The sequence below is a fragment of the Eumetopias jubatus genome, unplaced genomic scaffold, assembly GCF_037043125.1.
Source record: "Eumetopias jubatus isolate StellerSeaLion01/CBP00866 unplaced genomic scaffold, mEumJub1_p1.0 scaffold_1, whole genome shotgun sequence".
In the NCBI taxonomy this organism is placed as follows: domain Eukaryota; kingdom Metazoa; phylum Chordata; class Mammalia; order Carnivora; family Otariidae; genus Eumetopias; species Eumetopias jubatus.
The window spans coordinates 145,102,662-145,174,750 of NW_028274807.1; the positions used below are offsets into that span (position 1 = coordinate 145,102,662).

General features: G+C 38.2%; 1 protein-coding gene across 1 annotated transcript; it reads right to left on the reverse strand.

Annotated features, from left to right (window-relative positions):
• Positions 1-15,994: 15,994 nt before the first annotated feature.
• DYNC1LI1 (dynein cytoplasmic 1 light intermediate chain 1) lies at positions 15,995-60,080 on the reverse strand. The gene is made up of 13 exons (XM_088026500.1): positions 59,822-60,080; positions 59,565-59,638; positions 32,573-32,689; positions 31,583-31,813; positions 29,222-29,391; positions 26,557-26,650; positions 23,657-23,792; positions 22,681-22,792; positions 20,427-20,486; positions 20,262-20,306; positions 19,477-19,597; positions 18,361-18,516; positions 15,995-16,952 (listed from the first exon to the last, which is right to left on the reverse strand). Exons 1-13 carry the CDS (start codon positions 59,965-59,967, stop codon positions 16,840-16,842), a joined length of 1,575 nt encoding a protein of 524 aa, XP_087882626.1. The 5' UTR covers positions 59,968-60,080; the 3' UTR covers positions 15,995-16,839.
• Between the last annotated feature and the right edge of the window lie 12,009 nt (positions 60,081-72,089).

Below are 72,089 nucleotides of genomic sequence, written 5' to 3' on the forward strand. Positions count from 1 at the left end.
TGGAAGAGAAGAGGGGAGGGGCCACTGCTGCCACCTACTTCCATGTTTTTTTAAAATATTTTATTTATTTGTTTGACAGAGAGAGACACACAGCGAGAGAGGGAACACAGGCAGGGGGAATGGGAGAGGGAGAACCAGGCTTCTCGCGGAGGGGGGAGCCCGATACGGGGCTCGATCCCAGGACTCTGGGACCGTGGCCTGAGCCGAAGGCAGACGCTTAAGGACTGAGCGGCCCAGGCGCCCCCACCTACTTCCATATTTAATCTACTCTCCTCCATGGCCCCAAATCTCCCTTTCTTCCTCTGGTAACAGAACAAAAGCTCCTATTCAAATGAATAGAGACAAGTAGATACTACTCTGCGGGGCTGTCTGTACAGCCAGCCCAAACTACCCTCTGTCTTTGACTAAATGCATTCTAAACGTCCTGCCAAGCAGCCACAGATCCTGTTCAATAAAACGAAGCCACTGTGTTTTCACCAGGGCTCCAAGGACTCACTGCCCTGTTGTTCTTCAAGTCGCCATAATCCCAAATCAGACATTACCGAGGTCTGAATTTTACTTCGAAATTCATCCAAAAAAGTAAGACAGTAGAGGAGCAGAGAGAAGGATAAAAGAATAAGCTTGTGTTAAAGCAACCGCTGTAACATGTTAACGGGGTAGTATATGGGTGACTACTGTGCTGGTTTCTTAATTCAACTTTTCTGCATGTTTGAACATTTTCAAGATAAAATACTGAGGGGAAGTTTTGTTTAAAAACTTTGAGCAAGGAGAAAAGATGGACAGCTTCTCACAACCCTCTCGGTTTATTTAAGGTGCACTTGGGCAATGCTCTAGGGGGTCTCTACTTCTCTTTGAATTCAAAAGAGGATAAAAATTCAGCTCATGATTCACAAACTTGGGGATGCCTAAGAATCATCTGGGAGGTTAACTAAAAATAAAGATTCTTGGAGATCTGCCCCAAAGTTTCTGAATTTGGGTGGGTCTTGGGGATATACTTTTGTAACTAGCTCTCCAGAAGATACTGGTGAGAAATCCATGCATATGAAGGAACACTGTTTTATGGTGTGATAAGAATGAAAGCCATTATGAAGGAGACGGCAGATGTACCATAATTTCCTTTGTCCTGATTGATTTAGGGGTGTCCAAATCAATTAGACTAAGGCACTAATATTCCTCCCAGTTAAAAAAAACAACAACAACTGTGCATTGCTTAAGTTTTCTTAATAAAAGACCAGCTAAAGAGTTTAGGGCTTCATGAACAAACACTTGTATTAGGGACCCCATTTGATGGGTGCATCCGCTAGGAAAACTGTCATGTTTGTTCATGAATAAACAACACTGAATAGTTACATGCCACAGCAAAATGAGAAATCTTATTTATGGAGAAAAGATATACCAAAGAGAAAAAAGGAAGGCTCATTGAAGTTTTGAAGAATATTCATTTTTCTCCTTCAATATTATATAGTTAATATGTTTTTAAATGAGGAATAGGAAACATTCACAAAAAGTGATAGTTTGGGAAAATATACTTTGATGAGATTTTAGACATTCAAAAAATAATTTGGTGCTACTTTTTTCAGTTGAGATTTTGATTTTTCAGCAGCCCCTACTCAAAAACTTTTACTGGCTTTCTTATCTGTTTTACCACAGTTAGGCAATAACGTGGATACAAAGTTGAATCACAGATGAAGTCCTACAATAAGGCCACAGAAATTTCCATAAAGGACCATGTCATAAAACAGAAAGTGATATTTGCCATAAAAGAGATACACATTAAATGTGCTGGGAATGCAGAGAGAAATCACTTGCAACTAAAGGATCAGTGTGGTGGAGTTTCAAGCTGGGGGTTAAAGGATATTTAGGTTTGGATATGCAGCAAACAGGATGGAGGACACTGTAGGCAGAGGGGCAATAGGAAGGAAAGCAAAGAAAGTGCACACAGGCACAGAGAATGGAAGGAAGGAAAGACAAAGAGGAGTCAAGGAACACAAGCTTGGAGTCAAATATTGGACGGCCTTAAAAATCAGGCTAAAGAACTAGGGCTTTCCTTTATTGTTGAACAGTGAAGAACCACCAAAAGGTTTTAGGTTAGGGAAGTAAAATGACCAGAGTTCTTCCTTGGGGATGTTTTTCTAGCAGCCTGATGTAGACTGGATAGGTTACAAAGAGCGAGGTAGGGGCTGTTATAAAAGTTCAGGAAAGAGGGACAGGAGCTTCAACTCAGAAAGTAAGTCATGGAAATAGAGGAGAGAGAATGGCTTGAAGAGAAGCTGTGGGAGGTAAAATCAGTGAGATTTAGAGACTGGTTTGTTTGAAGAGGAAGGAGGCGTTAACCCTTGTCAGTGTCAAAGTATAAATTTCAAAGAATTAAAAAGATGACTCTCATACAAGTATACAGTAAGCAGGCTTCAAAGATTTACTTTATTAGTAAAGTCATCAGGAGAAAGTAAAACTGGTTCAGAGGAGGATGTAAGAGACTGGGGTATGTGTGTATCTGCATATCTGCATACATATGGATGGATGTACAGTGTTTAAAAATATACAGTGATAGGGAAAAAATGCTGGAATATGGTTAGTAGGTTAGACTCAAAATTGACTAACCTTCTACAAGGCCAATAAAATTGTTGCCTTTGTGATGAACTCTAGCAGAGAGAAATCATTTTCACCTCTCTCAGCAAACATCATTTGTGGCTTATCAATGTTCTATAATTAACACCTAACTGCACAGACTCTGGGTCCAACTCAGTAATAAATAGTAAGTCACATAAAATTATCTTTCAACCAACAATGACCCGTAAGACGGTTTGGTAGATGATGTGTTGCTGGTCCAGGGACTGGCAAACTTTTTCTGTAAAGGGCCAGATAGTAAGTCTTTCGGATTATGAAGGACGTATAAGTCTCTGTCGCAACCACTCAACTCAATCCTGCTGTTATAGAGTGAAAGCAGCCATGAATGATACAGAATTAAATGCCATAACGCCGTCATAATCCAGAAAACTTCATGAAAACAGGCATTGGGCTGGATTTGGCTCATAGTTCGCCAGCTGCGTTCCTGTTCAGTATTTCTCGAACTTGAGTGATCATCATACTCACTGGAGGGCTTGTTAAACCACAGACTTCTGGGCCCCTCCTCCACAGTTTTCTCCTTGGTAGATCTTGAGTAGAACCCAAGAATTTACATTTCTAACAAGTTCCCAGGTGATGCCTGATGCTGCTGGTCTAAGACCATACTTTGAGAACACTCCTCTAGTATGACATGGAAAGGGCACTCAATAATCCGTTTGCCTTATTTCCAGGTTTTGGATCATTTATCTTAACAAAAGGAAGATGAAGAACTCTGATTAGGACAGAGGTTTCAGGGGCAGAGGGCATGAAGTAGAGTTCCTGATAAGTCGTTTTAAATATGGATCTAGAGCATTGGAATAAGGCATTTGGGGATACACATAGAACTGACAGAACCATACAAATGTTAAGGGGAAGCTCCTATAGAAAGAAAAGGATTTAGGCTAGAACTTCGGAGGGGGTGGGAGAGAGAAGGTAAGGAGGAGGCAGAGAAATAAAGGGGTTTTTATAGACAGCAGGAGAACACAGGAAGTGGTGCTATGGAAGGCAAAGAAAAAGTCTTACGTTTTCCTTGCCAACATTTCCAAACATTGCAGAGTGGACAACGATGCCAGGTATGCGAAGAAAAGTTTGGATCGGAGATCTTCTTGGGGTGATAGCTTATCAAGTTCCTCTCCCAACAAAACTAGAATAGAGAGGATAAGCAATCAACATGGTCAGTCTCCACATTTCATTTATTACCAGCAGAGGGCTGCAAGGGCAAAGGAATGTTAATAATGCTTTTTGGTCGACGGTTTCTGCCCTCTGCAGGGAGTTAATTCCACAGTGGTATTTGGCTTGGGGGGCGAGGTGGACACCATGGATCACTTAGCCTGTTTGCTCTCGTTATCAGTTGGGTATTTTTTTTTTTAAGATTTTATTTATTTGTTTATTTATTTGAGAGAAAGAGATCACGAGCAGGGGGGAGGGGTAGAGGGAAAAGCAGGCTCCCTACTGAACAGGGATCTCAATGTGGGACTCCATCCCAGGACCCTGGGATTATGACCTGAGCCAAAGGCAGATGCTTAACTGACTGAGTCACCCAGGTGCCCCATCAGTTGGGTATTTTAGTACAGGACAGTTTGATTAGTTGGGTGACAGATGTGATGAAGAAGGTAGAAGATTTTGACCGGGGGAAAGAGAGGGTGGGATCCAGTTTGGGATTTGGATTACAGGGAGTCCCTGTCATCACAAGGCAACCCTTAACACAAGACTTTCCCTCATAGCCCATAGTGTCATTAAAGATTATAGAAAACCGTCTTAGAGGGGCGCCTGGTTGGCTCAGTTGGTTGGGCGACTGCCTTCAGCTCGGGTCATGATCCTGGAGTCCCAGGATTGAGTCCCGCATCGGGCTCCCTGCTCGGCAGGGAGTCTGCTTCTCCCTCTGACCCTCCCCCCTCTCATATGCTCTCTCTCTCTCTCTCAAACAAATAAATAAAATCTTAAAAAAAAAAGAAAACCCTCTTAGAGGTTTTTTGTTTTGTTTCTTAAAGATTTATTTATTTTAGAGACCGAGAGAGCATGTGAGCAGGGGAGGGACAGAGGGAAAGGGGCAAACCGACTCTCGGATGAGCATGGAGCCCAGTGTGGAGCTCAGTCCCAGGACCCTGAGATCACAATCTGAGCCAAAATCAAGAGTCAGATGTTCAACCAACTGCACCACCCAGACGCCCCCGTCTTAGAGTTTTTTCATCGTTGTTGATTAAATATGATTATTATTATTTTTTAAACAGAATGCCAGACTCTTTTTTATTTTAAGATTTTATTTATTTGACAGAGAGAGACACAGGGAGAGAGGGAACACAAGCAGGGGGAGTGGGAGAGGGAGAAGCAGGCTTCCCGCAGAGCAGGGAGCCCGATGCGGGGCTCGAGCCCAGGACCCTGGGATCATGACCTGAGCTGAAGGCAGACACTTAACCACTGAGCCACCCAGGTGCCCCTAAATATTATTTTTTGAAAATGTGAAAAATTAACAAAGATCTCAAAGGAAAAACATACAAAAGGGTGTATTTAGAGAAGTGCTGCTTAGCCTTTATATCTTCCATCTCATTCCACCCAACCACCCTCCACAGGTAACAAATTGTGATTGTTTCTGGTGATCTTTCCTGTGTCTCTTCAGTGGAAAAAGACAGATACCATCCTGGAAGTATCATTTCATGGAAACCAGCTTCATTTTTTTTTTCTGAATAATTGCATAGTACACCATTGTGTGGTTGTCCTGCAGTTTATTCATCCAATTTTCCATGTACAGGCATTTAGGTTGTTTCCAATACTTTGCAATTACAAATAATGCCACACTGAATAACTGTGTGAATACTATTTTTGTATTGTCAGATATGAAAGTTTAGGGTAAGTTCTAAGATTGCTGAGTTTGAGTGTGTAGTTTCATTAAATACGGCAAATGTCCCTCACTAGAGGTTAAGCTGTTTTGTACTCCCAGGAGCCGTGACTGAATACATCTATTTCTTTTTTCTTTTTTTTTAAAGATTTTATTTATTTATTTGACAAAGAGAGACATATCGAGAGAGGGAACATAAGCAGGGGGAGTGGGAGAGGGAGAAGCAGGCTTCCCACTGAGCAGGGAGCCCGATGTGGGGCTCGATCCCAGGACCCTGGCATCAGGGCCCGAGCGGAAGGCAGACGCCCAAGGACTGAGCCACCCAGGTGCCCCAATACGTTTATTTCTGCATCACCTCTCCAACAAAGTGTTGTCAAGTTTTTGAATTTTTCTCATTCTAATAGGAAGAAATAATATTTCAGGGTAGTTTTGACTTGCATTTCTTCCTAGGCAAAGTTAAACATATTTATATATGTTCAAGGGCTATTTTCATATTATTTTTTACTTGTCTGTTCATGTCTTTTACCTATTTATTTATATTCTATAGGGATTTTGGTTCCCCACGTCTATTTTAAGAGTTCTTCCTGTATTAGGAATATTAGCTCTTTATCTGTGATATATTACAAATATTCTCTCTCTACATTTTTATTCACCTTTTGGCTCTGTTATGGTGCTTTTTGTCATCGTGTATTCTTCAATCATTTTTATGTACTTGAATTTAAATTTTTTTTATTACATGTGGATTGAATTAAAGTTAGAAAGTCTTTTTCCTCTCAGATGTAAAAGAATTTTCTATTTTATTTTAGGACTTGTATGGTTTCATATTTTATATTTAGGTCTGATACATTTGGAGTTTATTCTTGTGACTGATGTCAGGTATGGATCTAATTTCATCTTTACAAACAGCTAGCAGTTGATCTAGTATTATTACATATATATATATATAATCTTTTTTTTTTTAGAAACAAGCACACAAGGCAGCAGGCTTTTCAGAAGTGGTCTAATTACACTAATACATTTAGGGTAATATCTAAAAATGCTCGCTTGAATCATTTATGCATCGGACTAGTATATATGAAGTTTATGTAAATTAAAATGCCTTCCTGGGACGCCTGGGTGGCTCAGTCGTTAAGCGTCTGCCTTCGGCTCAGGTCATGATCCCAGGGTCCAGGGATCGAGCCCGGCTCCGCGGGAAGCCTGCTTCTCCCTCTCCCACTCGCCCTGCTTGTGTTCCTGCTCTCGCTGTGTCTCTCTCTGTCAAATAAATAAAATCTTTAAAAAATAAAATAAAATAAAACGCCTTCCTCCGTGGCGATAAAAATTTAAATTTGTGTACACTTTACAGTTCATATGGCACCTCTACACCCTCCATCTTGTTTATCCTCACTTGTAACTACACCTGAGCAGGTTGTCCTCGCCACCATCCAGATGATGAAACCAAGGCTTCAGGACAACAAACGCCTCTTCCACGGTCATGTGATTAGTGAATGGGGTAGCCCAGCTCTTCTGGCTCTTTCCACAGTGTCTTGGCACTGCAAGTCCTGTACATTAAGGTTCTCATGGAGGTGGTGGCTAAGATGCTCAGACATCCTGTAGAGCAGTGCTGAAGTAAGTCTATACAATAAAACTTGAAGGTTAAATGTGCTCCAAATATCAAGCCGTGGTAGAGCAGCAAAAGATGTGGTCATCACCTACCATCTAAATAGTACTTTCTGTGTGAGCAAAACTTGGAGAGGGCAGAGTGCATGCCCACAAAACACAGACCAATACAAGACTAACTCGGCTAACTATGGCAAAGTTGTAGCGTTACAGACAGAAAACATTTCAATAGAAAATGCCTGGAAGAGTCACATTCTACAGTATATCAACCAAAACTTCTGAATCAAAGCCTTGTTTTAAATTCTAAGCCAACATGGGGCAAAATCAAAGGAGTAATTTGACTTTGGATTATAACAGCAGTTCTCAGGGTGATCAGAGGACCCCTAGAGGTCTTGAGACCTTTGCCAGGGTTCTGTGAGGTCAAAACTATTCTCATTAGACTACCAAGAGGTCATTTGCCTTTTTCATTGTGTGGACAGTTGTTTGCACTGCTGGTGGAACAAAACTACTGGCATTCCAGCCCGAAGCAAGGCAGTAGCGCCAAACGGAATTTGTGGTCATTGTACTCTTCACCACTACGTGTGAAAAAAACAGACAAACCCAATTTCACTTGAGAATTCCCTTGATAAGTGAAAATTATTGGTTTTATTAAATTGTAACCATTTGGTACCAGTCTTATTTCAAATTCTGTATAAGGAAATGGGAGGTGTACATACATTACTTCTGCTCTGTCCTGAAGTAAATGATGTTTCAAGGAAAAGCATTTGTGCTATTGAATAGTTATAAGCTGAACTAGCCACTTTATTTCACCATATTTACTTGAAAGAACTACTTATAGGCCAACTGGTTTTTCAGACTTCAGTATTTGGTAGGCATTTTCTCAAATATGGAGAGAGCCTGACAGTACAAGGAATACAACTGATGGTATTCACTCATTGATAAAATTTGAACTTTCCAGAGAAAAAGAGAATTTTGGAAAACTTGTATCCGTCACTGAGCCTGACAGTTTCATTCAAACTTTTCTTTTTTTTTTTTTAATATTTTATTTATTTGAGGGGAGAGAGAAAGAGCACAAGCATGAGCAGGGGGAGGGGCAGAGGGAAAAGCAGACTCCCCACTGAGCAGGAAGCCCAACATGGAGCTTGATCTCAGGACCCAGAGGTCATGACCTGAGCCGAAAGCAGACACTTAACTGATTGAGCCACTCAGGCACCCCGTGTCCAACTTTTCTAAAGAGATCAGTAATAATACTAAAAATGTGATTTGTTTGATATTCTATAAGACATGTCAATACTTGGAAGAACTCTAACTCAGTGAACTGGTGTTTTCTAAAGATCAATGAATAATATTATAAAATCACATCGGGGGAAAATCCATTCAAAGTGCAAGACAGATCCATGCATTCCACACTGCAATTGACCTTTATAAAACAACTTGTTGAGTTTTAGAAACAAAAAGAAAATCTACAATTATCTGGAAGAGCTATTAAAATACCCCTACCTTTTCCACCTATGTATTTGTAAGGCTGCATTTTCTTTTTCTTTTTTTTTTTTAAGATTTTATTTATTTATTTGAGAGAGAGAGAATGAGAGAGAGAGAGCACGAGAGGGAAGAGGGTCAGAGGGAGAAGCAGACTCCCTGCTGAGCAGGGAGCCCGATGCGGGACTCGATCCCAGGGCTCCAGGATCATGACCTGAGCCGAAGGCAGTCGCTTAACCGACTGAGCCACCCAGGCGCCCTGTAAGGCTGCATTTTCTTCGTAGAATTCAACAAACAACATATGACATCAGATGTAATACAGCAGATATTAGAATCTAGCTGTCTTCTATTAAGCTAGACATTAAAAAAATTTGTAAAAACATAAAACAATGACACTTTTCTCAATACATGTTTTGTAAAAGTTATTTTCTATAAAAATGTTCTTTAACATGTAATAGATTTACTACTGTTATTTATAAATGAATATTTTAAAAATTTCAGTTTTTATTTATCATATGGCAAATATAGATAAATATGACCCATATTACTATTATTTTTTTAATGTGACCCATGTAATTAATTCTTTGGAATCTCCTTATTAAGCACAAGTATAAAGGAGTCCCACGACAAAAAATTGGAGAATTGTGGTATTTGAATTTTAGAAAAAATCTTAACCCAAGAGAAGACAGGAAAGAATTGTCGCCAGCTAATTCTAAGATTTTGGTGATACAATGGGTTCAAGGTACTACTCTGCCCCAAATGTGTGTGTGAGTGTGTATATATGTGTGTGTATATGCCTCTATGTAGCCATACTGCTAGAAATTGGATAGTAACAACTATTATTTCTCTAAGTATGATCATATACATCTATTCTCTAGTTATCTGATTGAGCAGTATATTTAAAAATATTCTTGAATCCATGTACTTCTTCACATTACTTTGTATTTTTTATTGTATGTATGGATAATAATTTTTCCCAAAATTCCCTAAAATAACTACGATCATATGAGAAGACTTAAACATTCAGCAAGAATTCCCTGATGTCGACTGTCATCCTATTTCAGCATAGGGAACAACGGTTTGGTACAGACATAAATAAGGTGCTACATGAAGGAGGAATTCCCATATTCTGGCATTTTGCAAACTGAAAAAGTAATTTCTCTGAAAAATGAAGCCCAAATAAGAAAACTGTAATGGACATTACCATTTGGGTTATTGTTAATTTCCACAAAGGGCCTTATAAATGTTGGATAATTTTAAAGAAACAAATTGACAAGATTTACACCAATCTTTCATAAACTCTTTACAAAGAATACAAAAAGAGAATACTCCCCAACTTGATTTATGAGGTCAACATAATCTTAATATCAAACACTGACAAAAACATGATGAGAAATAAAAATTACAGGCCAATCTTTCTCGGGTGCATAATGCAAAATCCTAACAAAATGTTAACAAACCAAATAGAGCAATATAATAAAACTAATACATCAAGATCAAGTTAGATTTATTTCAGGAATACAAAGTTGGCTTAATATTCTTAAAAGGGAATGTAAATGATACCATTAACAGAAAAAAAAATGATTATTTCAATAAAGAAAAAACAGTTTATAAAATTCAACACTCATTCATGATAAAACTCATGATATAAAGTAACTAGGAAAGAAGAGAACTTTCTTTCTTTGATAGAGTATCTACGAAAAAAACACGCAGCAAATACACTTAATAGTGGAATATTAAAGTCTTTCACTCTGAGATGGGGAACAAGATAAAGATGCTTCCTCTCATTGGTTCTATAGTATTCTATACTGGTGTACAGGTGTCATAAACCAAGACAACATTAAAAAGGAGGAAATAAAACTAATTATTTGCAGATGACATAATTCTATGTAGAAAAATCCATAATAAATTACACATGAAATATTATATTAATAAAGGGATTTGAATAAGGTTTCTGGATAATATGAAAAAGATGTGTTTCTATACACCAGCAACAAATAAAATGAAATTTTAAAAGGATGTCATTTATGATAGCATCAAAAAATTCACTGGAAAAAATAATCTACCAACAGGAGGTGCAAGATGATACATTGAAAAATATAAATATTGCCAGGAGAAACTAAAGAAAATCTATGTAAGTGGAAGGATATTCCTACGCATAGTTTGGAAGATGTTTTAAAGATGACAAATGAACCCCAAATTGATATATAAATTCAATGCAATCTCAATCAAAATGCAGAGTGTGTGTGTGTGTGTGTGTGTGTGTGTCAATGGACCAGTTAATTCTAAAGTTTATATGGGAATGCAAAGAGTCAAGAATAGCAAAAACAATCTTAAGGAAAAACAACACTGGAGGACTTGATTACCAGATAAAGGACAGAAATTGAGACGGTAGTATTGGTAAATTATAGGCAAACTGGCAAATGGAAGAGAATAGAAAGTCCAGAAACAGAAGTACACATAAATGGACAAATTATGAACAAAGGGGCACTGCTGTGAGGTGAAAAAGGATGAAAAAGGATGATTTTCCCAACAATGGTACTGAACTAATTGAATACCCATGGTAAAGGAAAAAAAAAAAAAGAATCTTGTTCCCTACTTCACACCATGCATAGAAATGAATCCCAGGATTGTAGAAAAGTAAAACAATAAATCTTTTAGAAAAAAAAATCATGGAATATCATCACCTTGAAGGTAAAGATTTCTTTAAAATAGGTCATAAAAGCAAAAACCATAAAGAAAAGCTGACAGATGGAACATTAAAATCAGTAACTCCTATTCATCAAAAGATACCAATAAGAGGGTGAAAAGACAAACCACAAAATGAGAGATGATATTTACAATACATACTGACAAGGACGAGCATCATGAATATGTGAAGAGTGAGTCAGTAAGAAAAAGTCAGATAGTTTCCCCCTCACCTTCCTCCCACCCCTCTCCCCTCCCAAAAAAGAAAAAGAAAATAAAAAGGACAAGACTCCTAAGACTCCTGAACAGGTACTCTACAAAAGAGGGGATCTATATGGCCAATAAACATGAAACATGCTTAATTTCATTACTTATCAAGGAAATACAATTAAAACCACTAGAAAATCCTACTGTATACCTGCCAGCATGTCTAAAATGAAAGACAGACTACTAATCTACTTTGTCTCAATGCATTTGCCCATCCTGGAAATTTTGCATAAATGGAATCCTGTATTGTGACTTTATTGACTAGCTTTTCACTTATGTTTTCAAGGTTTATCCATGTTGTAGCATGTATCAATACCTCATTCCTTTTTATAGCTGAAAAATATTCCATTGTAGGATATGCCACATTTTGTTTATCCATTTGTCTGTTGATAGGTGTTTGGGTTCTTTGCATCTTGTCGCTATTATGAATAATGCTGCTTATAACCATTTGTATATGAGTTTCTGTGAGGACATATGTCCTCATTCTGTGGGGTATTTATCTAGGAGTGGCATTGCTGGGTCATATGGTAACTATGTGTATACCCTTATGAGGAACCACCACATTGTTCCCCAAAGTGGTTGCCATTTTACATTTTATATTCCCACCAGCAATGTATGGGGTTCTAATTTCTCCACATCTTTGCCAACACTCATTTTTTATTTTGGTTGTGAAGTGGTATTTCATTGTGGTTTGGTTTGCATTTCCCCAACTACAAATGAGAATAAGCATCTTTCCTTGCGCTTGTCATTTGTGTTTTTTTTTTTCTTTTTTGGGAAATGTCTATTCAAATCCTTTGGCCATTTTAACTTTAGGTTACTTGTCTTGAGTTGTAATAATTCTTTATATAATCTGGATACTAGACTTATTAGATATATCATTTGTAAATATCTTCTCCCAGGAATGGAAATTCTTAACAGCCTTTTTGGAAAAACCATTTGGCATTATCTACTAAAGCTGAATATACACTTAGCCTATGGACCCAGCAATCCACATCTACATATATATTCCATAGAAATGTATTTCCCACCAGACACATTTGAGAGTGTTCGTAACAGCACAATTCATAATAGTAATTGAAAAGCTTAAAGTTGCTAACATTTTGTAGGGAGGCTTAATGATGATCCTACAAAGGTGTCCATATCCTAATCCCTGGGGACCTGGGAAGGTTACCTTGTTTGGCAAAGGGACTTTTGTAGATGTGCTTAGATTTTGAGAGGGAGAAATGAGACTTCCACTTTCCAAGCCATCAAGTAAGGAGTTTGGAAGTCATCTCTCTAACAAGCAAAAGGCTGAACTGAAAAATCAACTCCATTTGTCAGAGAAGTGAGGTCCCAGGGCCAACTCCTGTTCCCAGGATTGGAGATTGGCAAGTGGACACAGAATAACAACTTGCCTAACTAGAAACTCCCAAGCAGAAACCTCTGAGGGAGACAGTTCTGGGCTAAGAAAGTCTGAACTGTAATTGACAAGTTGCTGGAGACTCAGAGTAGGCAAGTTTCTGAGTTAAAAACCCCCAGTCACAGGGGGTTCCTCACACTTTTGTGAGTTTTACCCCCAGGAGCTCTACCAGGATCTCAAATGGAAAAATCAGAGAAAAATCCCCTGGTGTTCCCCATCTAGCCGTCCTGTCCCAGCTAAGGTGCAAGGGCTTGGGGGTGGAGATGGGGTCTGGGAAAGACTTGTGAAGTTCACAGCCCACGGGTGCAGGCTCACTGAGACCTAATTACAGGACTAGGGAATGCTTTCCCTCCCTGCAACACCTTAATTACTAACGGTCTATTCACTGGAGTTCTTTATACCCAGTGCATCATGTCCAGCTATCAACAGAAAATTACAAAGCACAGTAAAAGGCAAAAAGCATTTTGAAGAGAGAGATGAAGCATCAGAATCAGATTCAGATATGGCAAAGATGATGAATTATCAGGCCATGAATTTAAAACATCTATGATTAATATGCTAAGGGCTCTAACAGAAAAAGTAGGCAACATGCAAGAACAGATGGGCAATAATAAGCAGAGAGATGGAAATTCTAAGAATAAAAAAGAAATGCTAGAGTTAAAAAAAAAAAACTAACAGAAATGAAGAGTGCTTTCCATGGGCTAATTAGTTGACAGGATATGGCTGTGTCAAGAATCTCTGGGTGACAATACGTGTGACAATAGAAACTTCCAGAACTAAAAAGCAAAGAGAAAAAGACTGGAGGGGGAGGGGACAAGGAACAGAATATCCTAAAACTGTAGGACTACAAAGATGTAACATATATATAATGGAAATAACAGAAGAAAGGAACAGAGGAAATATTTGAAGCAATAATGACTGACAATTTCCCCCAAATTAATGTCAAGACACTAAACCACAGATCCAGAAAGTTCACAGAACATGAAAGATAAATTCCAAAAAACTACACCTAGGCATAACATATCAAACTGCATAAAATCAAAGATAAAAAACCTTGAAAGAAGCCAAAGGCGGGTGGGAGAACCTATGGAGGAGCAAAGAATGATGCCCAATTTCTCTTCAGAAACCATGCTAGCAAGGAGAGTGAAGTGTTGAGGGAGCTTACATTGGATTGCTCAGGTGGGTCCAAGTTAATCACATGGATGCTGACATGAGGAATGCAGCGGGTTCAGAGTGAGAAGCCATGTGATGGAAGCACCCAGCTCAAGATGCTGTGCGGTTGACCTCAAAGCTGAAGGGGCCAGGAACCCAAGGAATGCAAGCAGCCTCTAGAAGCTGGAAAGGAAGGAAACAGATGCTCCCTGGAGCCTCCAAAAGAAATCAGCACTGCTGACACCTTAATTTCAGCCCAGGAAGACTGATTTTGGACTTCTGACCCCCAGAATGGTAAGATCATAAATTTGTATTGTTTTGAGCCACTAAATTGTGGTAACTTGTTACAGCAGCAATACAAAACTAATATACATCCATCAATTGCATAATGGATAAATTACAGCATATTTGCAAGGTGGCATATTATGGTGCAATGAAAAGATATAATTATTGCTACATGGATTTGTTGATGTGTTACAGAACTAATATTGAAAAGAAGCCTTGCACAAAAAGAATATAAACTCTCAGATCCCATTTATATAAAACTTAAAAATAAATAAAACCTACATATGGCTGTGGAAGTTGGGACAGTGGTCACTTGGTGGGAAGGAGTGCTGATGAGGGGGGCACATAGGAAGCATTATGGGATGCCAGTAATGTCTTTCTTGATCTTGGTGGTGATTAGTGGTCTTTCAAACATTATAACCTATAATTTGTATACTTTTCTTTAATGTATACTTGAATAAAAAGTGCTTAAAAACACAAAGTTTTAGGTAGTTTAAAAACAATTTCCTTACAAAAAATAGGGACAAAAATCGGTTTAAGGTTTAAACATGGTAAACACAAGGTTTTAGATTAGTTAAAACTGAATACCCTATGAAGTGAACAATTACAGTTATTTCTGCTAATGACTCAATTAATTCCAAGGATTTTCTAGTACTTCTCCAATGTCACACAGAAAAGAACAAGTTGGCCTAGACATGCAAACACAGCAGACATATCAAAGTATACCATGATGCCCAGTCAGTGATTTTCTTTCATTATTCTCCCTTATTTCATCAGGCACTACTTTAGAAAAATTGGTCTTTACAACACCACGACTGCAGAACCTGTTCCAGACTAAAGATTCTACCAGTGGCATTTTTCATCTCGTATTTCCTCAAGCAAAATGTTTTTACAAATTCATTTTTCTGTTCCCATGAACAACCTAAGTTTTTCCCACCTTGAAACTAATTATTACCCTCTCATGTATTTTTAGCACATATACTCAACTATTAGGAGACAAATACTATTTAAAAGTAAAGATTTTAAAGTTTTAATGAAAGGATTATGTTACGTTCCAATTTTAGTCTATGTGCTGCCGAAGCGAGCACGAAAGGATTATGTTAGAAGTATTGTCCTCAAACATTTTGCTGAAGAAAAAAAATCTTTGGAATATATATTTTAAAGTAATAACGAAGGCCAACATAAAGGGCAGTAGCCATTTTTTCCCCAGTTATCTGTAATGATTCAGTAAGTTAAATGTGCATGTGTTCTCTAGTTGATCTTCAGCAAGAAGTCAAATTGTTCTTATGAAGGTTCTAAAACAAGCATTTAAAAACAGTACTGAAAATTCAGGTGGAACTACTAACAGGTGTTCTTACCTGCAAGAGAGGACCTATGTGTCAGTGCATTTGCCAAGCTTTTAAAATAGCTTCTGCCCGATAAATAATGGTAAAAGGCTACATTTTATCTACTAAAAATGCTGACCTAAGATTCTGTAGTTCAAGACATGCTTGTGGGGAAGTTGTGTTGATCAAGGTAAACTCCCAACTTAAGGAAACTTACAGGTTAGTGAATCTCATGTATTCACTTGTCTCTTACAAAGAAGATCAAAATGCTTAATAATCCTATAAGTCAAACACCTCAAAATACTAATGAATCATTCATTGTCCAATAAATACAAATTATGTATAAGAAAATGCAACAAGTTATTTGAACCTGAATGCAGAGAATAAATACTTTATTAACTGATTACAGTTGAAAGTCACAAACAAAAAAGGGGTATATTAAGGCAGAGCCATATATATATATCTATATCTATATATTGATACAGATATAGATAAACAAATCCAAAGACTGTTACCTCTTTACATTTTAATAACCTCTGCATTTTTCTTTTATGCATTTAGGCAGTGTGCTTTTCTTTTCTTCTCAGTTAAAGAAATGAATCTTGGCCAATATTTCAAAATCATATTTTGATGAGAACTTACAGGATCGTGGGTTGAGACAATGACTAGTGTATAAAATGCTATCTGATAGTTTTCTCAGTATATTCCATGTGTGGTGTTATATTTACGTTGGTGTGGAAAATCTGACAATTGACCATTTTCTCTTTTCCAGCAAAACTAACACATAATTTTTCAAATGATTTTAATAGTCTTAACTAAAATAAGCTTGGACTTTCAAGTCAGTCAAATGCCCAAAGCGTATTATTTTCTGCCCTTTCCTAAACCCTCTTATGTTTTAAAGAGCCGTTAGAGTATGATCACATGGCTGTATTTCAGATCTATAAATTTTGAGTTTTTCAAAATCCAAAATTATTTCCTTATGCAAAGTGGCACTGCAAACAGCAATCCTACATAGTGTAGAATAATTTTTCTTCTGTATAGCTTCCTTTTATAAAAATGGGCAACCACAAAAAAAAAAGAAAAGAAAAGAAATTTAGTCCATCTGAAAAAGCACTCCAGTTCCCTAATTCCACTTTTCAAGGAGAAGGCAGAGACCAGTTTACATTATCCCAAAAAACTGAATAAAATGGCTTTATTTGGTATCTTCAAGAAGCTTCTCCTTCCGTAGGAGCTGTAGGTGTTGTAGGAGAAACTGTAACTGGTTTGCGTGCAATTCTGTCTAGTTCTGCGTGAACATCTGATAGGACAGGCTTCTGGCCTACATTGAAGGAAAAGAAACAAGATTTAGATAGAAGTCAAAGTATCTTTTACACGAATGTCTCTTCATTTAAAAGCTGCCAACAGTTTCATTAACTTTATCTAGCATACTAAGTTATATAAACATCCTTAATTTCAAAATAAATCCCCTAAAAAAAATAAATCCCCTCATTTTACATTATGGGGTCTGTTACCAAATGGAAGTAAAACTCGCACCTATCATTTAATCTCATAAAGATATTTTTTAAAAAGGCATAGGACAGTAAGAACAGTGAAACAGAAAATCGCAACAAAATTTTGGAATGTAGAAAGAATATGAATGAGTAGTAACTGTATTAGCAGTCTCGGGAAAGCTTAATCTTCTACACTGGCAGTGGGAAAAGCCAAGAAGTAATTCAGTTTATACCCAGAAACCTGTAAAAGCTTCCAAAAATGGTAGCTGCACAATGATTTTTGTGAAAAGGGTGGCAAAAAGATGGGATTAAAAAGGAAAATGGGTTAAAAAGTCTGTTTAAAGGGCAGTTACACAAGCAACAAAAGAAAAATAGACTGGACTTCATAAAAATTAAACACTTTTGTGCTTCAGAGAACACCATCAAGAAGTGAAAGGACAACCAACACAAGGGGAGAAAACATCTGCAAATCCTACATCTGACAAGGGTCTAGGACACAGAATATATAAAGAACACTTAAATTCAACAATAAAAAGACACCCCAACTTAAAAATGGGCAAAGGACTTGAACAGACATTTCTCCAAAGATCTACAAATGGTCAATAAATAGATGAAAAGATTCTCAACATCATTAGCCACCAAGGATATGCAAATCAAAACCACAATGAGATATGACTTCACAGTCACTAGGATGGCTCTAATCAAAAAGATGGACAAAAACAAATGTCGGAGAGGATGTGGAGAAAATGGGACCCTCATTCCCTGTTGCTGGAAATATAAAATGGTGCAGCGTTTTGCAAAACACTTTGGCCGTTCTTCAAAAACTTTAAACATAGAGTTACCACATGACCCAACAATTCCACTCCTGGGTATATATACCCAAGAGAAATGAAAACATATGTCATTTGTCAAACATCTGTCAAAAACACGTGTTCACAGTGGGTCTATTGATAATGGCCAAAAATGGAAACAATCTAAATGTCCATCAACTGATGAGTAGACAAAATGTGGCATACCTGTACAATGGAATTTTATTCAGTAATAAGAAATAATGATACATGCTACAATGTGGATGGACCTTGAAAACATTATTAAAATGTTTCAAAATTAGATTATGATGGTTTGCATAACTGTAAAAATACTACAATACTGAATTTATACTTTAAATGAGTGAACTTCATGGTATGTAAATTTTATCTCAATAAAGCTATTAAAAAAAAGCTCTAGGAACATTACCTGATTTCTTGGCAGATGGTGGTAAACCACTGCTTCCAGCTCCAGCCCCACCTCCAGGGCTACCACTGCCAACACCGGGGCCTCCTGGAGAGCCAGTCTTTTTACTCAGCAAACTATTGAAGAAATTTGCCAGGACACCTTCACTTGTAGCTCCAGCTATTAAAAAAACAAAAACCAAAAAACTTTCACTCAAAACATTAGATTCTTCTATACATTATTATTATAGTAATCACACACAGAGAGCAATTAATATTTAAAATTTAAGAGCTGTGTATTCCAAATTCAAGTCTAGTTTGATCTTTTGAGCCTGGGTAACTTATCTCTAATCTATTCATGTATAAAACAAAATATGAGTAAACTTTAGGAGTGTAAGATAATTATTAAAAAATTAGAATGTTATTTTTAAAAAACCAAAAGCATTTAAAACAGATGTTAGATGCTACTATACGTCCTTTCTGAAAAAGTTTCTTCAAAAATAACTGTTGAGAAATGTTTGCCTCAAGTATTACAAAAAGCTACCTAATCCTGTGTGAAAACCAGTTCCAAGAGATAAATAGGTAAAGGATAACAAGAAACAATTCACAGAAGAGAAATAAACAAAAAGAAAGGAAATACCAGGGACAAAGCTCTTACTAGTATTTAAAGAATGCTGATTAGGTTGTGGCAAAATTGCAACACTCGATGTTGATGACTTGTAAACTGAATAAGCCATTTGAAACATATTATCAAAAGGCATAAAAATGTACAAACTCTCACCTACTAATCCCACTTATGGCAATTATTCCTACTGAAATAGCTATTATGCATATAGCTTTTCTCTTTATGTTAACTGCAGATAACCTATTAACATGAATTTCTTCAATGACCTATCTTAGGAGAAGTTTAAATATAACACAAAACTTTCATAAAGCTCACACCATAGATATGATATAGTAAGGCTATACTAGAAAACAGTTTGAAGTCTGATTAACTATGAGATTATAGGTTAGAGACAAAGGTTAGAAGCTATTGCACAAAAATGTAAACAGCTATGGAAAAAAGGCGGGAAGCTAGGTAGATTTCTTTTTAGTGTGGAATGTATTGGGTTGTTTTCTCTAGGAAAAGAGAGAAATGTACCTTTCATGTTTGGATCAATTTTTTTTGACCCTGCAGGGATGGGTGACACGCTGGCAACATTGGATGACACAGATCGGTTTGGTGTTCGAGGGGAGCCTCCTGGGACTCTTGGTGAGGCATCCTATGTAAAAATAGGAAAGCCACAGCTATCAAAGCAGGAAACTTCCAACTTCACCAAAGTTATTATAAAAAGAAATTACTTTTTAACTATCCCCCATCTGTTCTACTGGTACATTTACACTGCAAGCCATTGCAGGTTTAGCAATTGTGTCCTCATTATCAGAAAATACCAAGAGACCCATCACATTTTAGAATACAAATTCCCCTTCAATGGGAAAAGAACATATTGAATAACGGGGTGTGATTACGAGTATAAGCATGGGAGTCAGACCTGAGTTCCAATCTGGACTTGCATCCTACTAGCTGTAAAATCTCAGGCAAACTATAAGGTTCTCCAAAGCCTCCGTTTCCCCACCTGCAGAATGGGGCTGGTTGTACCTGCCTCACAGGGCTGTTGTTTAAGAATTTATATAAATGGTAAGGAACCATATAAAAATGGTTCCACACAGTAACTCATGCATGACAAACAAGGCAAAATGGATCTTTAGGATTTAAATATTCTAAAAAGGAGTGAAGTTTAAAATGTCACAAATTCCAGAAGAATTTTTAATTCAAGTTTGTATCAAAGCACACCCACAGGAGACATGTATACAATTAAGAAAAAAGGGAACCAAACCAATAATGTATGGCACTTTAATAATTCTGTCAAAATCTGCAATACTGACCACAGGCCTTCCAGCTGCAGTTGGTGGTTGCTTTGCTAAAAGGGACTGAAAAACACAAGAGTTCTAGGTTAGACACTCAGAGCATGTATTGCTGTATTTTAAAAAATATGTAAGAACAGTTTACCCATTAACCATACTAAATCTGCTTCTGATATAATTTCATACCTGTAGCTTCATAAGAAACACTTGGTCATCTTCTGCCACAATTTCCTTCTCATGTACAAACTGAAATGAGCAATGCATAAATGAGCAAGCATAATATATTATGCTAAAACCATTAATAACATACTCTCTAGATGAGACTAATTTAAAAAAAATTCAATACAAACACTACCTATATTTACACAAGTGAACTGCCCGACCCAAGCCCCTACAGCAGAGCTGTCCAATAACCATCTGCAATAGTGTGAATGTTTGATGGCTGCCCTGTCCAATACCGTAGCCACCAGCCACCTGTAGCTATTGAGCATCTGAAATGTGGCTACTATCGTGCGCCTGGGTAACTCAGTCAGTTAAGCATCCGAGTCCTGACTTCAGCTCAGGTTGTGATCTTGGGGTTGGGAGACTGAGCCCTGCATCCAGCTCTGCGCTGAGCATGGAGCCTGCCTGAGATTCTCTCTCCCTTTCCCTCTGCCCTCCCCCGCCGTGCACCCTATCTCTCAAAAAAAAGAAAAAGAAATGTGGCTACTGTGACTCAGGTGCTGAAAACTTAATTTTATTTAGTTTTACTTAATATGTGTTTAAAAGCCATACGCGACTAGTAGCTATGGTATTGGACAGCACAACCTTAGAGTCAATAGGTATAATTATCATGCTTCTGTTAACCAACAGTTGGGTGTTTTAAAAGGGCGAATAATACCCCAGGTGAGTGAAAAGCAACTTGCCCCGGGTTTCTCTGAAATAAAAATATAATGGCTCTTCTACCTGCTGAGTAATTAGGCAAAAAGAAGCAGCAGCCATCTCCTGCTTCTACTATTTCTGTACGATGCACGCTATGGGGCTATTTTCCACCAGCAGCCAGAGTGATCCTTTCAGAAGGTCAAGCAGATTACATCACTCCTCTGCTCAACTCCCCCTCCAGGCGCTTTCCATCCCACTCAATGAAATTCAAAGTCCTGACTCCAACTGCATGAGAAGGCCCCACAAGATCTTAACTCCGCCTTCCATGTCCTAGCAATCTGGCCCTCCTCTTCACTTTTTTCCAGCCTCTTTGCCCTCCTTCTACATTCCTGCCTCAGGGCAGGTGCACTTTCTGCTCCCTCAGCATGCAACACTCTCCCTTCTTATCAGAGCCATTCCCTAACCACTCCTAAAACAGTAACCCTCCCCCCCCCCCCCCCCCCGCTCTCCCCCACCCTCCCTCACTGGGCTTTATAGCCACAGCACTTATCAGCACTTGAGCACTGGCATGTGCACTGATTTACTACTGCATCATCGTCCTATTTAGCACGTAGTGGCTAAACAGTGGCCCAGGAGGTATTAGTGGGATGAAAAAAAGACAAGTTACAGCACAATTTTGTTGGTAAAAGAGAATGGGAAAAACTGTTGATTTTTTTCCCCCCTGATGTCTGCACTTCTTTTAATAGACATCCAAACCAAATACCATGCCAACTGATTTTTCATTTGTCACTAACTTTCTTTTTTCTAATTACCCACAAACAGAAGACAGATGCTCAATATCAATGTTTGGATTTTTTTTTTTTATGTTTGGATTTTTAAGTAAGACTCTTATTTTATGTTAAATAAAAGTTATTTTTCCTAAAGCATGTCCACTTAAAAGTCACTGAGAAGTACTATATGTAAATGCTTCTTTTTATACAACTTTCTAGAAACATCTGTAACATCTAACTATAGAACATGACATATTACTTAACATGAAATCAAAATATGTGAAAGAAGAGTACTTTCTGGAAGCAGATTAAATAGGCATAAGAATGCCATATAACAGTTTAAACCGGAAGCTCCTGGATAGCTGTGGGCTAGCATGGGTAACTAGTGACTGTGGAGAAGACTCCAGATCTACCTCAACAGATAGAAGCTAACACAATTATTCTACCTATATTTTCTTGGCTTTTGGCTGAGTTCTAGGATGGAAAGTTCACAGCTTCAACCTACTCTTCAAGATCCAAACATTCACTCCTACCAATTCATTATTTCCATTAGACTATGGAATCCACACTAATATTTTCTAATATAAATATGCCAAAGGCTAAGTAAGAATTCAGTAACTGAACAGCTGGTTTATACTTTGATAACAGATTTTTATTTTGAATTGACATTAGCAACACCCAAATTATACTTAGAAAACCCCTTGATAGGAAAGGACCCCTTTACCTTTCTAACTATAATCTTAAAATTATGGACTGCCCCCTCAATTTAAAAGGCTAAATATTGAGACTATATATACTAAAACTGTTACCTTTCGGACAGGTGGTTTAGTTATAATGTCTTCAAAATTATCTTCTGCTTTTAATGTTTGAAAATTTTCATGTAATATTCCTATTTTCTTATCATTATCCCACCCTGCTGGACTGGAAAGAAATGCATATAATAAATCTTAAGCATTTATAAAGTCATTCCTTCATTAAATCCATGATCATATTAAAGGGAACAAATCTGACCAATTATGAAAAACTAGTAAGCTTTTATTTATTAGATTGGGTGGATCAATGGGTTAAGCATCTGCCTTCGGCAGGTCATGATCATGGGAGTCCTGGGATGGAGCTCCGTCCCAGATCAGTGGGGAGTCCGCCTCTTCTCGCCCTCTGCCCCTCCCCCCCACCCTTCCCCCTATCCTGCTTGTGCTCGCTGGCACTATCTCAAATAAATAAATAAAATCTTAAAAAAACCCTATTAACATAACAATAAAAAGATGAAAAAAAACCCCAAAACTAATCAGCTTTTTTATTATAATGCTCAAGTTATAGTTTACTAATTACTACTTAAAAAGGTTCTTAATCTTCCTGATTTTAAAAATGCACAGTTTGGGGGTTCTTTCCGGGGGGGGGGTGTCTGGTTAATTATTACCACCTCTCAGTGTATTCACGTAACTTTTTGAAAGCATGTCTAGATTATATACTTGGTCCTTTATGTATCAAACCCAATCAATAAATGAGTATCAATCAAAAAGTAAGTAAATACACTGATATATGCCCTCAACGGTTTAGCTATATATAATAGCAAGGCTTTCCAAACGGGGCTCAGGCCAGCAATAAATCTAACAGGCAAAGATAAATGGATCACAGCAGGTTATAAATAAAACAATCTAGAAGAGATTCTCACCTACTCATCGTGGAAAGGTCTACTGGTCTCACCTCATAACCAAAACCCGAGGATTCACCATCAAATTGCAGCAATAACACACAATAAAATAATACACTGAAGAGGATACTTACATAAATACTGCATCTTTTTCCACAACAACAGCAGGAATCTTATAGGGAAATCCATACAGTTTCTGAACGATATATTTATATACTAAATCTATATTTTTGTTTTCTTTTACTGAAGTGTAAATAAGCGCTGCACCATCTGAATAATACTGTTAAAGAAACTTTTGGACAAATTCCATGAACAGGTACCATAAAATTCTGTGTTCTTAGCTTAACAGTTATATGCACAGCAGTTTCAAAAATAATTCCGAAAGGTAATTATAGGGTAGTCAAGAATTTCAAAAGTACAATAAAAAAATTAAAAGAGAAAAGAATTTCAAAAGTATAAAATACATATAGGCTAAAATGCAAATAAAACTATCTTTGCATTATCAACTTCATTTAGGAGGGCAAAAGTCTCATTAAGCCAAGAAAGTAAAGGTAAATTTAATGCTACTGCTACTACCTCCTCATTTAAAGCACAAGAAGAGGTAATTGGCTTTGTTTTTAACCTTCCTAACTTCACAAAAGAGGGATATTATTTATCAACAACTATTTTGCTGCGTTTAAAAAAAAAACAAGGTGTATACTAGTATCTCTTGTGGTTTTCACTAGCCCCAGGAATTAGAACTTCAGGAGCAAAGCTCAGGAGACCTACTGAAGAGAGATGAACCAACAGGTACAGCATGATTCAAGGCAAAAGTTGATTTCATTGAAGAACAAAACTTGAGGTAACAACCTCACCAGAGGATGTGTTAATTAAGGCAGATCCTACCAAATGATATGGTAGATCCAAAGATCAAGAGAGGCCTGTGGAAAACGGGCAATGTGACTACTGACAAATGATGTGGTCAGAGTGACTATCAGAAATGCTATGGCCACTGCTAAGGACCACACTCTAGCACTGCCCACTGTGTCCTGAGATGACAACTCAGACCAAGGGGAAAGGCTGGGAATGGTCAAACTTCTACTTCGGGATTGGGATTCTCCTATTTATTAGTGCATGAACTGAAGATTATGAATCTAAAAGTGGTTTTGCTAAATAGGACTTCTCAGAAAACGTAACTTGATAGAAACATCATTTTAAGTAAAAACTGTGTGAACTTTTCATCAAGGAGTGATCTTTTCTCATGAGAACCAACTTATGATATAGCTGAAAAATCTGCATTAGTTAAAACTAACATTTAAAAAACTTAAAGATGATTTTAAGCGGCTGCCTTCGGCTCAGGTCATGATCCTGGGGTCCTTGTGCTCTCTTTCTCTGACAAATAAATAAAATCTTAAAATAAATAAATAACACATCAAAAACTAATGATGTAATGTATGGTGATTAACATAATAATAAAAATAAATAAATGATTTTGAACTGTTGCCTTCACACACACACACACACACACACACACACGTGTGCCTATCTTGAAATGACTTCTCAGTTTGTATTCTTTTAAAAACAGTGGGCTGTACTAAAGGTCTGTAATTATTTCAGTGGACAGTCTCCTTCTTGACTACATTTCTGTATGTACATTTTCAAGAACAGTATTAAATAAATGTTTAAAGAGACAGCTTGTTCCCAAATTTGCTAATCTTCAAAGATAACAAAAAAGTCTACAGACATCTATTTCAACTACTCCCACTTTTTTTTTTTAAGATTCTTATTTATTTGACAGAGAGAGACAGACAGCGAGAGAGGGTACACAAGCAGGGGGAGTGGGAGAGGGAGAGGAGGCTTCCTGCTGAGCAGGGAGCCCGATGCGGGACTCGATCCCAGGACCCTGGGATCATGACCTGAGCTGAAGGCAGACGCTTAACGCTTAACGACTGAGCCACCCAGGCGCCCCCAATTACTCCCACTTTTTGTCTTCTTTTTAAAGTCTCTTATGTAGACAAATGCCCTTCAATTCAACCAAGTCAACCATTATGTGACAGGAAAAAAGAAAGGGCCACAGAGAGGACAAAGTACTGAGGAGAAAAGGGGAAAGGGAAACTGCCAGTATCAAGTGATCTTATTCATTATTCAGCTAGGCTTCTTGTAAGTGGTCCTTAAATCAAATGTCCATTAATGAAAATGAAAAACTACGGACACTATAAACATGTATATATTACTTATGATTCCTACCTACTGATAATGTCATCATTTCTTCACTTCTCAGACACAAAAGCTTTGGTTAGGGAATGCAACCACAGACTCTCTAATCCAAGAGGGGTGGGTGAGAACAGCTGTCCTCAGTGCACTCAAGCTATGAAAAAGTTTTCAATAGCAAATTCTCTTAAAAGCATTCACGTACAACCCTCATTTTATCCTTCTTTTAGCTGTGAATGTTATTCAGTGGCTCCTCCAATCCTTGCAACCTAGACAAGATTCCTTATAATAGGTTTTCTAACCTTGTGATTATCAAAATCACCCAGAAAGCTTTTTCTAAAAGTAGAGATTCTTCAGCTTCACCTTGAAATGTTCCAATTCAGCAAGCCTTAGCTGGGCACACCCAGATTTTGAAACCATTGCATTAGACTATATGTAGAGATGGTAACATAGTGAACATGTTAAAAATGGGAATACACAAACCTAAACATTGATCTTGCCCCAACACCGCTCCCAATAAATGAATACTGCTTTATAATCAGAATGTTTACCATTTCAACTCATTAGAATTTTCCAAAAAGACTTGATACTTGATAAATGATTTTTCTCAGGCATAATCCTTTAAAACACAGCGAATCAAAGTTACATATTTCAATACTTGCTTTTATAAAAGCTCAAAATACCCAGATATAAATGATTTGGGAGCTAAAATGAAATTTCTAGCCAGAAGCAGGAGGAAAAAAGTTTATGGAATTCCTGAAGTCCATCAATTTAATTCCATTAATTAAAAAAAGCAAACAAACAGGTAAGGTACATTGCACTGATGAATGCAGGAAAAGGATACACTGTAAACAAAACTTCCGGATATGTGACTGAATAAAATCAAAATGTTCATCTCTGTAGTCATGTTCTTTCTCCAATACACTAATGGCATCACACTGTTGAGTTAAAATAAGAAAAACAAGAATATTAACTTTAGTCAAAGTTAAATATAATGATTTAAACAGTTTTGGGTGGGGGAATATCATAAACCTACCACTTTGATATGGTGACTGAACATCAGACTATTAGAATATCTATTACTCTTATCTGTCTAGGTTCTTTTAGTTGGAATCAAGACTAAGGAATAATTTCCTTAAAAAGTATTAATGTCCATGTTCTATTAAATGTTGAAAACACCAAAGAGAAAGTTTCGGTACATAAAGGAATGAAGAGTAACAGGACAAGCAGATGGTTGCTCATACTTGCTGACTCAACAACTCCTTTTGACTTAAACGAAGTTTTTAAGTTCTAAACTCTATTCTAGTTCTATCAAACACTGTACATCTGGGAGTCTGCACCTTTCCCTATTTCCTCTTTGCTCCTCTGTGTATCTGATAACTCTTAAGTGACCTTCATTTCTTTTCTGGTTCTTTTGTTCACTCTTACTACAATTTTACCAACAGCAAAAAAAAGGAGAATTACAAGCTATTTTTGAAGCATCACCTGTACAGTCAATGAGACGATTCTGAATTCTGCTTAATACAGAAAAATGTTACAAAAAAATAAACATGATATCCATTACTTCACCAAAACCTTCTGGAACTGAAGGTATGAAATCTTAAAATAACCATTTAATAATAATGTTCATTACACCTAAATTAGTTTGAGGTCAAATCTGACATGCAATTTTTTGTTATGCATATATACATCATACAACATAGTCTCTTTGTATAATCATGATATAGCATGTTTGTCCATTTTATAGAACAGAGTAATTATTTCAAATTACTAAAGATATTTATAATTATTATATTGTTGACTTACGATACTTTTGGTGGAACATATTTAAATGAAATAAGAGCATCTGGACCTAAGGCAAGACACTTAGTCTCTCTGAATCTCATTTTCCAGAGTCTTTAAGAAGAGTTAAACCGCCATTATTTCTCTGTCCTGAGACACCTCTCCCATACCCCCTACACATTTGAAAAGCTCCTAAGCTAATACAAAACTGATGATTGCCTTAGAGTCTGTGAAATACAGTAGATAATCTCTTTTGGCTTAAAAATCTTATGACTCTGACTCATTTGATACTAATTCAGGTCCCTTTAAGCTTAACAGTTTTCCTTTGAAAATAAGAGGTTTTAATAAGACGCAAGTTGTGCTGTAAAACAGGGAAATTATCTGCCAACAAACAGCTCTCTGTCAAACAAAATAAAACAAAAACAAACCACACACAGAAGGATTCTAGCGTGAGAGCTTAAAAAGTTTTAGAGAAAAGGTATAAGTAATAACTACACAACAATCACTATTTGAAAAGCAGATACCAGATTTTAATTATTTTAAATGCTACCCCCATCCCTTTGTTATTGATAATTTTTGTAGAGTTTAAAATAAAACTTAACCTAGATTAAAAATATTTTTTATCATTTTTATTCCAAACATGAGTAAGTGCCATACCTCCCTTCAATTACATGTGCAAGTTTTTACATGTTACGGAAAACATTAATAATTTTAGATCTCAAAAAGGTTTGTATGTTCTGTCATTTCTTTAATATTCCAGGATCTATAAACAATAAAGACATACTACTCAAGACCAAATGGGAAGAAGATGAACTTGAACTAGAAATTATTTTTTTAATTTTTATTTTTTTATTGTTATGTTAATCACCATATATTACATCATTAGTTTTTGATGAAATGTTCCATGATTCATTGTTTGTGCATAACACCCAGTGCTCCATGCAGAACGTGCCCCCTTGAATACCCATCACCAGGCTAACCCATCCCCCCACCCTCCTCCTCTCTAGAACCCTCAGTTTGTTTTTCAGAGTCCATCGTCTCTCATGGTTCGTTTCCCCCTCTGACTTACTCCCCCTCATTCTTCCCCTCCTGCTATTTTCTTCTTTTTCTTTTTTCTTAACATACGTTGCATTATTTGTCGCAGAAGTACAGATCTGCGACTTAGAAATTATTTTTAAGGGGAATCTGATTTTATTACAAAGTGTGCACAGTGATGGAACTAAATTAATAGAATTTGGTAATAGCAATCCTATCAGAACCTCTTCAGTAAATAAATAAAAAGCCCTTAATAACTGCATATCATCTTTACATAATGAGTGCTGGTAGGTGTTTAAGTCTATTTTAAGGGCATAATCTTCTGATATTAGGATATTAGTATATCACAATTTATTGTGGAAAGTATTTCATAAAAATTAATACCAAAGTTATCATCTTACCTGTAGTATTTCTACTCAACTGACTGGACAATGAAGTCTAACTGAAATTAGGAATATGAAATTCAATCAAGAACAGAATATTTGAAGTAACGTTTTCTTTCAAAGAAACTAGGACTAAGATCACAAAACCAACATGTGATTATCATTCAATATTTTAAACTATTATTTCTATTTGTTAAGAAAAAATATCTAGGAAAGCTAGTGTGTCAACTCCAAAAGGAGGCTGGAAAACAAAACAGCTGTTTATCCTTGGTTAATAGCAGTAGTAGAATCTCTAAGAAGGAAGCTAACCTTGGTGCAAACTACTAGTACTGGGATGCCCAAGTTATGTGTAAGTGTGTCCGCACCCAGAGGTAAAACCACACTGTCGTCTTTGTCTTCCTGTGACCCAGTATTTCTTCTCTGAGGAGAGGCTGGGAAATCTTCTCCCGGCTCTACATATTCTTGGAAGTCTCTAATCACTGAAAATCAAAGTAAATAATTTAATACATAGTTTAGAAATTGCTTTATTTCAGCAGGTAGCTTTTTCTGCCATAACCTAAATATGTATTTTATGAGACTTTATACTTAGTCTTGTGTAAGAGAACAAGCAAAAAGTTTGAGAAATCTGTTTCAAAGACAGAAACACTAGACCCACATTAATTATGAGTAGGCAGAGTACAACACTGAGTGGCTTCAAAGAGTGGGGTTCAATGTAAGCCAGTTCTGTCTGTGCTACTTTGGGTAAGTCACAATCTAGCTTTGCTTCTCTACATTCTCTAATTCACAAAAGGCACTGAGAGGATAAAAAATAGGTGTGTGTGTGAGGGGGGGAATGTTCCACAATTTCAAAGTCAGACGTACGGGTGCCCAGGTGGCTCAGTGGGTTAAGCATCTGCCTTCGGGTCCTGGGATCAAGCTCCGCATCGGGCTCCCTGCTCAGGGAAGCCTGTTTCTCCCTCTCCCTCTGCCCCTCCCTCTGCTTGTGCTCTCTCACACTCTCTCTCTCAAATAAATAAATAAAATCATAAATGAGTGAATGAATGAATGAACGTCAGACCTAGATGACTTTCTAACATTACTTTCCTTTCTCTAAACCCTTTACTCAGGTCTTTTCCTTTTTACCTAGGTGCAATCTAGGTGCAATTCACTCTGTAATTCTGGTAAGAATTAATGAGATATTACCAATGCTGATAAATTTTTAGAACTCATTTGCATGTCTGTTAAAACCTCCATTTAACAAAAAGTTAATGTGAATGTATTAAGAGCCTTAACAATGTATACTTTGACTCAATGATTACTCTTTGAGTAATTCTCAAGGAAATAATCAGTGATGCAGGATTTCTACATAAGGCTGCTTTCCATGTTTAAAAGCAAAATAACACATCTGGAAACAAATCCACAGCATAGGATTAAAACAGTATATGAGGGAATTCTATACAAAGCCATAAAGGAGGAAAAGTGTCCTAAACTTAGATAGGGTCAAGGAAGAGGGAGCCTTGAATAGTTGAGTGCAGTTCCTCCAGGAACACAGGGAAATGTGTTCATAGGATTAAAACAGTATATGAGGGAATTCTATACAAAGCCATAAAGGAGGAAAAGTGTCCTAAACTTAGATAGGGTCAAGGAAGAGGGAGCCTTGAATAGTTGAGTGCAGTTCCTCCAGGAACACAGGAAATCAACCCTAGCAGATCTGGTAGCTATTACCCTTCAAATCAGAAGCTGAAATCTAACAGTGGTTCTCAAGTTTTAGCATGCACCAGAGTAATGATTGAGTTTGGGGTAGAGCCTAAGAATGTGTATTTCTGACAAGTTCCCAGCTTGTATTTCTGACAAGTTCCCAGCTGTACTGATACAGTACAGGATCCTAGGACCCACAAATTGAGAACCAGTGCTATAGTATAAACTTTGGGGAAAAAAAAGACCCACAGACAATGGCCAACAGGGAAACACAGGTACTGGCTATTTTTTTTAGGGATTTAGGACATACATTCTCCTAAGTCTCTACTATTTCCTAGCATATAAATTCTAGTAAGCTGTCAATTTTCCCCTAAAAGTTATAATCAGCTAACAATAACGAAAAGCAGCATTCATCTGTATATTTTCTTAAGCAAAGTACAACATTGGCAAATGAAGGGCTCTCAGTGAAATTAAGAACTGTGACAACTGGCTTACAATTTGTAAGAAATGACCTGTATCGTTTTCATAATTTACTTGAAAATTTCCAATTTGCATGGGTATATCCAAAATACATACTTTGTAAATCATAAAACCAGCTTACCATCTGTATGTTGTTAACATCTTTGAGGCACATTTCATTTTGACAAGGTTGATAAGATTGCTCTACTTATTAAGAAATGAAAGTGCTGAAAATGAACAGCTGAAGAAAGATTCAATTTTTTTTTTTTTTAAATCCTGAAAACCTACTTCTCAAAATGAACATTTACAGCCTTTCGGCAAAAGAGAAAAGACACCTCTATCAAAGAGTCTGCCATTATGTATAAGTTTCCAATTTAAAACTACATTAAAACCTAGCACATCAAATTGAATTTCAAAAGCAATAGTCACATTATGTATCCTTCATTAAACCTTATTAAAAGTAAAAAATTCCTACAATTACGATAGCTAGGAATAGATGTTTGAAATCTATATTAGTATTTCTAGACTACTCACACTTTTGTTCCATTTCTTTCATTTCTTCAGGAGGAATTTTCAATTTGTCAATATGTTCTCTAACAACACTTGCCCATTTCTGTAGAGAATCCAAAGCAGTCCAAGGCTTTGACATATCCACAACCAGCATAACTAGAGTGTCCTTCAGAGAAATGGCATCCAGTGAAAATTTAAGGAGGCCCTTGTGATACAGGTCTCCATCTAAGATCCATACATTACATCTTGTTTGATCTATAACAGAAAAAAGTAAGTTACCAAGACAATAGGATTAAGTTATTTCATTATCCAACTAACAATACTACCTGGTATCTTAGGGCATCTCCACAGGAGAGGTCTCCTTTGACAAGGTTGAACTATTTAGGTAGGCCACATCTATCAATTTAATAAAGGCCTAACAAACATTCAGGAAAATGATTTAACTGCCAATACAGAACACCAGCAGCCTCTACTTATTTCTCAATCCCAAATCACCAACATGAATTACATGTTTCTATTCTTACCATCAGGATATCTCTCTCTCTTCTTATCAGCAGAGATAGCCATGCATATTCACGATATTATACACAAAAATGAGAAGACAAGTGATGTATACAAGAAAAAAATGGCTGATCATATTGAAAAAAGCAGGGGAGTAGATGACATTTTTGTGTCAAAAATGAGAAGGTGAAAAGGGAGTCAACAAAAGAACCCTAGGATACTATTATTCCACTCTCTGAGGGAGAAATGAACTGAAGAATTGAGATTCTTCAAGGCCAGCAAGAAACCTAGTCTGCACACCAGAATACCTTAAGATGTTAAAAAATATCACTCTACGAATCCCAATCCCAAACCAATAAAAGCATGCTCACACAGAACTATTCACTGACTAGCATGACAGACTAGGACTCCTAGTGAAAAATGATACACTAAGAAAAGTCAAAGACTAATATGAGCATCAGTGTAACTCAGAAAGTCCTCAGGAAACTTGTTTTACATATAAATGACACTTACCTTCCCTGTCTTCATCATGAACATTTAAGTACAAATATTCCAACCCTCTTCCTTTCTTGTACTCTTCTATTCCCTGAATTTTTCTTATTAAGCTTGTTTTTCCAGCTCCATCTTCACCTGTAAAAGAGGACAACTCTTTTTAATTATAATATGGATTATTTAAGGATGCTTTCTAATGTCAACTGAAAAACCCAACTGGAACTAATTGCAACCTTAATTTGATGGAAGAGATCTAGATAATTATACAGCTAAAGATGCAGACTTCACCTCCAAGATTCTTTGTCCTGGTGTCTCAGCCCTTCCTGTTAAGTCTGGTTCTATCCTATTACAAATGGCTTCCTCTGTGGGTACTTTTCAAGAAGTTCAACTCTTATGTCATCCCAGTTTAATATACAAGGAACAAAAGACTCTCCCTACTGGCTTTCAGTCTGAAGCATCTCAGGTAAAGACTCTTAACTGGCCCAGTTTGGATCATGTACCCACCCACGGGCCACACTCATGGAGGATGGATGGTACATCAAAACTGACCAGGGCAGGGAATTCTGGCTGTAGCCTTCACCAAAACCATGAAGTCATAAGAAATATTAGTAAAGGAGAGAGGTGGGGGTAGTATGTTGAACAAGAGTAGAAGGAATGTAGAACAGACAAAAATAAAATGTAGACTAAAAAATATTAATAGCAAAAACACAAAAATCAAGTGTTGGCAAGGATGTGGAGAAAAAGGAGCCCTCCGGCACTGTTGGTGGGAATGTAAACTGGTGCAGCCACTGTGGAAAACAGTATGGAGGTTCCTCACAAAGTTAAAAATGGAACTACCTTACCGTCCAGTAATCACACTACTGGGTATTTACCCAAAAATACAAAAGCACTCATTCAAAGGAAAACAGACATCCCTGTGTTTATCGCAGCGTTATTTATAATAGCCAAACTATGGAAGCAGCCCAAGTGCCCATCGATAGATGAATGGATAAAGAAGATGTGGTATATATATACAATGGAATATTATTCAGCCATAAAAGAATGAAATCTTGCCATTTGCAACAACATGGATGGAGCTAGAGAGTATAATGCTCAGCAAAGTCAGTCAGAGAAAGACAAATACCATACGATTTCATTCCTATGTGGAATTTAAGAAACTAAACAAGTAAAGGGAAAAAAACAAGAGAGACAAACCAAGAAACAGATTCTTAACTATAGAGAACAAACAGGTGATCACCAGAGGGGAGGTGGGGAGGATGGGTGAAATAGATGAAGGGGATTAAGCGTACACATTTATCATGATGAGCACTGAATAATGTGTAGACTTGTTGAGTCACTCCATTGTACACCTGAAACTAATATAACACTGTATGTTGACTATACTGGAATTAAAATAAAAAACTTGGGGCTCTTGGGTGGTTCAGTTGGTTAAGCATCTGACTCTTGATCTCGGCTCAGGTCTTGATCTCAGGGTCATGAGTTCAAGCCAGGAGTTGGGCTCCACGCCCAGTGTGCAGCCTACTTAAAAAAAATTTTAAATTAAATTAAATAAAAAACTTAAAAGAAAAAAATGGGGAGCTGGGTGTGGGGATGGGCTAAATAGGTGATGGGGATGAAGGAAGGCATGCGTTGTGATAAGCACTGGGTGTTATATGTACATGAGGAATCGCTAAATTCTACTCCTGAAATGGAACTACAGTATATGTTAACTAAACTGAATTTAAATAAAATCTTGGAATAAAAAAAAAAGAAAAAGAAAAAAAACCCTGCATCTTTATAAATACCTCAGATAAGAGGTATTTCCTAGAAATGGTAGGTAACACATGAGAGTTTGTCTGCAGAATATGTCTTCATTGGCCTTTTCAGATGTTTTATGAAACAGGTTTATTTTCAGATGTCTGCATTTGCCATCAAGACAAATCATATCAGAGTTCATTTAGATGTAGAAAAGTGACAGCTGCAGAAACTGGTCATTTTAATGGAGGCTTAAGACTTATGAAAAGAAGAAATAGGCTTAAAACAATTGTAAAATAAGAATGTTCGATTTTCAACCAACTGTAGCTTCCAAATGTTCTTAAAGCCATAGAGAGGAGTAGTGGATAGAAGTTTTGCTCCCAGAAAAATTCTGTTTCAGTCAGCAAAGTGCTTCTTCAGACATCTTGAGAATCTTCTCTGTGCCAAGCACTATGTTAGAATATTCTTGGAAATAAGATATTCTGCTGTTTTTGCCTTCATTCCATTTTCTCCTGAGAGTAAACAAGAGTCACACTCTTGAGAAGGTTGACTTGGATTCTCTTGCAAGGCTTGAATTATTACCATGCTCCCACAGTCTTTGTGACTAGCCTGGTCCCAATTTTCTCATCTCTAAGTAGAGAGGAGTTCATTAGATTTCCCTACAGCTTGCGTGTGTCTATGAAATGTTCTGTATTCTCAATGTGAACCCTTCCAATTTGTTAGCAGAAGTGAGAAATTTTGAAATTGCAAGGTAGGGAAAAAAAATCTCAAACTACCGTATTTACCATATTACATTTATTTGATAGTATACTCTTTTTCAAAATTAATGTTGTAAGATTTATCTTAAAATGGATCTCCAAGGTGCTGAATATTAAGAGGCACAACTATCATCATTTAAAATTTCAGGAGAGGAGAAGTTACCAGTATAATAAAACAAACTTTATTCCCAGTCCTTAGAGGTAGAATCAAGAGAATAGGAATATAACCACCTGTCACTCAGAGGCAGCCCACAAAGAATGCATTAAATCATTTTCTTTTTCTTCTGAAAATAGCAATAACCCCTGGAAGCAGAAATACCTTTTTCTCTTATGAGTCATAATGTAAAAATAATAAACAGTATTATTTTAATGGCCTCTAAAATAGCACTGTTGCATACTGGAAAGAGTGTGCTTCGAACTTAAATTTATATGAATTTAGATCCTGCCCCTGTCATTTCCTATGAAACTTTGAATAAGATACTTATCTTTGGCAATTCTGAGCTCCAGTATCATCTGCCAAATGGGAGACAATCACCATTCCCCATTCAAAGTTATGTTAGAATTACTGTTGCTTAAATGAATGCAGAGGGCACTCTGGAAAGGTTTGCAGCTCCTGCTATAGAGATGGAAACAGAAGCCACTGATGGTTCATCTGACTAGGATATGGACAAAGGGAGCAGTTACAATCCTTTGTTTCTTGTTATATAGAAACACACTGACAGACTTGAAATTTATCCTTTTTCTGTCCTAACTTCTTAGGCTTTTTTTTTTTCAAACCCATTAATACACAATAAAGTTTTAAAATAATCCCAAAGTGGATAAGGGAACAAAATTTATATCCTTCATTCAGGGATTTATGAAATTCATTAATATTTTGGTGCAATTTTTGTTGTTCGAGACCAGATGTATCAGTGGCTGCCCTGTAAGAGACTTAGGAATGTACATTTCACTATGGAAAGTGCAGAGTTAACAGGCACTGTAGTCACAGGTACTTTCTGGGTACTGGGGATACAGCAGCAAACAAAACACAAAAATGCCTGTTCCACTGGAGCTTTTGAGGGTAGGGGGTGACTAAGTAAAATCCATACTATGTTAGTAAGTTCAACGGAGAAAAATAAGATGAGAAGGAATAGGAATGTAAGGGAGGTTGAGATTTTAAATGAGGTGGTTAGGAATGGCCTACCCAAGGAAGTGATATTTGAGAGAAGGCAGAAGTTTAGGCAACATAGAGGTTTCTAGAGAGAGTATGTTCTAGGTAGAAGGAACAAGCATACAGAAAGTCTTTGAAGTTGGAATCTTACATTAATAATTATATAAGCGAGTGTTTGCGGGAAAGGTAGCAAGAGAATAATACTGTTTTTGTGCATATTGAAATGTGAGGTATTTATGGGACATCCAAGTAGTGATGACCAGTAAGCAGTTCAGGAGAGGCTGAGGCTGGAAGGAAATCTGTGGGTCACTGGTATAGGTGGCGTTGAAGTTGTGTGTGGAGCCGCTCCTGGAATTACATTCAGAGTGAGAAGAGCAGAAGGCTGAGAAAGAAACCCTGGGCAACACAGATGTTGGGTGGGAATGGAAGAGCAGCCTGCAAGGAAGACTAGGAGCAGCCACCTCAGAGGTCAGTGGTAGAGTAGGAGAGGGGGATGTTACTGAAGCAATGGCAAGGGAGAGCCTTCTCTGACTTCTGAGTCTTCCTCCTCCTCTCTCTGCCAGCTCCCAACCAAGTCTGCCTTGAGTACAGCTGTCCCCCCTACTAGCTAATACCTTAGTTCAGGCCTACCTCATTTCTTGCTAGGACTCCATTAATATCGAGTTACCTAGTTTTCTTACTCCTAAACTTATCCTTGTCAGTCAGTCTTCCACACTTCTGCCATAGCAGTCTTTCTACAATACCTAAACACTGCCAGTGGCTCTTCATTATCTTCAGGATAATGTCTGACCTTCTTGGCCTGGCAAAAGATGCCCTTCATGATCTGGCATGCCGTACTTGTTCTCACTTTCCAACCCCTTTTCCCCCTCACATCCTAAAGCTCATGCATTCAAATTATTTGTCCTTTGTAGAAGGACACTTCTTTGCCTCCAGGCCTCTGTATATGCTTTCCTTACTGCCTGGAATGACTAACTGTCCATGGCTCATTAAACACTACCAGATTTGGCTAAAGTGTTACCTACCCTCTCTACAAAGCCCTTTCTGACTTCCAGGCAAAACCAGGGTATTCCCTTAGGGCTGGCTTCCTGGTTTGTTGCTTATCTCCAGCATAGTCTTACTGGCAGTATCTTAAAATTGTCTCCTGTTTGTTTTCCCTCTCCAGTTTGTGAGCCTCCTAGAGGACAGTGGCTTTGATATAAGGATCTTTGTATTCCTAGTGCTCAGTGTAGTAAATGTCTAATGCGATGGTTCTCAAAGTGTGGTGCCTACACTAGCAGCATAAGCAACACTGGTTACTTGTTAGAGATGCAGATTCTTAGACCCCACCCCAGAAATCCAGGAGGGAGGCCCAGCAATGTGTGTTTATTAAGCATCCCCAGATGAGTGTGGCACATTTGAATCATTAGTCCAGTGAAATGAATGATGGACATTTACTCAGAGGAATAAACTCTGGTCTCATAAGTAGGGGAGAACTCTTCAACTTCAGTTCTCAGAAAAAGGAAACAGCCATGCCCTAGGGATGGCTACAAGAATTCAAAATAGAGCATATGTAGTTAAGATTGACTGTATTTTTGATGTCATGAATTTGGGCTCAAAACCTGTTTGGAGCCTATGGATTTAAACCTTTACAATTAGAATTAGATAAATGAAAAGGAAGATACAAACTTGTTATTTAAAGAACCACTCCATAATATTTTTTTCTTTAAAATTCCATTAGCTAACATATATTACATCATTAGTTTCAGATGTAGAATTCAGTAATTCATCAGTTGCATACAACACCCTGTGCTCATCATATCACATGCCCTCCTTAATACCCATCACCCAGTTACCCCATCCCCCCACCCACCTCCCCTCCAGCAACCCTCAGTTGGTTTCCCAGAGTTAAGAGTCTCTCATGGTTTGTCTCCCTCTCTGATTACTTCCCATTCAATTTTCCCTCCATTCTCCTATGATCCTCTGCACTGAAGAACCACTCCATAATATCACCACTAGAGATAACCAAATCAGTGACTATTTCCAGGTGATATTATTATGGTTTGGGGTCTTTTGCTCATGCTTATCTATAAGTGTACATTTTTTAATTCAGAAACCTTTATATTTAAGTCATTTGAAATACTAAAAAGAAGTTGAAATAAACCGATCTGATTCTGACCCTTTTTTAAGGTATCTTTTTATTTTCTAACATCTAAACTAGGAATTAAAGAGAAAAGATAAATCCTGGGTTAAAAAAAATGAAGTTTTATCTGATTACCACCTATTTTTATGGATGCATTTATACTTTAGAAAATCAGACATTTTATTGTTGATTTAAGCTTCTATTACAAGTCGGGGCACTAAGTTTTTGCCTATAATATGTAACATTGTTTCTGTGGGATAATCAGTTTTCAGTTGATGTCAATTTAACTTAGAAGACTCCTTTCAGGAAAGTAGTCTGTCATAAGAGAAATGTCGATTCTTTTCTTTCTAGTTCTAGAACAGACTCAGATTTTTTAAATTAATAAACTTTGGGATTTTTATAAATTATTTTTTAGAGAGAAAGAGAGAGCACACATGTGCAAGTGGTGGGGGAGGAAGCAGAGGGAAAGGGAGAGAGAGAATCACAAGCAGACTCCACGCTCAGCGCAGAGCCCAAGGCAGGGCTTGATCTCAGGACCCTGAGATCATGACCTGAGCCGAAATCAAGAGTCAGATATTCAAATAACTGAGTCTCCTAGGTGCCCCAATAAACTTTGTTTTTTAGAGGAGTTTTAGGTTCACAGCAAAACTGAGAAATTCAGAGAATTTCTGAATATCCCATCCCCACATCTATACAACCTCCCAGATTCTTGACACAGAAGTACATTTATTACATATTACAATCAGTGAACTGACACTGACACATCATTATCACCCAAAGTCCACTGTTTAGGTGAGGGTTCATTCTTGGGGTTCTACATTAAATGGGTTTTGACAAATGTATAATGACATGTAGCTGCCATTACAGTATCATACAGAATAGTTTCACTGCCCTAAAAATCCTCCGCTTTGCCTATTCAGACTCTTTACAAGAAAGTTTTCACAGATCTCCTCACATGGTGATTTAAATTATTCTTATGTCCAGTGCTCCTGAATACTGAGGTGACTAGATACAAATGCTTTAAATTTTTTGTTTAATTTTTTTTAAAAGATTTTATTTATTTATTTGACAGAGAGAGACAGAGCAAGAGAGGGAATACAAGCAGGGGGAGTGGGAGAGGGAGAAGCAGGCTTGCCGCCGGGCAGGGAGCCCGATGTGGGGCTGGATCCCAGGACCCTGGGATCATGACCTGAGCTGAAGGTAGGCGCTTAACTTAACGACTGAGCCACCTACGCGTCCCTTGTTTACAGTTCTTGAACAACTACTTGAAGACATTACATATTAAATGCCATAAAAATTATAGAATTGATAAAATTCAAATTAGCAATCAATATAACAAATGATGTTTTGCTGAAATTAAATGCCAGTACTGGGTTTAATAGAAGCATTTATGTATTTTTTACTAGTTAATTTCATTATTTCCATTTTAAGCACGATGGATCATCATGGAAATACTCATAGTCAATTATCATAGATATTACTATTTTCAACCCAATCTATTATTTTGTTGGTCCATTTTAACAGTACACTGCAAAAATAGCACTGAAAAAGAAGTACTTATTTAATGACAAGTTCTTTATTGCCTATTTAAGGTGATACTTATTGCTATGAAATGTTGGAAAACAGTTCATAAAAAGACCAGTCTGGCCAATACAACCGAATATAATATACTAACTGCTCTGGGATACTTCCTCTGAGCCTGAGATCTGTGTATCCTCTCTCTGTTCTGTCTGCATTATATGGCCTCAGCTTGTCACCACCAGGACTATAAACACCTGTGCAGAAGTGAGTACTGCAATCTTGTGGCAGCATTTAGATCCAAAGATGGTCATTCAGAAGATCCAAGACATATATAATTTTTTTAAGTTTAACATGAAAATGAAAACAATTTTAAAATTTTCAGAGAACTCATGAATATTCTCTAGGAATAAGTCCTTAGATCTAAGAAACTCAACTCACCTTTATTATAAGTATTAACATGATACTGCTAGTAACTAAGTTCATGAGACAATAATAGGTAGTATTTACATAGATTTACAATATTAAAAAAATCCTTACTAAAACACTGAATAGCTAGCCTAGTTTTAAAGTTTTTAAACTTGTGCCAAGTTTATTTATTTTTTTAAAGAGATTTTATTTATTTGAGAGAGAGAAAGAGAGAGCTTGAGAGCACACCAGCAGGGGGAGGGGCAGAGGGAGAAGCAGAGGAGGGAGCCCAATGCAGGGCTCCATCTCAGGACCCCGATCCCAGGACCCCGGGGATCATGACCTGAACTGAAGGCAGACACTTAACTGACTGAGCCACTCAGGTGTCTTATAACTTGTGTCAAGTTTAAATCGCATAATTTCTTATTATTTTTTATTAAGTTCTTTATTTTAATTTCAGTATAGTTAACACACAGTGTTATATTAAGTTTCAGGTGTTCAATAGAGTGATTCAACAATTCTATACATTATTCAGTGCTCATCATGATAAATGTGTATGCTTAATCCCCTTCATCTATTTCACCCATCTGCCCCACTTTCCCCTCTGGTAATCACCCATTTCTCCTCTATAGTTAAGAACCTGTTTCTTGGTTTGTCTCCCCCTTGTTCTTTCCCTTTGCTTGTTTGGTTTCTTAAATTCCACATAGGAATGAAATCGTATGGTATTTGTCTTTCTCTGACTGACTGACTTTGCTGAGCATTATACTCTCTAGCTCCATCCATGTTGTTGCAAATGGCAAGATTTCATTCTTTTATGGCTGAATAATATTCCATTGTATATATATACCACATCTTCTTTATCCATTCATCTATCGATGGGCACTTGGGCTGCTTCCATAGTTTGGCTATTATAAATAACGCTGCGATAAACACAGGGATGTCTGTTTTCCTTTGAATGAGTGCTTTTGTATTTTTGGGTAAATACCCAGTAGTGTGATTACTGGACGGTAAGGTAGTTCCATTTTTAACTTTGTGAGGAACCTCCATACTGTTTTCCACAGTGGCTGCGCCAGTTTACATTCCCACCAACAGTGCCGGAGGGCTCCTTTTTCTCCACATCCTTGTCAACACTTGTTTCTTGTGTTGTTGATTTTAGCCATTCTAACAGGTGAGAGGTGATAGCTCATTCTAGTTTTCATTTGCATTTCCCTGATGATCAGTCATGTGTCTGGCCATTTGTAAGTCTTCTTTGGAGAAATGTCTGTTTATGTCCTCTGGCTTTTTTTTTTTTTTTGGTCTTCTGCCCACTTTTCAATTGGAGTATTATTATTATTTTTATTTTTTGGGGGGTGTTGAGTTGTATCAGGTCTTTATATATTTTGGATACTAACCCTTTACCAGATATGTCATATGCAAATATCTTCTCCCATTCAGTAGGTTACCTTTTAGTTTTGTTGATTATTTCCTTGACTGTGCAGAAGCTTTTTATTTTGAGGTGGTCCCAAAGTTTATTTTTGCTTTTACTTCCCTTGCATTAGGAAATAAATCTAGAAAAATGTTGCTACGGCTGATGTCAGAGACATTATTGCCTGTCTTCTCTTCTAGGATATTATGGTTTCAGGTCTCACATTTAGGTCTTTAATCCATTTTGAGTTTATTTTGGTGTATGGTGTTAAGAAAGTGGTCCAGTTTCATCCTTTTGCATGTTGCTTCCCAGTTTTCCCAACACCATTTGTTGAAGAGACTGTCATATTCCTTCCTGCTTTGTCAAAATTAATTGACTATATAGTTGTAGGTTTATTTCTGGGTATCCCATTCTATTCCATTGATCTTTGTGTCTATTTTTGTGCCAGTACCATACTGTCTTGATTACTACAGCTTTGTAATATAACTTAAGTCTGGAATTGTGATACCTCCAGTGTTGTTTTTCTTTTTCAAGATTGCTTTGGCTATTCAGGGTCTTTTGTGGTTCCATACAAATTTTAGGATGATTTATTCCAGTTCTGTGAAAAATGCTGTTGGTATTACAAAGATGCAGTCTTGTTCTGTTACACACAACTTCTAATCACATTATTTGTTAGACTATTTTCTTCTCTTTTTATGTCTTTAGGCACTCTTTTGGCCTCTGCCTGGTTCTCTTCTCACTATACAAACATTCTCCTCAAAAGTGAACATACACTAAATTCGTATCACACACCAATCCATTCCCCATCCTGCAGCTGAGTGATGTTCCTCCAACAATCTCCTCATGCCACTTCTCCTTCTTAAGACCCTTCGGAATATTCTAGTTAATGATATACAAACGCTGAAGTATTTAGAGTCAAGTAAACTAGTATCAGCAACTTACTTCTAATGCATAAAAAAAGGGGTGGAACAGTGAACTGCTTATGTGATAAAGCAAATACAGTTAAGTTAAATGGTAGAATCTAGGTTTGGGTATATGAATGTTCACTGTAAAATTCCTTTAACATGTTTGGAAGTTTCATAAGATGTCAGGAAAAACCCTCAGGGTCTTCCTGTTCCTCTCGCCATGAAGTGCAAACTATAAAGCCCAATGTTCCTTACAAAAACCACCTTATTTTTCTGCCCCTCTCCCACCATGTCCCACAACCCACGTGCTAGGCTCCAGCCATTCACAACGTCTTGCAGAGCATTAGAGAGGGTGGTCTCTCCCAACTCTGAATCTTCACACATGCTACCATTTCTTTCTGGAATATTTCTTCCCCTCCCCTCACATGTGGGAGAACCGCAGCTTATCCTGGTCTCAGTTTAGTTTGCTCTAGAAAGCTTTCTTTGCCTCCTTAAGTCTGGTTAAGCACACTCTCTCATACTCCCAACAACACACTGCACACTTAAAGACACTTCAGTGCAGTGTGTCAGCTCATTTATGGGTTTCCTTCAGCAGAATGTCTTCCTTCATTCAGCAAATATTCTTGGGGCAAGTTGTCTTAACAGTAAGCAGGATATAAAGTCCTTGCTTTTAAGGTACTTAGAGATAAGAAATTACCCTATTCTTAACAGACACTGTCCCTGCTTGCTCAACAAAAACAGAAACCATGTTGTCTTAGTCTTTTTGGGCTATTATAACAAAACACGATAGGCTAGATGGCTTTTAAACACCAGAATTTAATTCTCACAGTTCTGGAGACTGGGAAGTTCAAGATGAAGGCATTGGCAGATCTGACGTCTAATGAGGGCTTGTTTCAGGATCAGAAACAGCTGTCTGCTCACTGTGTCCTCACATGGCAGAAGAGGTGAGAGAGCTCTCTGTTGTCTCTTTTGTAAGAGCCCAATCCCGTTCATGAGGTCTCCGTCCTCATGATCTAATCATCTACAAAAGACCACACGTCCTAATGCCATCACTGTGGGGTAGGATTTAAACATTCTAATTTGGGGGTGCCTGGGTGGCTCAGTTCGTTAAGCGACTGCCTTCGGCTCAGGTCATGGTCCTGGAGTCCCGGGATCAAGTCCCACATCGGGCTCCCCGCTCGGCAGGGAGTCTGCTTCTCCCTCTGACCCTCTTCCCTCTCGTGCTCTCTATCTCTCATTCTCTCTCTCAAATAAATAAACAAAATCTTAAAAAAATAGTAAGATAAACATACTAATTTGGGAGGTACACATTCACCCTACAGTGCCCATGCTATAGTCAGAAGATCCTTTACCAATGTTCATTACCTCTTAATCACAACTACAGTCTCTATTTTCGTAACTATACCTCATCTGTAATCACTTGTCCTGGGCCTTTCCCCAGAATCTATTAAAATAGATTAAAATCCATTCATATCTATAAAACCCAAATAGCTACCTCTCATCAATAACAGATCAATTAATTGTATAAGCTCGTAATACATACCTCTTTCACTAAACTTAGAAAAGATGGACTGAGTTGTCAGTACTCAGCTCCCTGCCACAGCCAAGATTAATATGTTTGACAATATTAAAAAGTCCATCATGAACCCCTTCTCTTTATTCAATTATGCAATTAGAAGGATTAAAAAGTATTAAAATGCAGGATACCCTATATTTGGCATTGACAGACATTTAAAAACCATCTTTACTGGCCAAACCATTCAAGAAACAGAAGTCACTAAATTCCAAATTATTTTTGGAAAACAAAACAGAACCTAATAATTTGAAAACTAAAATAAAACAAAAGAAAAATAGCTATATACATACTTAATTCTAAGCAATTAATATATCTTTAAAGTGGCAAGCAGGGCAATGGGGCTTATGTGGTTTCAAACCCAAAGTAATCTATAGATTCAATGCAATCCCTATCAAAATTCCAGTGGCATTTTTCACAGAAATAAAACAAACAATCCTAAAATGTGTATAGAACCATAGAAGACTCTGGATACGTAAAAGCAAACTTGAGAAAGAAGAACAAAGCTGGAGGCATCATGCTCCCTGATTTCAAATTCTATTACAAGTTACAGTCATTAAAAAAGTATGGTATTGGCATAAAAACAGACACATATATCAATGGAACAGAAGAGAGAGCCCAAAAATAAACCCAAGCATATATGGTCAATTAATTAATACAAAGGAGCCAAAAATATACAATAGGTAAAGGACAGTCTCCTCAATAAATGTTGGGAAAATAAGACAGCCATATGCAAAATGAAACTAGACCACTATCTTACACCACACACAGAAATTAATTCAAAATGGACTGAAAACTTGAACATAAGATCTGAAATCATAAAGCTCCTGAAGTAAACACAGGTGGTAAGCTCCTTGACATAGGTCTTGGCGATGATTTTTTAAAATCTGACTCCAAAAGCAAAAGCAACAAAAGCAAAAATAAATTAAGTGCGACTACGGCACACTAAAAAGCTTCTGTACATGGGAAACCATCAACAAAATAAAAAGGCAAACTAGTGAATGGAAGAAAATATTTGCAAATCATTATATCCGATAAGGAGTTAAAATGCAGAATACATAAAAAATTCATACAATTCAACTAGCAAGAAACCAAACAATACAATTAAAAAATGGGTAGAAGATATGAACAGACATTTCTCCAAAGACACACAGATGCCCAACAGGCACATGAAAAGATGCTCAACATCACTAATCATTAGGGAAATGCAAATCAAAACCACTATGAAATATCACCTCACATCTGTTAGAATGGCTAGTATCAAAAAGACAAGAAAAAACAAACGTTGGAGAGGATATGGAGAAAAGGGAACCTCTGTGCCCTGTTGGTAGGAGTCTAAACTGGTGCAGCCATTGATGAAAACAGTATAAGGTTTCCCCAAAAATTAAAAATTTTGATCATATTTTGACCATATGATCCAGCAACTCCATTTTTTGGCTAACTGATTCAAAGAAAATGAAAACACTAACTTGAAAAGATACATGTACCCTCATGTTCATTGCAGCATTATTTATAAAAGGCCAGATAAGAAAACAACCTAAGTGTCCACTGATGAATGGATAAAGATGACGTTAGATACACACTGTACAGCCATAAGAATGAATGAAATCTTGCCGTTTGTGACAACATAGATGGACTTTGAGGGTACTATGCTAAGTGAAATTAGTCAAAGACAAATGCAGTATGATCTCTCTTATGTGTGGAATCTAAAAAAAAAAAACCTTCCAAGCTTATAGATCCAATAGAGAACAGATTAGTGATTGCAGGGATGGGAGGATGGGTGAAGGCTGTCAAAAAGTAAAATTAAAAAAAAAGAAAGTATTCAATGCCAAATACATAAATAAAAGGAGCAAAGACAACCCCCCACAGAAATATAGGAATATTTGGGTGACTTTTATGACACTAAGGGGCATTACAACACATCAATCAATGATACAAACTATTAAAATCACATAAACACTTCTCAGAATCACTTAGAGTGAGATCTTAAAATTCTCCTATGTTATCAAAACCACAAAGAACCATGGAGAGCATGGAGAAAAATAAACAAACAAAATAAAAACCATCTCTAATGACCAAACCACTCAGGAAACAAAAATCACCAAATTCCAAGTTATTTTTGGAAAAAACACAGAGCCTAATGGTTTGAGCAGTAATATAAAAGAAAAATAACTCTAGATATACTTCATTCATACAATTAATAGAGCTTTAAAGTGGCAAATAAGGCAATGAGGCCTGTGTGGCTTCAAAAAATGTTGGAAGAATTCATCTACCTGTCATGTATAAACTGTACAAAAGCTTTATCTTCGGTTCCTCGGCCTTCAGCTGGCAGTGAAACAGACATACTAGCTTTAAGTATGCCAGCCAAATAGTTAATGATCTGTAAACATACATTTACACAAGTACTGAGAGCTCCTGTTGAAACAGACTAAGATGAAAGCCCTTATATAAAGAACCCTTTAATGATGATGCTAAAGTTATTCTCTAAATATTTTATCTAAGTTTTCATTTTATATTAGATTTTCTTAAAGAGGGCATATTTTACAGATGTTTTTATTTTTAAATAATTTTTTATTGTTATGTTAATCACCATACATTACATCATTAGTTTTTGATGTAGTGTTCCATGATTCATTGTTTGTGCGTAACACCCAGTGCTCCACGCAGAATGTGCCCTCTTTAATACCCATCACCAGGCTAACCCATCCCCCCCACCCCCCTCCCCTCTAGAACCCTCAGTTTGTTTTTCAGAGTCCATTGTCTCTAATGGTTCGTCTCCCCCTCTGACTTATTCCCCTTCATTCTTCCCCTCCTGCTATCTTCTTTTTTTTTCTTTACATTGCATTATTTGTTTCAGAAGTACAGGTCCGTGATTGAACAGTCTTGTACAATTCACAGTGCTCACCATAGCACATACCCTCCCCAATGTCTATCACCCAGCCACCCCAACCCTCCCACCCCCCACCACTCCAGCAACCCTCAGTTTGTTTCCTGAGATTAAGAATTCCTCATATCAGTAAGATATGATACATGTCTTTCTCTGATTGAGTTATTTCACTCAGCATAACACCCTCCAGTTCCATCCACGTCGTTGCAAATGGCAAGATCTCATTCCTTTTGATGGCTGCATAATATTCCATTGTGTATATATACCACTTCTTCTTTATCCATTCATCCGTCGATGGACATCTTGGCTCTTTCCACAGTTTGGCTATCGTGGACATTGCTGCTATAAACATTGGGGTGCACGTACCCCTTCGGGTCCCTACATTTGTATCTTTGGGGTAAATACCCAGTAGTGCAATTGCTGGATCGTATGGTAGCTCTATTTTCAACTGTTTGAGGAACCTCCAATACTGTTTTCCAGAGTGGTTGCACCAGCTTGCATTCCCACCAACAGTGTAGGAGGGTTCCCCTTTCTCCACATCCCCGCCAACATCTGTCGTTTCCTGACTTGTTAATTTTAGCCATTCTGACTGGTGTGAGGTGGTATCTCATTGAGGTTTTGATTTGGATTTCCCTGATGCCGAGCGATGTTGAGCACTTTTTCATGTGTCTGTTGGCCATTTGGATGTCTTCTTTGGAAAAATATCTGTTCATGTCTTCTGCCCATTTCTTGATTGGATTATTTGTTCTTTGGGTGTTGAGTTTGATAAGTTCTTCATAGATTTTGGATACTAGCCCTTGATCTGATATGTCATTTGCAAATATTTTCTCCCATTCTGTCGGTTGTCTTTTGGTTTTGTGGACTGTTTCTTTGGCTGTGCAAAAGCTTTTTATCTTGATGAGGTCCCAATAGTTCATTTTTGTCCTGGCTTCCCCTGCCTTTGGCGATGTTTCTAGGAAGAAGTTGCTGTGGCTGAGGTTGAAGAGGTTGCTGCCTGTGTTCTCATTTAGGATTTGGATGGAATCCTGTCTCACGTTTAGGTCTTTCAACCATTTGGAGTCTATTTTTGTGTGTGGTGTAAGGAAATGGTCCAGTTTCCTTCTTCTGCATGTGGCTGTCCAATTTTCCCAACACCATTTGTTGAAGAGAGTGTCTTTTTTCCATTGGACATTCTTTCCTGCTTTGTCAAAGATGAGTTGACTATAGAGTTGAAGGGTCCATTTCTGGGCTCTCTATTCTGCTCCATTGATCTATGTGTCTGTTTTTGTGCCAGTACCATACTGTCTTGATGATGACAGTCCTTTGTAATAGAGCTGGAAGTCTGGAATTGTGATGCCGCCAGCTTTGCTTTTCTTTTTCAATATTCCTCTGGCTATTCGGGGTCTCTTCTGGTTCCATAACAAATTTTAGGATTATTTGTTCCATTTCTTTGAAAAAGGTGGATGGTATTTTGATGGGGATTGCATTGAATGTGTAGGCTGCTCTAGGTAGCACTGACATCTTCACAATGTTTGTTCTTCCAATCCATGAGCACGGAACGTTTTTCCATTTCTTTGTGTCTTCTTCAATTTCTTTCATATAGTTTTCTGAGTACAGATCCTTTGCCTCTTTGGTTAAATTTATTCCTAGGTATCTTATGGTTTTGGGTGCAATTGTAAATGGGATCGACTCCTTGATTTGTCTCTCTTCCGTCTTGTTGTTGGTGTATAGGAATGCCACTGATTTCTGTGCATTGATTTTATATCCTGCTACTTGACTGAATTCCTGTATGAGTTCTAGCAGTTTTGGGGTGGAGTCTTTTGGGTTTTCCACATACAGTATCATATCATCTGCAAAGAGTGAGAGTTTGACTTCCTCTTTGCCGATTTGGATGCCTTTGATTTCTTTTTGTTGTCTGATTGCTGTGGCTAGGACTTCTAATACTATGTTGAATAGCAGTGGTGAGAGTGGACATCCCTGCCGCGTTCCTGACCTTTGAGAATGATATTCGCTGTAGGTTTTTCATAGATGGTTTTTATGATATTGAGGTATGTACCCTCTCTCCCTATACTCTGAAGAGTTTTGATCAAGAAAGGATGCTGTACTTTGTCAAATGCTTTTTCTGCATCTATTGAGAGGATCATATGATTCCTGTTCTTTCTTTTGTTAATGTATTGTATCATGTTGATTGATTTGCGGATGTTGAACCAGCCTTGCAGCCCAGGGATAAATCCCACTTGGTCATGGTGAATAATCCTTTTAATGTACTGTTGGATCCTATTGGCTAGTATTTTGGTGAGAATTTTTGCATCCATGTTCATCAAGGATATTGGTCTGTAATTCTCCTTTTTGATGGGGTCTTTGGTTTTGGGATCAAGGTAATGGTGGCCTCACAAAATGAATTTGGAAGTTTTCCTTCCATTTCTATTTTTTGGAACAGTTTCAGGAGAACAGGTATTAATTCTTCTTTAAATGTCTGATAGAATTCCCCTGGGAAGCCATCTGGCCCTGGGCTTTTGTTTGTTGGGAGATTTTTGATGACTGCTTCAATTTCCTTAGTGGCTATAGGTCTGTTCAGGTTTTCTATTTCTTCCTGGTTCAATTTTGGTAGTTGATAGATCTCTAGGAATGCACCCATTTCTTCCAGGTTATCTAATTTGCTGGCATAGAGTTGCTCATAATATGTTCTTATAATTGTTTGTATTTCTTTGGTGTTGGTTGTGATCTCTCCTCTTTCATTCATGATTTTGTTGATTTGGGTCATTTCTCTTTTCTTTTTGATAAGTCTGGCCAGGGGTTTATCAATCTGGTTAATTCTTTCAAAGAACCAGCTCCTAGTTTCGTTGATCTGTTCTACTGTTCTTTTGGGCTTCTAGTTCATTGATTTCTGCTCTGATCTTTACTATTTCTCTTCTCCTGCTGGGTTTAGGCTTTATTTGCTGTTCTTTCTCTAGCTCCTTTAGGTGTAGGGTTAGGTTGTGTATTTGAGACCTTTCTTGTTTCTTGAGAAAGGCTTGTATTGGTATATACTTTCCTCTCGGGACTGCCTTTGCTGTATCCTAAAGATTTTGAACAGTGTGTTTTCATTTTCATTGGTTTCCGTGAATTTTTTTAATTCTTCTTTAATTTCCTGGTTGACCCATTCATTCTTTAGTAGTACAGATGTTTTTAAAACAAACTGAAATATTTCATTAGATCAAATTATATTCTAATAGGGCTATTTTCATGTCCTCATCCAGGTGCCCAGAAACTTTTTATGTGAAAGGACTAAATAGTAAATATTTTAGGTTTTGCAGTTCACATAAGGTCTCTGTCACATATTCATCTTTGATTTTTTTTAACCCCCAAATCTTTAAAAATATAAACAAACCAACCCCATTCTTGGCTTGCTGGCCATACAAAAATAGTCTACAGGCCAAACCCTCTTAGTGGATGGACCAAAGGAGGAAAGACTTGTTGATCAGATTATAGTGAAACTCCTCACAGCAAATAAGTCTGTATTCCAAAGTATTTGTCTGAGTGCTGTTCAAATAAGTCACTCTCTGTAAGCCAAGTATAAGATCCATGCACTTAAAAGAACTTCAGTTTTATTTTAATTTTTTTAAAGATTTTATTTTTAAGTAATCTCTACATCTAATGTGGGACTCGAACCTACAACCCCGAGATCAAGAGTTGCATGCTCTACCAACTGAGCCAGCCAGGTGCCCCAAAAGAACTTCAGTTTTAGCATAAAGCAGATAATAACCATCAATTCTTACTTCTTTTCAGCTCAAATTTGAAAACAAAACTGATTACAAAACAAAAGTTTCTGTAAATTCCACCAAAATAATAGAAGGGTAAAGGTGTGCTCATGATACAGTTTTATCATCCCAACAGATCTCTAATTCAACACCACAGGTAATGTCCATAAACTTTACGTGATAATTTAATTAAAAGATTCAGAAATAGGAAGATTCAGAAGATGTGATTTCTAACTGTAACAATATCACAATTAGTTGTGTAAACCTGGAAAGTCAAGTATTTCCATTTGCTCCCCATCTTCTAAGTAGAGGGGGGTAAAAGCAGACAAAAGTTATGGTGATGGACTTAAAGTTCTATGACTATTATCAATTCATTATTTCTTGGTCAGTGATACACCAGAAGTAAAATTCTTTTATAAGACATCAACAGTGTTTTAAAAATGTAACATAAAAACAAGAATCACAGGCGCCTGGGTGGCTCAGTCAGTTAAGCGTCTACCTTTGGGTCATGTCATGATCCCAGGGTCCTGGGATTGAGCCCCGCATCAGGCTCCCTGCTCAGCTGGGAGCCTGCTTCTCCCTCTCCTCCCTGCTTGGGCTCTCTCTCACTGTCTCTGCTCTCTCTCTCTCCCAAATAAATAAATAAAATCTTAAAAAAAAAAAAGACAAAAAAACAAAAATGTAAAACGTGAAAACGAGCAGTCAGGGGCGCGTGGGTGGCTCAGTCGGTTAAACAGCTGCCTTTGGCTCAGGTCATAATCCCAGGGTCCTGGGATCGAGCCCTGCGTTGGGCTCCCTGCTCAGCAGGAAGTCTGCTTCTGCCTCTCCCTCTGCCTGCCACTCTGCCTATCTGTGCTCACTCTCTCTGTCTCTGTCAAATAAATAAATAAAATCTTGAAAAAAAAAAAAAGAAAATGAGCAGTCAAAGCAAAACACTTAAGTACTCATAATATATTAGTAATAGCTATCTTGAACACTTCCAGTGTATGCCACTGTTAGAAGTGTTTTACAAACATTATCTCCTATAATCCACATGATAATCCTAAAAGGTAAACAGTATAGTCTGAAAGATTAAGCAATTTGCTAAAGAAGGGTCAGGATTAGAATCCAGCAAGGCTCCTAAACACTATAGACATTGCCATTGTACTTGGAGCAGCTTCTAATCTTCACTTGAGATAAACAGGGATGACAAAAGGTAAAATTAAGCTGTACTCTGCCTCCCTTTTCTCCCAGGTTCCTCTCCTGCTGTGGTGGAAGGCTGAGACACTGTGCTCTTCTTGCTTTGCACAGATTTGTGTGCCTGATACCTCCTTTCTGTGTAGAGCTTTGATTCACATCTCCACAGCTATATTGGATACATTATGGCCTACAGCATCATGATAATCAGAATAGAAAGAATTCTAGTCTTCCATGTTCCTTCTTTATCCAAGTGAGATACCAGCATTGTTAAGTTGACATTTTTTATTTGGCCTGACATGATATAAAATAACTTACCATTTTATCTGAAAGCTCTGGTGACAACGAGCCATGAGGGGTCTTCACTGGAACTACTTTTGGGCTCATACCTGCTATGTGGCCTTCCATAGGTTATCTGGATGACCCAGGCAGGGTGGGGGCTTTTGGTTTGCTCCCCATCTCACAAAGAGCATCTCCTCCCTTGCCTCAGCTGGCAAGAACAGGGAGAGGCTGTTAATCAGCTGCAGCATCTGCACCCCGTGGTTCTAAGTAAACATGTATGCATGGCTGTTAAGACTAGATCGCTCTAGTATGTCAAGGAGTACCTGTATAGTGGAAAGTTAGACAAACTCAATTTTGAATCCCAGTTCAGCTGTGTAACCTGGGGCTCAAAACCCTCTTCTGTAAAAGAGTGAACATACTATATAATAAAGCAGAACCCCCAAGCAACACGCATAACACATGATGTTCCCATCCCATCTGTTGGCCAAAGCTCTACCTTTGAATATCATCATTCAGTAATCCACATTAAAAAACAGAATTTATCCTTTATCATTTCCTTCACTCTCGCAGACTGACTAGACATGAACTGAAAACCACTGAGTTTAATTAAAGATTTATCATAGCCAGTAAATGCTAATCCCAATGGTTATTAACAGTTCCTATGCTCCAGTAGGTCAAAGTTACACTAAAGTAACAATTTTTAATCAACAAATACGGTATATATTCTACAGTTCAACTGCCTTTAAATTAGGATGCTGATTTTTAACCTATCTACCAGACAGGTAAAGATTAAAGTGAATAATCCTTAGTGTTAGTAATGGTGCTAGGTAAACAAGTACTCTCACATACTGATGGTAGGAATGTAAAATGGCACAACTTTCCTAAAAGACTGTTTGGTAATATATAGAAAGACCCTAAAGATACATACTTTTGATCCAGCCATTCAACTTACAGGAATTTATCCCGAAGATAATATTGGGCAAGTGGAAAATTAAATACAACAATAATCTGTCTACCCATTGATTATAATTATGGCATAATTATATATATTATTCAGTCACTAAAAGGGAGGAACCCATATCTACTGTCATGAAAAAAAAAAAAAAAAACAAAACCCTACCCTGATGAATTTTAAAAAAAAATCTAATTTCAAAATAGTATATAAGGTATGAGCCTATTTGTTTAAAAAACAAATACAGGGACACCTGGGTGGCTTAGTCAGTTAAGCATCTGCCTTTGGCTCACGTCATGATCCCAGGGTCCTGGGATCGAGTCCCACATCAGGCTCCTTGCTGAGAGCTTCTCCCTCTGCCTACCTCTCCCCCTGCTTGTGCTCACTCTCTGACAAATAAATAAAATCTTAAAAAAAAAAAAGCCCAGACCTCAAAAAAACAAACAGAGACATATACAAAAAATGAACACTGGTATCTCTAGGTGGTGGGATCATGTGTTATTTTCATTTTCTTATCTTCATAATATTTTCTCTCACTTTGACAAGAAACATGTACTAATTTACAATTTAAAATAGTGACTTCCAATTTTGAGAGGAAAGTGCTTTAAGACATAATTTCTTTTAGTTCTTTTAATCCCAGTAAGTATGAAAGAATCTCAGTTAACAGATCAGGAGGTTGTAATTCATCCACAATCCCACAGCTTCAAATGGTAGGAAGGGCTGACTCCCAGACTTGGTGCCTGTAGGTAAGGATCCCACCACACCTGAGCTGCCCTGGCCTTTATCCACTAGTTTTTTAGCTACTGCCAACATGCTCCCTTAGTCTGCAGCCCACAGTGTTCTCCTCCCCATCTTACTTAGCAAAATTTTACTCAGATACCACCTTTTCTGCAAAATCTTATGTGATCTATTTAGCAATTATTTCATACTGACATATTTGATTTTACTACTTTGAGTCTTTTCCCACAGGAGTTTATAAGCGCCTAGAGGGCAGGGACAGAATCCTATTTACTTCTGGTTTCCACAGATGATTCAGCAAAGCATTTTATGCACAGCATGTTCTAATAAATGTTTGATGAACAAATGAATAAAGAGATAATCTGTGAAGTCTTTTTAACAGTTACTCCCTGATTTTATAAGTAAAAGAAGGTCCAAAAAGATTGGTCCATGGTCACTCACTTACTGAGTCCTTTCTTTTTCCTAACTCAAGCTGTGCCCTTGTTCACTCATGCTTGAGCTCTCTCTCAGCACTGCAAGAAATATATGAACTCCTCTTAATACCACTTAAATCTATACTCAGACTATACCTCTAGCTGGAATAACAATGATACTTTAAGTAAAAGCTCCTCATCATTCATTCAGCATTTATTTACTGAGCCCCTATTATGCACCAAGCATCATACTCCATTAGCCAGAAAACTATTAACTGGCATCTGTGCTTATTGGTAAAACTGATGTCCATAATACCCTAAAGGGTCCACAAACCAGCACACAAATCTGGTCTGCTGCCTGTTTTTGTAAATAAAGCTTTGTTAAACAATGCCATACCCATTCATCTAGGTATTGTCTATGGCTGTTTGGGAGCTACAAGGGGAGAGCTGAGTATTTACAACAGAGACCATATAGCTCACCAAGCCTAAATTATTTACTATCTGGCCCTTTACATAATAGGTCACTGACCAATATATAATACCAATATGTCACTGGAGTCTCAAAACACTACACATGATATATTTTTAATAGTGGCAACACCTATCATGCAGTAAATAATTTTGTTATTCTTTGAAAATTACCAATCCAATATCAACCATATCCATATCCAATATGTGGTAACATTCTATTCCTTGCAGCATATTCCCATAACCAATCATTTCAGAAAACAGCATTAACATACTTCAACTGATAAAAACTAGTGTTTTCCAGAAGTCATGAAACCTTGATAATCTTTAATCCCACCTAGCTCCTCACAAGTTAACAGTTTCAGAGTGAACAGTCTCATTATTTTCAAAATCCGTCCTCACATAGAAGTTAATTCTGTGAACAGATCTCTAGTTCCACTATATATCTAGTTTTCCTATGTATCTTGAGGTTTCCTACCAATAATTCAAGCATAATAGAAGCTAGTTTTATTCCTGAATAAAAAAGACTGTTTCAAACCTACTTCCCGAAGATGCTCAGCATTTTGTGGGGTTTTGCTGGCTGTACACAATCCTGGACTAGTGCCTTCAGGGAAAAATATAGACTCTAGATTTCTTCCCTGGGTAGAATCAAACAGCCCACATCTACAAGGAAATACTTTATTTCAGTCCAACTGCAATATGTCCTCAAAATACCTCTTTAAAAATATTTTATAACCCACAACTTTAGAATTTAAACAAAGTAAAGAATGTGGGATCAGACAGGACTTCAGAGATCACTAAATCCAAATATCCTAATTTACAGATGAGAAAGATGAGGCTTACATGATATACCAAAGGGCCAACTAGTTTTCATTAATTTATGCTGGCCTCAAATCAGAAAGTTATATTGATGTTCTATTTATAAGCCAAGCAGTGTGCTGGGGTCCAAGATTATATATGAGTCTTAGTAAATAATGAATTCATTTAATCTAAATCAGTGAGATTTTTTGCAATGAAACAGACACATCAGGAGAATCAGATAAAATTCCTTAATATAAACTGTTAAACACCTTACTTTTCCTATAAAGAGAGCTCTCTTTTCCTTTAGGGATCCAGTCCAGTGTATATGTTAAGTATACTGGCTCTGGAGGTAGGCTACACATTTTAGACTCCTGATGTTGACTCTTTCTGGCCATATAACCCTGCAGCAATTTACTTAACAGCTCTGTGTTTGTTTCCTAATCTTTAAGGGTATAATCAAATTCTGTAAACAATCGTTTCACTGCTGGTACATGTAAGTGCTCTATAAATGTTAGGTGCTATTATTTTCCTTAGGGAGTTTTCTTTTTTTTTTTTAAGATTTTTTATTTATTTATTTGAGAGAGAGAATGAGAGAGAGTACATGAGAGGGGGGAAGGTCAGAGGGAGAAGCAGACTCCCCGCTGAGCAGGGAGCCCAATGTGGGACTCAATCCCGGGACTCCAGGATCATGACCTGAGCCGAAGGCAGTCGCTTAACCGAGCCACCCAGGCGCCCTTAGGGAGTTTTCTTAACAAAACAGAAGAAAGTAACCAAGATATGGAGAAAGTGCCCTTTAAAAAGCAGTTATTAGGGGCGCCTGGGTGGCTCAGTCGGTTAAGCGGCTGCCTTCGGCTCGGGTCATGGTCCCAGGGTCCTGGGATTGAGCCCGGCTTCGGGCTCCCTGCTCGGCGAGAACCCTGCTTCTCCCTCTCCCTCTGCCTGCCTCTCTGCCTACTTGTTCTCTCTCTGTATCTCTCTGCCAAATAAATAAATAAAATCTTAAAAAAAAGCAGCTATTAAAATATAATTACGATCACTGTTTACTACAGTTAATAAAACATAAAGGGTAAAGAGGAAAAAATAGTTCTTCAAAGGGCAATTTGTAAGTTAAATCCTACTTAAAATACGTGCACGAGAAGTTTTACCTTTAATATTAAAAACAAACTTTACTGAAGTCCATTTTCAAAATCTTTCAAGAAAGAAAATGGTTAAGCACTAATGTCACAGTGTTTCTGGATTTCACTACAGGTCAGGCCTAGGTATATTAAATGACTGCTTAAACACGAGTGCCATGGCCACAGTGGTGTCCCTCAATAAGCTGCATCCTAGAATCCAACAAATATTTGGATTTTACTTTAAAATAATTACTAGTATTTTTACTCAAAGATAGCCTTTTTAAAAAGTTACGCAGTAGGAAGAATACGTGGTACTCTCTCCCTTGCAAGGGACGTACATCAAGTTGGAAAGCCAAGCCAGAGTGATGGAACATAGGATCTTAATAGCTGTGTGACCTTGGAAAACTCACTTATCAGGTCTTTAAAATTCATTATCTCATCTATAAATTGGTACTAACATCTATCTCTCAGATTTGGAGATGGTGAAAGAAGGGGGGCAGCAGAGGAGATAAACTAAGATTTATATGAAAATGCTTTGAGAATGGGTCATACACATGTATACATTACTGCTCCTCATCCTCTTCTCCCATAGGCAGTGGGAGGGGAGGCCATGCAGCAAGCTAAGGTTAAACTGCAATCTGTGTGGGGGTACATAAGCAAGCCTTGGTCATTGTTCCTATTTTAGGTTTTTTCTGGAAATGTAAAACCTTATTACAGTCTCAGATTTTGTTTTTAAATACAGGACTCCAGAGATCAACCTTAATTCATGAAGACACATTAAGGCCAAGCATCCTCCTGCTTAGCACCCTCAAACTCCTAACAAAGAAAACCACAATACCTATTTATGTATTTCTTCCCTCCACCAGCACAGACTGAATGCTGCCATAACATGTGATGGTAAAATGTCTTTAAGAAATCTTTAGAGATATTTTAAAAAATTAATCCTATTTATGTAATCAGTATAAAAATCTGTTCTTCCAAAGCTGAAAAGGACTTTGATGAAAATCCCAGTAGTACTCAAAGAAAAATTTTAAATTTCAAGCTTGTATCACTTGATACTAGATGGAGCCTTACAAACTATTAAGCTCATAAAGGAGGAAATTTAATCCATTCTAAGATTGGAAGGATAGAAGTGTCTGGGGCCTCTAAGTACACTCAGTCACATACACTGATCCAGTGTCAAAAGCAGGTTAAAAAAAGGGTTAAAAGAAAAGCATGGTGCAACCTCAGCACATCAGGGACATCAAAAATGAACAAAACTGTCACTTTTGTTTCACTACAAACAGAACCATCTAAGTAATATCTAATGCACAGAAATAACTGGAGGAACTTACAAAATGAAAACAAAGTTCAGGAATCTTAACCTTATAATGGCATTATTTGAAGTCTTTTTTAGAGTCATTAAAAAATAATCCGCTTCAATGAGGTCACATTAAGTCCATTTTAGTTTAACAATTAATAGTAATTTGTTTAAATTAGTAAACTTAAAACATTTTCTGGGTTTTTTTTTTTTTTTTTTTTTTGCATTTGGATCCTAATCCATCTCTGCCCTATAAATATCACTTATGTGGACACTAATTCAATTTTCAAAAAAAAGAGAATTCTAATAAAACATTTTCTAATTCAGTTAAGAGAAATCCATCACAAAAAGTCACCATGCTGTTATCACTTTACAGGCATTATCTCATCAGTCCTCCCCATAACTCTACGAGGGAAGCATTATTATTTCTATAATATCCACTTTGAAGATGAAGAAACTAAGGTTTATAAATATCAAGGAACTTGTTTAAGATTATAGGGCCGTGACTGAACCCAGGTTAATATGCAGTAGGGACTTTTAGTCACATTAAAAATGAGGTAAAAACTAATTTCTCAACGAGCTCCACGTAATAAAGATCAAGAATCCTGTATATTCTAGATTGGCAACAATTTATAAAAATAAGTAATTTGTCTCTATCTAAACATTTTTATTAAAAGCAGACCCTGTCATGTAGCATTTGACTTCGTTTCCTTTTCCTGTTTTTATATGTACATAAAAATAGGCTTGAGACACCAATACCAAAGTTTTAAAATTTAACCATCATTTTACAAGCAAACGTCAATATCTCGCATTTAAAGAATATGAAAGAAATGTCTTCTGTAACTGACTCAGGAGCTAAGCCTGCAAAAATGTGAATCTGTGATTTATTCTCCCTCCATGTCCAATACGCCCACCCTCAGAATCAGTAAAGAAATATACCTAACTTCCAGAGAGCAGAGGAGCTACTGAACAGAATTGAGACATTAGACCATTTCTCCTTATTACAATCATTTGGCTGAAGGGACTGGACTAGTAAGGTGTTCTACTGTCCTTTACAAATTTCAGAATTATAAGTGACAGTTAAAAAGGCATTTGCAACAGGAGTCCATTGTACCCGAAAAAGCTGAATCAAATAAGAACATTTGTCACGATTACCCGGTCTCAATTTCTAGCTTCTCTGTCAATTATACAAAGAATCAGCTATTAAATATTAATGGCATGCCATTTGCACTGGAGTTCTTGCAAAGAGCCTCCTGCTAGCAATTTCTGTTATGAAAGAAAAACCGTCCTTTTTTTCTAGGTAAAACTCAAGCCTCTAGAATTCCTCAGATGGGCTACCGCATTTTGTCCTTCCCATGGGAGACTGTCAGGGCCACCTCCACATCCTGGGGAGAAAGAGCTCTGGGGAAGGCGGGTCCCCACAGGTACCGGGGCCGGGGTCCCCGTTCCTCTTCTTCCCCAGCTGTCAGCGACAGGTCCGGCGGCGGGGCGGGGCCGGGCCCGGCTGTCCGCACAAAGCGAGCGGGCGGGCGGACCCTGACCGGGACCGGAGTGGGGGCCGAGCGGGGCGGAGCGAGGCAGGGGACACTTACCCAGCAGCAGTACGTTCTTCCCCGCGGGGAGCTTGGAGCGCGAGCGGGTGGAGACCTCGCTGAGGATGCAGGACCTAGCGGGGAGCAAAGGCGCACGCTGAGGCGGGGGACCGGGGCCCCACCGCGGGAGGGACCGACCCGGCCTCGGCGCGCTTGGGCGGGGGCTGCCGAGAACGTAGTGGCCTCGGCAAGGGATCCCGAGGTGTCCGCAGGGCCGGGAGTGTCAGCGGGGACCCAGGGAAGGGTGGGGTCGTTACCAAAGGTTCTGCCCGTCCTCGTCGTCTCCCGCTGCGGCGCCGCCGTTGCCCGATGTTAGCTCGTTAGCCAAGGGGCCCCCTGTGTAAGTCGAGGCTAATCCCGGCGGAGAGGAACCGAAGGAGCCAACTCGCCCCACAGCCGCCATCTTGGTCGGGAATCACACCACTCCCCGCAAAGCTGAATGAGCGAGGCGGCAGCGGCGACGGCGACGGCGACGGCGGCGGCGGCGGCGGCGGCGGCGGGAACCCGGATATGGAGCATTCGGTACACGGGAGCGGGGCGTGGTCTGCGGGGGCGGAGCCGCGGGCTCTGAGGGGACTGACGGAACGAGGGAGGACGCACCGCGCGTGCGCTGCTGTCGCCCGCGCGTAAGGAATGCGCGTGCGCGGGCAGCCCCGCAGGCGGATGTGCTGCGTCCCTGGTCCTACCGTATTCAGTTTGAGGAGTCTCCTGCCGCCCCACCCGCAGCCCTGGGCTGCAGCAGAGCGGGTTGGTGTGTGTCAGGTGAGCAGTGCTCCCTCCCACTCTTCATTCGGGTCTACAAACGCCGCAATCGGCGTGGAATTCCTGAACTCTCGTTGCCGTCCCACCCCCCGTAACCCCATTCAGGCTGAGCGGCCGCGGTCCCCCGCCTACCCCGGCACTTCACCCGCGCCAAGATGGAAATGGGCCGCCCCGCTGCAAAAGAGGCTTTGTGCAGCTCAAGTCCGGAGTGTTACTGGGGTCCCGGGATCTCTGGGCTCTCTACTTTGCATTCTCACGAGGCGCCCTGTTCCTCAGTCTTGGCCCCACATCTGAAGCAGGTTCCCCCGGACCCTAAGTAGCTGCGTGACAGAAAAAGTATTGACGGGGCTTGCTTTAATAATAGCCTCGGTGTTTTCGTATGAGATGCCCCGCGTGAGATTTGACAAGACCCACTAGGTGAGTCATCCATACATCCGTTTATTCAGCACTTACTATGGCGGGCACAGTTGGCACTGGGCATACACAAATGGAAAAGAACCTAAAGTAGCCCGAAAATAACTCTCTTTCTATCAAAACTTGACTGGTTAAATTGATTTGAATGTCTGAGCCCCACCTCCAGAAAGAGTTGATGGTTTTTGTTTTGTTTTTGTTTTTTTTAGATTTTATTTATTTGACAGCACAAGCAGGAGAAGCAGCAGACGGAGAGGGAGAAGCAGGCTCCCCATTAAGCAGGGAGTCCGATGCGGGGCTGGATCCCAGGACCCTGGGATCATGACCTGAGCTGAAGGCAGATGCTTGACCGGCGGAGCCACCCAGGCGCCCCAAGAGTTTATGGTTTTAAGGCTTGTCCTAGTGCATCTTGTCAGAGCCTTTGCTTAAAATAATGTGTCCCTTTGTACATTATTGCTGTCGTATTTGAAGATCACTTGCTAATATGTGATCTGATCATTGCTATTAGGCTAGTGAGAAAATCCGTAGCTAAAGACTGTGTTTTTTTTTTACAGGTTAACAGTGCAGGTAGAAGCCTAGAAGGCTTCGGAGGCTGGCAAATCTGAGTTGAGATTCAGCTCTATCAGCAACCATAGACCATTTCCTTAACCTTTCCCCAGTCTCGGTTTCCTTATCTGTAAGGTGGGGATAAAAGGACCCAGAATTTTTATGGAGATTAATGGGACGAGTGGTGTAAAATGGCTTAGAACAGTGACTGACAAATCCTGAGTGCTTGATACACGTTTATTTTTAATGACTAATGTTTTCCTTTACCGTTCAAACCATTCATGTCTGACCAACCCCTGGAATTGATAGGCCTAATGAACTCCTGCAGCTAAAACTCTTCATTTTTTGTTAGTTTGTTTATATGGTTAGGAAAGGAACCAGAACCTAGTGTTGGGATCCCAGGCTTTCTTTGGTGACATGCAGGACGGGGACTTCTGGGGGAACCTGGGTGTTTAAGTCACTGCTATAAAGGAGAGCTGTTTACTGCCCTGGGCCCCCCTCTGAGAGTTGATTCACTCTGTACTTTACTCCCTCAGTCATCTTTTCTTGTCAGAGCATTGTTTTCCCCAATTTTGTTTGTATACAGAGTTAGTTCCATATCACATTTACTTAACCTGGGAAGTATTAACTTTATAATGGTGTCAGGCTTCTAATGCCCCATGACTTTTAGATGACCAACTACCCACTTATACCGAGGTCAAAGTTGTATTACGTGTGGTTTTATAATATTCCCTATCCAGCATTGTTCTGTTAAGATGGCTGACAAAAGTGGTTATTTATGATACCTACTAAGTGTCAGGCACACTATGTGTTATGGTTTGCAATCCTCATACTTTGTAAAGAATAAGCGAAATTAAGTAATTTACCCCACAGGTTGAAGGTAGATTAATTGAGATTTTGACTTTCTAACCTATCAAATGGCCTAGGTCAAATTACATTAGAATAAATATCCTGGCAACTTTTGATACTGTTATGGTAAATATCTTCTATAGAAATCTTTACATGACAAAAATAGAGAACATTTGTAGTATAAGGAAATCTATAAAAGGAAAGATTCCAGCAATCCCTTGGAATTTTTGTTAAATAATTTGCTACTTACAATTGAGCTATTTCCTATACTGTGATTACTTTTCTTTCTTCCCCGACTTTTTGTTACATCCAAAATTAACAACTCTCTTGGTTTTCCATTTGCTTAGATTTCTATGCCCTTAATTCTCATTCAGTCTCAAATTCTTGTCCTAGTTGCTTAAAACCTCTTATTAGGTATTTGAACAATTTCATCTTAAACACATCTTTAAGAACTTTCTTTCTGCTTCAATTTGAATTGGTTGTTCTGTGTGCCTAATACAAAGCTGTCATCATGGGATCTTCTCTCACCATTGTTCTGGGGGATTTCCTTTGCCTCATTCCTGTGCCTTCTCTTATTTTAGTGGAGAACTTCCTCGAATAGTTTTGTGAAAAAGGGTGTATGGTTACATTTTTGGAGATATCCAGCCAGGGTCTAGCTAGGGAAAAAATGGTATTCTTGAGGCAGTGCGAGGTGAAAGCTCAACAACTATTTACAGAGGTGAGATGGGGCTAGGAAGGCCAGGAAGATTTAGACCTGAAGGGGAAAGAGGAAGGAGTGTTTACTAGAATCCAGAGAGAGTTGCAGTTGTAGGAAAGAATTTCTCAATAAGGTCTGTGACTTCAGTAAAGGAACACAGCACTGACTTCTCTCTTTCTGCCCCCTGGTATCTTGCCAGTGTCTCATGTTGGCCAAACCCAACCAGAAGCTGGAGGACAAGAGAATTCAAGTGAAGCAGTCCATGCAGGTCTACCTCCCAGAGCACAAAGAAGGATAGAGAAGAGTGGAAAGTAGATCTGGAGGGGCAAATGGAAGATATCCAGCACACCTTACATGTTTGAAAATGCATTTAGTCTATACTCCGTGATAGTTTGGCTGAGTATAGAATTCTTATGTTGCAAGTTATCTTCCCTTAGGTTTTTTGTTTGTTTGTTTGTTTTTAATTTTTATTTATGAGAAAGAGAGAGCACAAGCAGGAGTGGGAGAGGAAGAAGCAGACTCCCCGCTGAGCAGGGAGCCCGATGTGGGGCTTGATCCCAGGACCCCGAGATCATGACCCGAGCCAAAGGCAGACACTTAACTGTCTGAGCCTCCCAGGCGCCCCTTCCCTTAGGTTTTTACCTTGATCCCTTATCTGCTGGATTCTAATATTGGCACTGAGAAATTCAAAAACATTATGATTCCTAATCTTTTGTTATATGTTCTTCTTTTCCCTTCTTTGGAGGCCTGTAGAGCTTCCACAGATTTCCACTAACACATTTACCACACTCCCCCACACACACTGTCTGTAATTTCATACCAATTTTCCTCCCAATTATCACAGAAGAATAATCTACACTCTTAAACTAAAGGAATCTCTCCACTTAACACACTAGATTCCATCTCTTCTCCTCAACTCTAGGACATTGCTCCAACAATTCTCCCCCCTTTCTTTATATAATCATTTATTGATCTACACTAGATCATTTCCCTTGCATACCAACATGCGATTCTCCCATTTAAAAAAAAAAAAGAAAAGAAACCTCTCTTAATCCTACTTCTTCACCAGCTACTGCTACATTTCTTTCCTCTCTTTTTTTAAAGATTTTATTTATTTATTTTGGCAGAGAGAGACACAGCAAGAGAGGGAACACAAGCGGGGGGAGTGGGAGAGGGAGAAGCGGGGCAGGGAGCCCAATGTGGAGTTTGATCCCAGGATCCCGGGATTATGACCTGAGCCGAAGGCAGACGCTTAACGACTGAGCCACCCAGGTGCCCCATACAGCAAAACTCTTTAAAATAGTTGTCTTTACTTGGTGTCTTCAATTCCTCTTCCCCCTTACCCTTATAACCCACTTCAATCACTTTTACCCCTCTGACTCCACAGAGACTACTTTTATACTTGTGATCAATAACCTCCCTTTTGCTAAATCCAGTGGTAAATTCTCCATCCTTGCCTTTCTTAACCCATCAGCAGCACATGGTACTCCTTGTGGATATCTGTCTTCACATGGCTTCCAGGTCAGCATGTTCTCCTGGTTCTTTCCCTGCTTCAGTAGCTGCTCCTTCTCAGTCTTCACCATTTCCTCATTTTCCTGACCACTTAATGCTAAAGGACTGCAGGGCTAGGTCTTTGTTCCTCTTCTCCATCTATACTCCCTTGGTGATCTCATCCAGTCTCATTACTTTAAATCTCAAATGTATGATAAAAACTCCCAGATTATCTCTCTAGCCTAGAGCTCCATGTGGAACTCCATATTAATATATGCAACTGCTTATTCCACATCTCCACTTGGATGTCTAATAGCATGTTTCTTTTTTTTTTTTTTAAAGATTTTATTTATTTATTAGAGAGAGAGAATGAGAGATAGCACGAGAGGGAAGAGGGTCAGAGGGAGAAGCAGACTCCCTGCTGAGCAGGGAGCCCGATGTGGAACTCGATCCTGGGACTCCAGGATCATGACCTGAGCCGAAGGCAGTCGCTTAACCAACTGAGCCACCCAGGTGCCCTAATAGCATGTTTCAAACTCAGTGTGTTCCAAGCTGATATTCTGACCTTCCCAAGAAAAGGCTCCTCAACCCCAAGACCTTCCCACTGGGTAGCAACTCCTTTTTGCCTGAGTCATTCTTGACTTCTCTATTTTTCTCACATTCCACATTTAATCCATTAGGAATCCTGTAGTCTCTACCTTCCAAATATACCCACAATCCAACTTCTTGTCACTCATCCACTGATGCCACCTTGGGCTAAGCTATCGTCTTTGCCTAAATTACTTTAAAAGGCTCTTCATCATGGCATCTAGACGGATCCTTTAAAAATGTAAGCCAGATTGGGGTGCCTGGATGGCTCAATCATTAAGCATCTGCCTTCAGCTCAGGTCATGATCCCAGGGTCCTGGGATCTAGTCCCACATCGGGCTCCTTGCTCAGCAGGAAGCCTGCTTCTCCCTCTCCCACTCCCCCTGCTTGTGTTCCTTCTCTCGCTGTCTCTCTGTCAAAAAATAAATAAAATCTTTAAAAATATATATATAAGCCAGATCAATACTTAGGGGCACCTGGGTGGCTCAGTTGATTAAGCATCTGCCTGGGATCGAGCCCTGCATTGCACTCCCTGCCCAGCAGGGAATCTGCTTCTCTCTCTCCCTCTGCCCTTCCCCACCCCTGGCTCGTGCTCTCTCTCTCAAATAAATAAATACAATCTTAAAAAAATACATATATATATACACATATGCACATATGCATGCACATATATATAAGCCAGATCATGCCACTCCTCTACTCAAAATCCTATAGTGGCTCCTTATTTTAATCCGAGTAAAAGCCAATGTCCTTACAATGACCCAATAGGCTGTACAGGATCTGGCCCCTACTGCCTCTTTGAACTTTTCTGCTCCATTCTCTCCATCGATTTCTCACATCCAGCCACATTGGCCCCACTGCTGTTCCTTAAACTTACTGTTTATCCCTTTGCTTTAGCTGTTTCCTCTGCCTTGAAGGATGTAAGGAGCTGCCCAAGCCAGTATCTTCCCGCAGACAGCCACTTAGCCAACTCCCACTCCTCCTGCAAGTCTTTGTTCAGATCTCAGCTTCTCAGTGAGGTCTACCCTGACTTCCCCATGTAACACTACAACTTGAACCTTCACCCCTGCAATTTCAGATTTTTCTTACCTTGCTTGCCTTTCTGTTTACCATAACACTACCTTCTAAGATAGGATAACATTTGCTTATTGTTATCTCCTAACATAGTGTAGAATTTACTTATTTATCAGAACATACCAGAACTGTAAGGGCTTCATTAATGAACCAAAAGTGCTTTGTGCCTAGAATATAGTAGACATTCAGTAAAGAGTTGTTGAAGGTATGAATAAATGAACAGATGTACTCCTTGTCACCAGGGTTCTAAAATTTCAGGATGATGATGATGTATATGTATGATATGTGTGTGTGAAGAGGGCACAAAAACATTCTTCAGTCCAAAACTTGAAAGCAGGACCTCTCTTTTACAGTATTTTAATTATTTTTTATATAAATCCTAAAATGTCTTACACATTCTCTTGCTTTAACAGGTTATGTGAATACAGACTTACCTTTTCTTGGAGGCTGTGGACTTTGTTAAATTCATCAATAACAGTACCCTGTGTTTGTATGAGGAAGTGCTTAGATCCTACTGAGATGCCCCTGAGGTATACCACAGATGTCTTCTTTAGTCTGATTTCTAATTCAGCTGAGCCCTGGGGCCTGGAAGTGGGAAATGGAACACAAGCCAGAAGAGAGACAGCTCCTTCTTTCTCCAGCTTTCTGTCTCCTGGGAGGTACATGCCTCTCTTCTCTCTGTCAGCCATCATCTCCTGCTCAGTTACCAACTTCTTAAAGGCCACAGTTGGATATTCTTCATCTCAAGAAAAGGGATTGTTTGGCAGGCCCAAGAGCTCTGAAGAAAACCAGTCCGGGAGGGAACCTTCTGTGGGGCTGAAGTGAGGCGATACAGGCCACTTCCTCTTTTTGTTGGGGATGCTTTCCTTTGTGTTTGAGAACTGGGACAAGGCAAATACCCCTTGAGCTGCTTCCTGTTGTACCAGCTCCCACAGGCTGCCTCCAACAGATTTTCAAATAAGACCTGCTTCACCCACTGTGCCAAATCCTGGCAATCGCAGTTGATATAAATGCCATCTGAAAAGCCAAAATAAAAAAAAAGAAAAGAAAAATAAGCAAGATGAGTGGACCCTAGAAGTTTGACTCTGTGAGCAACTCAAATAATGAAATAGTGTTGGAAAGAACTTCAGTGATTAAATAGTCCCCATCCACTACTCAATATATGTGTGTGTGTGTAACAAAATGGTAATGTTAGAACTGGCAGATTCCTTGCTTACAAACTCTCCCAGCAGTAGATCCAGGGATCCAATTAGAGGAAAAACAGATGCCCAGTGTTGCTTGTTTTTCCTTTACTTTGAGGCCTGTTTATCTCATTCCAAGTACCTACGTAGAATGAATGAAATGATGGGTATCTAATTCATTTTTCAGTCACCAGTCCCTTGAATTATAGACCTGTCCTCTCTCTTACTACTCATCTAGGATTTTTATCAGGTTAGCCCTCCCAGAACTTCATATCTTAAACAAAGAGTTAGGGAAATAAATACCCAACAGGAGAAATAGACTTTCTTGGTATTTTTGTTTTTCCTTCATAGAAAACACTAGGAAGAGAATCTCCTCTATTTCTAGGTCTAAAAAAATTTTTTTTTCATTTGCTTAGAAATGTATCATTGAAAAAGAATACCTCCTGAATATTTATAAAATTCCAGGATAGGGTAATAGTTAGAATTACCTTTTCATTTCAGAATCAGCTCCTAACCACGATATCTGTATCCATTCCTGGAAAATGGGTGATGAATGAAAGGGGAATAGCTTATAAATCAATTCATGTTCACAGATGGTCAGTGCAATGCACAGGGAAAACAAAGAGACTTATCTTTTAGGCTAGAAGAATGTTTCTTTTTCATCTAAGTGTTGTAATTATCTACTTACACATTTTTAAATACAGAATAGATAGGATTTTTAGAATGCTTAGTTGTCATTGTTTTAATCTGTTCTTTACCACTGAGAAGAAAGAAAGGTTCACTGATTATAATTAGTTGGATATTTATTATGTAGATTTTTGGAAAATCCCATTTCCTTGTAATTAAATACTCTGAAATTCAAGTCCATTTCCTTTTTTTTTTTTAAGATTTTATTTATTTGAGAGAGAGGGAATACGAGCAGGGGTAGGGCAGAGGGCAAGGGAGAAGCAGACTCCCCACTGAGCAGGGAGTCCTATGCGGGGCTCTATCCCAGGACCCTGGGATCATTAACTGGCTGAGCCACCCGAGTGTCCCCAAAGTCCATACCTTTTTTAAAAAATAGTGATTTTAATGTCACTTACTTCTTAGATTTCCAGTGTTACTCTGCCACTCTCCTTCCTAAAAGAGAAGATAACTATTAACTGATTTTATAGATTGAGATCTGCAAACATTAGGTCACAAAGGGCATTAAGTTTTTCTGCTTTGGGTGCTCTACATGAGGCAAAATAGAAAAAAATATGAAATTCCCTGGTATTTTTAGAAATGTGCTATCTTTTGTAACTGCAGGTGATGTCATATTCCTAACAGTTTAGTATGCTTCAGTCTAGAGCTAATTAATGGTCTCATTGCTTTTACTAAAAGTATGCTTAGAATTATAACCTATTATATTGTGCACCAACAAAAGCATTATATATGTTTCTTTTTTTTCCCCACATGGCAGAGGATGAAAGAGTTGCTCAGTGGGAGATTTCTTTTAGGCAAAATGAATCAGTTATTTGACACTATATAAGATCAAAGAGTTGTTTATTTGAAGGTGTTTAAGGAGAGTCTAATAACCCTAAACTTTTTACTAGTAGGAAACATAGAGTTGCCTAGTAATGTAAAAGTGAAATCAAGAAGCAGAACGTCCTTCTGATCCTTTCTCAGTAAGTCTCATTCAACTTCATCTTATATTTCAGTTCATCCATTGGTAAATGTGGAATAGCCAGATAACCCACTAGACTTTGCACCTTGATATGTGTGTGTGTGTGTGTGTGTGTGTACACACACATACACATTTTTTTCATATACCAGCTCTAGTCTAAGAAGTTTATTAACCATATGATCTCATGGTTTAAAATTTTAAATAGCAATATCATATTGAGTCTGACATTTTAGACTCCATACCATCAAAACTAAGTAGTAGATTAAACAATGTTAGTTATAAATCGGTGATATAGACAGCTAATTTGCATCATTTAGATGAAATAAAACCTTTGGACTCAGTGTTTGGAGTGAGGCACATGGGCTAATGGGTCACACAGTCCAGGCTCTAGAATCAGACCAATTTGAGTTCACATCTCAACTCTGCCACTTACTAACAGTGTGACCTAGAAGTTGTTTAAACTTTGCAGCCTCAGTTTGCTCAACTCTAATAGAATTGTCATGAAGAGTAAACAAAATCTGGCATATAGTGAGGACTCCATAAATGTTAGCAGGAATATTTACTCTTATTTGAGATATAAAGTGTTTTATAGAACTGAGTTTCTGTGTTCAAATGGTTTAAATGTTTCACAATTCCCCAGAAACCTTGTTAAAATGTAGATTCTAGTTTAGTAAGCCTGGGGTGGGGCCTGTGAGCCTGCCTCTCCAACAAACTTCCATGTTGGTATCCTTATTGCTGGATCACAAACCAAGGGCATGTAGGAGAAAGAACACAGGCTTTGGATTTATCCATCCATGGACTGGAATTCTGGCTCCACGCATGGTAGCAATATGACCTTGGCAATGTCAAGCTTCCTCTTTTTTGAGATGGAAAGAACAATATGCATTTCTAATTAAATCAGTTTTCATTTAAATAAAAAATAATGTATTCACACAATACCTGGCATATTATAGGTGCTCACAAATCTAAATTCAGTTCATATGAAATGCTTTAGTGGTCCCTCTAGTATGGGAGACTGACAGTTTCCCTTCCTGAAAGAGCTGAAAATTCCAATTTTCTTTGAAAACTTAATTAAAATTCTATTATTATGAAATCAACATCAACATTGTTTTAAAAGTTTGTCATTACATGGCAAGCAAGTCAATTCATAACAGATGTTGTGGGAACAGATTGGGAAATTGCCCCAGGCAAGTAGTGGGTCTAAAGTCACTGTGGATAGAATTTCTGCAAGTGTAGGTAACTGAGAAATGCTAGCTCATGAAGTATTATATCTTACTAGTATGACTTTTACTTTTTTTAGTATGAAAAATTAAAAGCATATATCACAATAAAGAGGTTTGATGAACCCCACATACCCATTACTAAGCTTCAGTAGTTACCAGCACATAGCCAGTCTTTTAGTTTGACTCTCGCCATCTTCCTTCATCTCTGAGTTATTTTAAAGCAAATCCAAAATTCGGCATTATTACATCCATAAGTATTTCAATATATATCTTAAAGATTTATTTATTTATTTGAGGGGTGGAGGGGCAGAGGGAGAGGAAGAGAATTTCAAACAAAGCCTGACTCAGGGCTGGAGCTCATGATCCTGAGATCATGACCTGAACCAAAAATCAAGAATCGGACACAACCAACTGAGCCACCCAGGCGCTGCCCCTCCATATATATCTTTAAAAATAAGGATTCTTTTTCTTAAAAAAACAAAAAAAAACCGCACTATAATACCATTATAATAATCATTTCAAACAAAAATGCAACTATTGAATTTATATTTAAATTGCCATACAATTTTTACTACAGGCAATAAGATATACATGTTAAAGTAGAATTCAAAATAGCCCAGCACTTAAGAACAGAGTAAATACACTTGTTCTCTAACCATTGCTATTGTCAAAGGAGGCAGAACAATCATTGTCTCATCTACACGACTGACCTCAGCATCCCTCCTCTCAGGGCTCCCTCTGGGTCCTAATTGGTCTGCCAAGTCTAGGTGTTGATTTCTGCCCCACATTGTCCTCTGTATTCTGAGGCTTCTCTGCTTAATTCTTTCTAGCTGAGGAGGGAGCAACTGCTTTTCACTTTAGCTAGGAGCAGGGCACTCCTGACAAGCAGATCTGAGGTCTAGGCTCTCACAAAAAATGTTAGAGCTGGAAGGGATTTCATGGTTCGGCCACTAGATATGAAAACAGGCAGGAGTATTAAGGGACTAAACTTTTCAAAATACAGGCAATTATTGTACATCTAATCTGACCTTTCTGTGATGATAAAATTTCAGTCAAGGAGTTTGATCCTTATTTTACAGCATTTGGTTAGTCTCTAACTTCCTGCTAAGGTCCAAACTTTCTTGGTTTGGACATTTAAAAATACACACTATTAGAGTAAAAATAAAGTTATTAAGAAAGATGAAAGGTTTTTCAATGTTATCTCACTGAAATCTTCCTTGAACTCATGAAATTTCCATTTTAATTTCTAATTATAAAATATTTCAAGTATATACATATCAAAAATATATTGCTATTAATATGCATCAATAATATACACATTATATAAAATTAATGTTACACCACCATGGAAAGTTTTCCCCTCTTAGAATTTTCTTTTATTGAATATATTTGACGTATGACATAGATATAAAGTATAATCCTCTTAGGGAATTTTTTGAAGAAAGCCCACCCTACTCGCGTACTTTTCCAATCCTTTTTTCATTAGAGTTAGTCTTTGTCTTAAAAATAGGTGAACTTAATTCTCATGCAGATCTCTATTCATACAGTCAATTGTTCTGTGTGTTTTCAATTTTTACATTATTATATACTGCATGTACATTTTGCAAATCGCTTTTTTCATTCAGTGTTATATTTTCAAGATTGAGCCATGTAGATATACATAGGTGGGTTTTGAATTGTTCATTTTAATTGCCATATACAATTGTACTGTATGACTAAGCCACAGTTTTTTAATTAATTCACTATCCCTCAGAGGAACAGTTAGGTTGTTCTATTAGACATCTGTTATTAGAGTTATCACTAGGTGCCCTATAGTTTTTGCAAATAGGCTGAATGGCATCTTTGTAAATATATATTGATTCATTTATTATTTATTAGAATAATAATAAATTAAGGTTATGTAATTGTTGGTTATATATGTGTGGGCATGCTATTGATCTTTATGTATTGATCCTATATCCACCAGTTTTGCTGAAATCTTATTCCAATAGCTTATCTATAAGTAGATTTTCCTGTGGGGATTCAGGTTATTTTAGCTCACTATTTTCCTTAATATTT

Coding starts and splice junctions, on each gene's coding strand:
- DYNC1LI1 (XM_088026500.1), bottom strand. CDS start 59,967: ATGGCGGCTGTGGGGCGAGTTGGCTCCTTCGGTTCCTCTCCGCCGGGA. Junction 29,392..31,582: donor GAAAGAAATGGAACAAAAGT/GTGAGTAGTCTA, acceptor TTTGATTTTCAG/TGATTAGAGACTTCCAAGAA. Junction 20,487..22,680: donor CTAAACCACCTGTCCGAAAG/GTAACAGTTTTA, acceptor TGCTCATTTCAG/TTTGTACATGAGAAGGAAAT.